At 43.4% G+C, this 53,381-nt stretch overlaps 2 protein-coding genes across 3 annotated transcripts; both read right to left on the bottom strand.

The window, feature by feature from the left end:
* Nucleotides 1–25,791: 25,791 nt before the first annotated feature.
* Nucleotides 25,792–29,698, bottom strand: asb1 (ankyrin repeat and SOCS box containing 1). Its single transcript, XM_034562489.1, has 5 exons — nucleotides 29,459–29,698; nucleotides 28,688–28,833; nucleotides 27,530–27,831; nucleotides 26,686–27,068; nucleotides 25,792–25,978 (listed from the first exon to the last, which is right to left on the bottom strand). Exons 1-5 carry the CDS (start codon nucleotides 29,553–29,555, stop codon nucleotides 25,848–25,850), a joined length of 1,059 nt encoding a protein of 352 aa, XP_034418380.1. The 5' UTR covers nucleotides 29,556–29,698; the 3' UTR covers nucleotides 25,792–25,847.
* Nucleotides 29,699–31,357: 1,659 nt separating this feature from the next.
* Nucleotides 31,358–51,287, bottom strand: traf3ip1 (TNF receptor-associated factor 3 interacting protein 1). Of its 2 annotated transcripts, XM_034562179.1 has the most exons (16): nucleotides 51,036–51,287; nucleotides 49,452–49,520; nucleotides 47,378–47,539; nucleotides 44,506–44,634; nucleotides 43,915–44,343; nucleotides 43,765–43,836; nucleotides 43,284–43,310; nucleotides 42,847–42,922; nucleotides 42,431–42,451; nucleotides 41,597–41,684; nucleotides 40,460–40,552; nucleotides 40,050–40,185; nucleotides 39,926–39,956; nucleotides 39,657–39,733; nucleotides 33,763–33,980; nucleotides 31,358–33,474 (listed from the first exon to the last, which is right to left on the bottom strand). In XM_034562179.1, exons 1-16 carry the CDS (start codon nucleotides 51,156–51,158, stop codon nucleotides 33,309–33,311), a joined length of 1,917 nt encoding a protein of 638 aa, XP_034418070.1. In that variant the 5' UTR covers nucleotides 51,159–51,287; the 3' UTR covers nucleotides 31,358–33,308. The 2 variants fall into 2 exon arrangements, with proteins under 2 accessions (XP_034418070.1, XP_034418071.1); XM_034562180.1 differs by lacking the exon at nucleotides 42,431–42,451 and having other exon boundaries at nucleotides 51,036–51,272.
* Nucleotides 51,288–53,381: the final 2,094 nt, after the last annotated feature.

The raw sequence follows: 53,381 nt of genomic DNA on the forward strand, positions 1-53,381 counted from the left end.
GCATGGAATCATTGTTGTTGTTGCTGCTGCTGCTTCTAAACAGTTGATGAAACCTCGAGTCTGTGTGCGTGAATTCATTCTTTAAACCCGTCCACGCAGTCCAGTGGGCAACTGGACCACATGCTCGCAATTACGGACTGCGGGGTCCGAATCTGTTTGCCACCTGGGAGTCAATGTGTGGAAAACAAGCCCGTTAATGGAGCTGCAAATCAAACGCATCGGCATTGATCCGCACCTGCTGTTTCATGTCCTGTGTAATGTTATGATTTTAAACCAGTGACATATTTTGGGGGATTAGAGTGAGCAGTGTTACAGCTCACTCTGCACTTGTGTCATTTCCGACAAATTACTGTGCTGTGTTGCTTAACTCTCGTCAGAAGCAGTGCCAAAATACTTTACAATAATGTCCAAACCTCTCTAACACTAACCATGTCTGTCTATATTCCTGCCTCTTGTTATTTCTCTCTCTCACACACAGCCACAAACACACATGCATGTTTACGTAGGTCTCTTTTGACCTATTCCTATATCCCTAACCCTATAATGTGTCCCCTGAAGGTAGCCTAAGTTAGGAACACTAACTTAACTTTCACAGTGAAGAAAGACATGGCACGGTCTAAGAACCGACTAACCCTTCAGGGTTCTGTTCAGTGACGCACGTCTTGTTTGTTTGGCCACAAGGCTGATACACATCTTGGTTCTGAAAGCCTGTGGGATCCGCCTCGGCTGCTACGATGGCAGCCCAGTGGTGTAATCTTCAGCTCTTTGATCTGCACTGGGACTGAGCCATTAGGGATGTCACGGCACATTGAAGCGATAGCTCAGAGCAGAAGTTATCCTTGACCACAGATCAGGATTCAGATAGCCTCGGGCCTTTACCTTTAATTAAAGGTAAAGACCACATTCAGCATCGCTGTAATGCAATGAGCAGTGTGTGCCCGGCTTCAAAGGGCACGCCAGTCAGCTGAAGGGAAAACGATGCAGGAAATGCCTCCACTGATTGCATGCAAATCTCTCCTGCATGCGAGGCATTTGGGGATGTGAGGTTACCGCTGGCTGGTTATGGCATCTTTCGTGGGGCGACGACGCATGCGTGTTGTGTGATCGTGCACGTGTGTGTGATTGTGCATGTTTGTGTGACGCGCGCTTCAGACAGACTCAGGTACCTCTACAACGCCTGCCGAAGAAATTAATCTGATTCTGATCCTTAAAAGTTAAGTAGCAGCTTACTGGCTCCGAGCCCATTTCTGTCTGCATTTCAGGCCTCGGCCTGGTCTGGAAAAAGCATCATGGTCATAAAGTGGGCCTTATGCAAACACCCCTGCGGGGGCACCACCCCTCTCTTTGGACCAGCTTGAGCCTGGAGCTGGATGTGAGCCCCCGGCTTGATAAAAGCACATCAGTTTTGCACCATGGGTGTGTATACAGTGCACGACAACAGGTGGTATTTAGATAATATGACATTGTATGTGTGCACAACACATCATAAGTGCGCCCCCCCCCCCCCCCCCCCCCCCCCCCCCCCCTTTCACTCCACTATTGTATACATTAATCCCAATCTGTGCATTAGTTATGAAACTTTTGGTGTGTGTCCTTGTGGAATGCGTGAAAGACCACAGAGCCTATATGTGAGAGGACGTATATCTGGAGGAATGCGTAGACTGAAATCATCAGTGGCGACACCTGCAGAGTACCAGATGTCAATACGATTCCCCAAAAATACATCGTCCCACTGCAAAAGATGGAGGTCCTTGTCAAAAAGAAAAATTGTTCCCTTCATTTGGAATTATAAAACTGCTTTCAGGTTCACTAAGAAAAGATAAGTTATTTCCATGACAGCAACACCACACTGGAGACAGGAGAGGTTCAATAGGACCTTTTCTTTTAACCGCACGGGTTCTTCTAGTGTAAGAATCAAACCAACATGGGAGCCATCCTGTCCAGTTCACACACATTTATGTAATGAGTGGCAGCAGCATTTCTACAACCAAATAAATCTCAGTGAGATAAAAAAAAAAAACTGTAACAATTTGGACGTGGAGTTTGAAGGATGTGAGCACTTATGAGGCAGGGAGGGTCTAATTAAAGATGTTAAAACGTTACATTATAGGAAATGTCAGATCTGGGGTTTCTGAGTATAATGACATGTACTACGGGGCTAAAAGTCAGGATATTTCACTGTATCTGAACATCATCATAGGAACCTCAGCGGTTCCTATGATATCTAATGAAAAGATTGTGGGTTGGGTTGGAATATGTGTCGTTAGTTAGGTAGATAAGTTATGTAGCAAAGCTCATTTAAACTATACCAACGTTGACTTTGGCTTTCTCACAGGACAGGAACAGCAGTCTCCTGTGAAATCCCGTGTGACCTTGTGGACTTTGTCGCTCTTTATACTACGTCACCTGACTTCCTGGTTCTCGATTACATGGTTCGTATACGACTTATAGTGCATTACCTCTCATCGGTATCAGTATGAACAGTGAATAAGAACAGCCTGGACATAGGATTGATGGGTTTGGTGGCGAGTTTTGCTTTTGCCACATCCGCATGCACACAAAGTTCAGAATTAAGCGATGCAAGTTACATCTAAAAAGAACGACATGAGAAATTGTCACAACAGACAGACTTTTATTTTGAAAAAACAGTATTGACTCAACAAATTGACACTTGTTGCTGGCTTTCGTAGGAAAACGCACCAGAATAACTTTTCATAAGATATAATTTCAATGATATCATTGTATGAGGATATGTTGCACCTTCACTTAACGTGGAACGGCCCTTTAAAATAGTGGTGTTATGCATCAGGTGAAAAACACGTGCACATTACATGCCATCAGGATTTAATCTGATAATATCGGTCACATGAGCCTGACAGGCATATGGATGATTTCTAGCCATGATGATTTTGTTGTGTAGCCTGAATCATTCATGGAGACACTCTTGCTGAAACCAGATGTGAATATGCTCCTCCTGCTACTCCACTTCCTTGGAACAAAACACTGTCAGGTCCATTGAGACACACACACACACACAATCCTGATACTCAGGAGATGGTCTTAGCAGGCACGAGGGCGTCTTAGGTCACTGCGGAGACATGCCGGTGGACACGCTGCCGCTGAAGACCAGCTGCTAGCTTTGTTGTGCACCAGTTGTCTTCATCTCTCTTTGTCCTCTGCCCTGTTGTTGAGGCCAGCGAGGTGGTGCACTTTTTCTCGACTAAGAGAACGTGAAAGAAGCCTTTTTTTCTTCTTCTCGGGGATTGAGCGAAACTCCTGGTTTCAACCAGGAGGCAACATAGGTCTGGAAAGTGTAGTCATTGCTGAAGGGCCTGAAACCTGCATTCTTTCTACTGGCCATCAGGGGGCAACTCTGGTTGTATAGAAGTCTAAGAGAAAATAACTCTACTTCTATTACTACCTCAGTAAAACATTGTAAACATGAGTTGATGGTCCCATTTAGATTAAAATTGACCATAAAGCTTTAGTATGCTTTAGGGCGTGGCTACCTTGTGATTGACAGGTCACTACCACAGGGTTGTCGGGTCGGGGAGTTGTCTGTGTGTATACAAAAACCAAGATGCCGAAGGCTTCAAAGCTACAGTCCACAAACCAATAGGTGGCGTCATGATGACTACGTCCACTTCTTTTATACAGTCTATGTTTTCAACTAACAGAAACATCTTTCTTTTAAACTAAATTTGACTCTAATTCATTTAAGTATGAAACGGTGACACCAGCTGACTCATCAGGCCCCACGATGGAGCGTCAACATTTAAATAGTTTACATTCTGCATGGGTGAAGATGGAAGGACACACTTAACTCAACACAAGTTTGTTTTCACCGAGCCAAGCTTTCACTCTACCAGAACCCAAACCCTTTGTTACATCATCGCTCCCTAATTCCAGATTATGCATGACTCAACTGGCATATGACAAAAACATCCCAACCAGGGAGAGAGAGAAAAGAGAGTGGGTGCTTTAAGGAGGAAGGTTAGGCTGTTAAACATATAGAGACCTTTTTCCAAACAGGTCCCATCTGAAAGAATAATAACAGCTCTATTATTTCCCCCAAAGTTGTTGGCACAATCTAGCCAAACCTACATACTGGGGAGGAATAACAACTGCACCCCGGGGATTAAAACAGGTCCACAGCAGCTTGATCACAGTGGTCGGGTTTAAAGATAAAACTAGAAACTGTCTGGGGAACGATCAAGAAATGATTGACTGAGTTTTTGAATCATCCACCAAATGCTGGGGAGACACGGGGCTGTGGATAGAGTTTCATGTTGCAGCGGAAGATATAAAGCTCCAGTCGCCTGTTATGTGAGATGCTGTGCATGACGAGCATTTTGATATCTAAAGCTGGTCAATGGAAACACATACTGGGCAAAAAAAAGTGTTCTTTTCTAAAACACTGAACAACAGTTTTCTTTGGAAATCCTCACTCAATCAGCTGTTTACTAACCAGTGTCCCGAAACACACTTCATAACAGGCACACACTTTGTCTCACCATGCTGCAGCTCTTCAGCTCTTCACAACGGAGATAAATATTCTAACTGAGCCTCTGCATTCTTTTCCCAAGTAGTGACCATGGTTTCTTTTATCCTACACAGACAGAACATGAGTGAAATTGGCTTCCCAATGACATGCAAATTACTTTCAAATGACTTTCAAATACTGGAACTAATTCATCCGCAGTATATACTGTTGATAGGTACAAACAATGCACAATAATTCTTTCCTATCTTTCCTTAGACTACTTGAACCTCGGCCTCATCTGCTCTCAAAAATCATTCAGACCTAAAGCCTGGGGGGCACGCGAGCATTCCTAATCAACGGCACAGAATTAATCCGGCCTTAGAACAGAGCAGAGTCGCACATTACGGCTCACACCAAAAGCTTCAGCATCTGAGAACAATTAAACGTCTGGTTTCCGTGAGAGGCTGATTTGCCGGTTGACAGTTGGGCTGGAGGGAGGCACTGCCTGCACCAAATTATACCATCAGACAACACGCATTAGCAATGATCCCCGAAGCAGTTTTACATTGCAAAGTCAAAGAAAACAGCGTTGAAAATAAGAGCAGACACACTGCAAATGTTCTGATCCACTTGCAGACGTGAGGGCTGCATTCCTTGCTGGCACACCATGATCCCTCCCCCTGCACCCAAAGCATATTGTTTATTACAAAATCGCACCGAAGAATGAAGCTTTTTGATATTTGGATACTATTTGTTAAAGGGACAGAACATCAAAAGTACACATTTGTCCTCGTAACTGTCAATCTCGATTGGGTTGGTGTGAGTTGCTGACCTTTTGGAGATATCTGTTGTAGAGATGTCTCCTATGTCATGACACGATATAGCACTTGGCTTGTGCTCAAAGCACCCACAAAAAATACATTTGAAAAACTTAACAGCAATGTCTCTTTATAGAAATATAAGATTTGATAAGATTTGATTATCTTGACCACATGACATGAAGTGCGATATAGTCCCATTATTGGGAGAGAAGGCAGACATCTCTTTGGCTGATATCTCCAAAACTAACAATGTAGATTGTTAAATAACTCGACATGGAAGAGGAACCTTTTTGGGTGTTGATTTTTGGGTGAACTGTCCCTCTAAATATTCAAAGGAAGAATTTGACATTTTTAGAAATACACTAATTACCCTTTTAGGTGTTAGATAAGGAATTACATATTAATGTCTGTATGATAGATATGAACCTACAGCTGGTTAACTTAATGTTAATTAGCAAGCATTAAAAGTGCTAGCAGGTGCATTTGTTTTTCTTTGGACAGCTAAACCTATATGCAGTCGTTATGCTAAGCTAATTGTCTGTTGGCTGTAGCCTCTGCACCATGTAATACAACTAGTGCATTTCACACAATATTTAACTATTTATTGCTATTTATTTATAGCACTGTGCAAGTTCATCTGCTCAGCAGTCTGCAGTAGGACACTGAGCTAGGAAGCTCCCAGGTGTGAGCTGTAGAAATTTACAGCATGGCGTTACTGAGAAGGAGCACATGTGCTCAGTAAATCCTCCTCTGACAAACAAAGTAAAGAAAACGCGGCCCATGTCGAAGTTTAATTGGATTATGGTCCAGTTCCAAGTTTCGACTGACCCTGCAGAGGTCGGCCTGAGTCTCTTTCCACAGAGAGCCTCCCCCCGCTGGGCAGAAGAGAGGAAAGTCTCCCATAGAGGCTGTGTAACCATAAGTGACCTCTAACATCACAGTGCTTGTGGCACGATGCTCTAATTTTACACTGCGAGAAAGAAGAGAGGAACTAGCACATCATGAGCTGGGGATGGTTCTATTTTGTGCCTCGTTAAATGTATTTCTAATGTGTTTTTACAAAGCGGATTCCTTCTTTGTGCATCAATGTTTGCACACCATTACTCCATCCAACATCAAATGGGGATGAATGGCGCCGAGCGGGGATTTTTTCTGACCTCTTAATTAACAACAGCTCATCAAGCTTTCAATCTCCAGTGTGAGGAGTGTAAAAAGAGGTTGACTTCATCCGAGGGTAACACGCTTTTTCCATTTGAGACAACCCCACCTCCAACACACGCAGCACTTCCCATGGACGTTGGGATTGGATTGAAAGGCTTATGTTGTAGGTGTTGCCATCGGACTGTTTTTTCCGCTGCCAAGGACTAAAACCCCTTGAGTCGGCCTAATCTTGTAACGTTTTCATATCGACAATAGCGAGCAAAACTGAAATACAAATGAAAACTAACAGAGAGAAAGTGGTGGGGCGGAGGAGAGAAGGAATAAAGGCAGAAAAACAAAAAGGTTTTATAAGAAACAGATTGCTAAACATAAACACCAATCACTTGACAGGAGCAGAAACAGGAAATTAAATTCCCAGGAGCTGGAAAATGCATCCATGGGAGAGAAATTAGTATCAATGATTCATTGTATTTCGTCTGCCACAGTTGGACAAGGAAAAGGAGAGTGGAGATATAAAAAATATATATATAAATATAGAGGGAAACAAAGACAGATAGAGACGAGGAAGACACCAAATGGAACGAATCAACCAGACATGGAGGACAAGTGGGTCAGGACGAAAAGACACCCAACGCACCAAGGCTTCTTCCCTGGCCTGCCAGATACCACAGGCTTCTGTGTTGGCTTCACAGGAGTCACCACCAGCTTTCCCCTTCCTCGGCTCTTCATAGGTCTTCCAGTTCCTCTTCATGCACACTGAGAAGAGACAGAAAGTTGTGAGCACAGAAGCCCAGCTGGCCACCTCAATGTGTCCCCAAGGCAACAAAAAGCCAGAGATAAGTGCAGTGATATTAAATTCATCACGCACAAAGTCAAGGGAAGTCAAAGAAAGACAGTTAAAGTGAAATAAAGTAGAACGGCTACAGTTTAATACTATTACATACTAATACTATATATGATAATACTATTCCTCTTTAAAATATCCAAAGGAATTTTTTTGGGGGAAATACACGTTCTTGCTAAGAATTAGATGAGATCGATACCAGCCTCAGGTCAGTTTGTTTAGCATGAAGCTACCGCTGTTTAGCTTAGTTTAGCTTAGCTTAGCTTAAGACTGGAGAGATTGTTAAACCAACTCCCAACTCGTAATGCTGAAGCTTGGACACATCAGACTTTCAACTAACTTCCATGTGAATGTTTTTTTTGTCATTATTAGAGATTCAAATTGTGGAAGTAGTCTTTTAACCGTATCCTTTTTGTCATATCTCACAGGGGCTGGTTTCTGTTTTAATAAGTGCTTCTTGAATACGGATTTTAAATACCAGTGTATGGGCCATCCAAGTCAAAAGCACCGACATCTGCCAATGCAGTTTTAGCAGATGAAAAAGAACAGATAGATAAATAGATAGATAGATAGATAGATAGATAGATATGTGCCATGGGTGCTCATTTATAGTATCACACAGTAACAGGGGGTATGTGCACACTGTCAATCAGACCCAAATGCACCTATTTAAATACATTTAATCCGTGGTCCATTGTTGTAATACTTAGTAAACGAAATATTGTTGTTGCTTTTTTATTGCTGTTTCTGTTGCCTGTAAGGCTATACAAATAAGATGTATTATTATTAAATCCTCATGTGCTATTTTTTCATTTTACACAATAACTTTCCTAAAATATGTGTTGTTTTTTTCCGTTCAGGTGGCATTAATTACAGAACTAATATTGTTTTGATAAGAAATAAGGACACAAATAATTTTGCTTTGATTGGTGTTCCTTAGAGCAGTTTATTCTTGGCTGTGGTATTTTGGGTATATTAGGGTTAAGACATAGTTTCCCTTGGCTGGCCATGGTATTATTTTCTTTAAATCTGAGGATTTGAGAAACAATTTACAACTGTAAATGAATACTTTTCACAAAACAGTTGAACCCTGATGACAATGAGTTGATGCTTTTATAACAACCATGCTGAGTGACAGAAGCTCCGCTCAGCCCTTGTCTCCTTCTCTCTGCTCTCTTCATTTGTCTTTGAGCTTCTGTCTTGTGGGAGATTTGTGATCTGAGTGTATCGTGGAAATTAACAAACATTCTGGAAAGCCACTGTGATCAATACCCTCGGTGGAGTCACCTGAAACACTGGAGCCGATCTGATGAGTCGTTGCATTCTTGAAGCAAAAGTCACGACTTGTCACACAGTGAATTAGAACGGATACCCAAACCTCCCAATTATTGTATTAACATCAATAAGAATTTAAATCAGCCATGTCAATAATGGTCAAACCTTTGGTCAACGTTGTGTGTGGCTCATAATGAAAACCACAACAACAGAACATGTATTTTCAGTCACCAGAGTATTTGAAGTGGAATATTTCCGGCAAGGGTTTCCCAGTCCCAAAAGCTAACCACTGGAAACACACAGTTTAATAACACAACATGATACCCTCGTTTGACAATAAAACCACGAAGAGTCCCGCTTGAAATGTAGTGAAATCGTACTTGACAAGAGTTCCTGCCGGGACCCAATGAAGATGAATTAGATGCTCCTACTGTTTTTGAGAAGTAAGGGTAGTATACTTGTAAGATAATATATAACGTAGCCTCGGGGTGGAGGAGGACTGAAGCCCCGCCCGTGACCTGCTTTCCCTGAAGGCCTGACCTCACAGCTGCCCCCTCATGGGCAGGAAGAAGCTCCTCCGTACAACCTGGAGACGAGCATGAGGTGTACGCGAGTCGTTGGGTTTTAGGGGCAATGAAAAATAATTTCCTCCTGAAGATGGGCCCCCAGGGGATCCGGCTTGGCCAAAAGCGGAGGAGCGTGAGCCGTGCAGGACGAATTCCAGGGCGAGGGGGGACTGAGAGCATCAGAGACTCGGGGAATGTCAAAGACAGACAGCGGCGTCAGGCCGCTGTACCCGGACCTGTTTACTCAATACCTGATTAAACTGCGCCATGAAGGAATTCCACATCCAGAGTGGAGCATGAGTCAAACAAAACTGGCATTGAGTCACTAATGTGCGGCGCAGAAACGTCAAGCGGGACAATTTTATTTGAAAACCCCCTTTTGGAATACATCCTGTAGTAGACATACTTTGTTAATTTCGCAGTGATGGAATGCGACTTTGCTGATTCCAGCGTCTTCACTGAAGTGCTGGTCCAGCCTTCTCCTCTCGTTAAATCAGCCGGACATTTGAAAGACTGGAAACCTTTTTTTTTTTAAGATGGAAATTCCTCCTCTCTCTGAATGTCCACCCATTTGTCTCCATTGAGGAGACGATGGTTAGTATTTTTACAGGGCATCCACTGGTGTTCCATAACGCCAGTGGTTTCAGCAGTATTGGCAATAATTACCGCCAACAAAAACAGAAAAGGATGTCAAATACAGAAGATTTGGTGTTCAAATTGAGCTGCAAAATGTGTTCACAGCTGTTCCCACAAAGAAACATATACCACATTAGTTGAATTCACACATCCAGTTTTTTTTTCTGACGGGGAGACAAGACACTATGAGACGCAGCCAGGTCGTGACCCATACCGAAGGCCACATGCTGTAACTTGTGTGTAACGTTTTTCCACTTTCTATACCCAGACTTCAAAGAGCACTTGAAAAGGTAGAGATATCTACCCAACCCCACATCCACTCCCTATTCATGCAGGGGGGAAAGCGGAGCAATGTGGTTCACATTATTTGATAAGCATCCCATATTCTCAAAGGTATTTTAATGACCCGCGGCCAGTGCTTTCATGGTCCTGCCGCTGACTCTCCAATGACACTCATGGAGCGTGCACATGGAAGGGTCTCTGGGTGAGAAAGGGCGACGCAATGACACCCGGCGCGTAGACATGGTTCCGTATGACGGAGAAGAAGATCAGTTTTGTTTTTCTCCCGGACCACTGGTATTCATTATGCATCTTCTTTTTCCGTCTGTCCGTTTATTTTTTTCGCTGTCTGGAGATGTGAGGGCAAGCGTGTGCTCTTCGCCTGCCGTGACTGTGCGAGTGTGCACTGATGGCCGTCAGGAGGGACACGTTGTGTATTGTTTTAGGCCGCGCGGCGAGCCAGCTGTCATGGATGGCCTTGAGCAGGTTTTTCATCCGGACTCTGAGTTTCTCAGACGTAACAAGTGCGGCCTGTGAGGTCTCTGGCAGCGCGCGTCAAACCGTACGCTGATAAGTTTAGACCAAAACCAGGGGTCTGGCCACGCAACACAACACCATAAGGATTCATCTGAGCCACGACGTCGGCCACCCAAGCTCTGCTGGCAGCACGTTAGGAGTGAGTCAGTGAATAGCTTTTACAACGTTTATGTCTCATATATACAGGGCAGATAAAGTCATTATAATTGTGTTGAAACGTCAATTATTTACTTTCATTGATGTCGATTATTTATCTACCTACCAGCAGTTTTTCATAGAGATTGTACATTGTGATTGTTAACAGATTGCTTCTACGGACAGTCCTTCAATGATCTGAAATACAACACATCCCAAACTCTTGTCATCACCTTCGAGTTATACCGAAGTGATCGCACAAATACCCAGCGGCAGCAATGGGATATGACCAATAAAATTGATCATAAGACAAATTAATCAAGACGTTTGACCTGGACGGAGCGTCGATGGGAAGTTTCCCGGCTGCGATGTTTGGCTTGGACTAAAACTCTTGCCACTTTCCCATTCTCCCGTCCTCCCGTCAGCATACCGCTGCATTGTTTGCCTCCATCAAGCTAAACCACAGAAGCCAAGTCTCACCCTTCGGGGTTGGAGTTCGGCCTCATTTACCGACATCAGAGTTTGTTTGTGCGGATGAGTTATGGACTTACTCTGCTGGTATGTTCTTCTGTGGTGATTACAAAGGCCCATACAGTGGCTGGGAAGCTTCCACTAAACTGCCGCACAGCGACTTCTTTGTTTCAGAAAGACTTGCAGGAGGAGGCTCTTTACGCAGCAAACACCCCGATGTCCCGACAGCCCCACTTACCCCCCTACTGTAAACCTGCCAGCCCCGCTCAGGGCCACTTGGCACCTCAACAGAGTCGAACAAAAGGGCCTGCGTCGATACACAAGGGTTTTACAGATGGATCTGGAATATGTAATTCTCACTCTTGTATATATTTTTTTGGGGGGAATGGAATAATACTTCTGAGAATCGACATTTTCCTTTCCTCGAGGGAAGTGCAAGGCCAGGGGAGCATGAGGGGGATACCGGTCACGTTGTGGTTTTACAGGCAAAATTCTGATTTTCTCTGATTTGCTTCGAAACGGAGAGTGCGGTCCAAGTGACTGAGCCCCGTGTCTTTGTGTTCTCTTCCTTTCTTTTTTTACGTCTGGGGAAAATGTGTTGTGGCTTCAACGCATTTTAAATTAAGTGTAAAAGGACAGAACCATGTGAATTGCGAGGATCGATGCATCATGATCTTAATATGCAGTTTGTGCAGATTTGGCTTGCTCTGTTTTTTTTTGTTTTTTTAATATGCATAAATCTCTGTTCTAGTTTGAGGGAGATGAAAAGAAGAGCAGTAACCACAACACGAGACAGTCATATGAATAGACTTGACGATCACTGTGCTCAATTCAGACGGAAAAAAAGATTATATGGAAATCTATTTTGGAAATTGAAGAGACGTTATTCAAGTTGTATTTCTTTATTTTTTTTTCTGCTTTATAAGTGAAACAATATTAGTTTTACCTTGAACTGTTTTGTGGTAACATTTAGATCGATTATCACCAAATATTTGTACATTTCTACGTGTATGTGTTCTTTGGCCTTCTGGCAGCATTGTATGGCTATATATAGCCAAGTTTGTTCTTAACAATAAATCATATCAGGCATGCAGGGTGAGGACAGTTTAAAGGGAGTTAAACAAAAGGAAAGAAAGTCATGAAAAATTAAATTAAATTACCAAAATGGTGTTAATAAATGTCCCCGTCTCACATACATACAGATCCAGCGTACTTACATATCACATGTGTAATATGGCAGCAAGCAAAACAGACAAAAAACAACACGTATGTGATGGATTATGACAACTCATCAGCAGAACCATACTTATGCAGCTATCATGATGATACAAACATGAAAATAAACTCCCCTGATATCAAATTGTTTCATGCAGCGACCACCTGATGCCAGCTAACTGGTTTGTTTTGTGCTGTCTGGTTTTTCAGCCCTCCATCAAACACTGGCGTGTGACATGCTGAGTTGGAATATGAAAGGCGGTATGACTAGTTTGAGTAATGCACAAGTCTCCACACAGCTGTTTGATCATCATGCCCAGAAGGAGAGTGGGTGCGATCGACATTTGGAAGAGTGAGAGACATAAAGAAGCTGGACCGGAGGAGCAGGGCATCAATCAAGAGATGACCTTCACCGTGAGCTACAGAGTTCAGGCCTTTCTTCTCCTCCTCCTCTCCCCATTTTGTTCTTTCCATCCTTTTCCTTTCTTCTCTCTGCATCACCCTCTCTGTCTTGTCTTTGACTCTCTTTGTTTCATGCAAAAGCCGCCACGTCCAGACGGAATAGATTTGGAGGGCCGCTTTGATCCTTTTGTTATGATTCTTTTATTTGCCTCAGCCACATCCTTCTCTCTGTTGCAGCCACCCCACAAGATGCTTTGAATTAGGCCGGAGGATGGGATGGTAGGAGAGGAGGTGGGGAAGGGAGCGAGGGGTTAGTGATGCTCACGACCAGACCTCGTGACAATCTTATTCATTGTCTTAAAAAGTTTTAATATATATATTAGATATTTTTTTAGATATGTGCTGATAGAAAATAACATGCAGTTTGATGTCTGAATGACGGAGTCAGTGAGGCTGAGGTGATGATGTTCTCCTCTTTTGTGGTCACTTCCTACATTGGTACCAGCTTTATTTTCTATTTTCTTTTTTCTATTGTCTATTGCAACACACAAACAAACGTCAGTCGCTAGTCATGTGAGTTGTGAGTCAAGTTAACGTCCCCCGGGCTCTTTTCCTAAACTTAACTAAGGGGTTTTGTTGCCTCAACTGAACGTTGTGTGAAAACACCCAAAACTGACGCTAGAGGGGAATCTAGAGCGCCATAGTTTGAAGCTCGGGGGCCACTGACCAAGCGTCGGTATTTGACAAGTTTGAAGTTCAAATGTGTTAATAATTCATGTGCATTTCATCCTTCCTGAGTGCACAGGACACAACAGTGCTCCACGGGGGTAGGTCTCTTTCTCCTCACATATCTTTTAGAGACGTTGAATTAGTTGTGCTTTGTCGACAAACTTGGCAAAGAGCGTCTGGGAAAAAAAAGATTTGAGACATGGAATATTAACGACACACGTCGCTTCCTTTCAAATACCACACTGCGTGGAGCTCATCGTGAGAAAGTGAAGAGCACTGGACCATTCGGTGCCGTGGTTCTACTGGAATGATTTAGATTGGCTTGATATAATATGCGTCTGCCCTGGTCTGAAGTAGATGCATGACTGTTGACTGCTGACATGCACAGACAGCATCTGTGACGCCGCACACACAAATAACACTATGCAGATCTGCAGTGAGACAGGAAAACCCGGATTATGGCGATAGCATCAACTCAGATTAAGTGATTTATCCAGCCGTGGCACATTTACAGTGTAAAGCATCTGGAATGTCGAAAAGCTTGCGTATTCATAGCGATGGCCCCTCAAAATGAATGAGCCCTTGCAGTTATTTTCTCATCTCGTCTCCAAATAAAAAGCTCTACCTTCACATCCCAGTGGACAACTCAGTGTCTCACGGGGTTTAGAGACAATGTGAGAGAAGCAGTGGCTCTGAGAACATTTCTCAGTATGAATTAAACTATTGTCGACAGATAATACAATAAACATTTGCTGACATGGCGTGGTCGTTTGATATCTTGCAACTGGGATGGGTACAGACAGTAAGTATAAAACAACAAGCCATGATGAATGTGTTGTTATGCGATGTGGTGGAGGCTTTTTTTAACCTTCAGCCTCTAGTGCTGTGAACAAATTTAATTTAATTTTTATGGTTTTTGTTTGTCTGTAGAGTTTTATGAGTGTTTAAAAAAAGATATATATATATATATATATATATATATATATATATATATATATATATATATTTAGGGATGTTTTAGCCAAGCAGTAATATAAATATTCACACAGTCAGCGTGCAGAAAATAGACACATTTATCACAACTTTCAGTTATCATTTTCACTTGTGTCATTATTGTCTCGTGGTGCCCCATTATCACTGACAGAGGAAGGAGAATGATCAACTGGTATGAAGAGAGCATTGTATGTGCTGAGTAGTTAAATTGGAGTTAATGTTTTTTGCACTTAAAACATGGGTAGCCTATACCAATGAGAGATATTAATGATACGAGAATTCATGTATTCTTTTGCACATTTTCTAATCATAATTACAATGGCCTACATAAACTATTCCTTTTAAACCCTAAAGTAGCCGAAATGATAATTATAATGGGGATTTTCAGCTGCAATTCAAATTTTGATTTTGATCTCAATTAACAACAACGCAGCAGAGCACATCATTACATGCAGCAACAGAATATATGCGAGGCTATCGCTCATCATGTCAAAACAAATACCTTTTGGAAAGGTTGTTTATATTGAATTTTGTCTGCGTGACAAAAGCAATCATGCAATTCAATTATCTCAAAAAGTATTTGGCAAACACTATTCAGCTCCATTGTGGTTGTGGCTGGCATTAGTGCAGAGAATAGTAAGTATGCACGAGCTGACAGGGTAAACACACACACACACACGCACACACACACACACACACACACTCACACACATATATCTGGCAGCAGTACTCTGCATCAAACAAAAAAGAGGGGGGGGGGGGGGGGAGAGCTTGCCACATTGGATGTGAAACACACATACACAGACCAAAGCACATAGTATACCCTCTACAAACCCTCGATATGGACTCATACTGTACACACAGTCCCACTGACACCTTTCATACTTCTTTGTATACACCTTCATACACACACACATTCAGCCTATCAACAACTTCCTGGCACATGCAATCACGTCATACCCTTTCTCATCCAAGAAATGTGGCGGCCATTACCATATGATGCGGATGTGAGCTGTGATACATAAAACAGGATCAGAATCTGCAATGTTTATGTGGTGCGTTTACAAAAAAACAATTAAAAAAAGCGACCGCAGCAGGCCTGTTTCCTACCTCCCTCTTCCAACGAAGACCAAGCTGAATACATAAAAACAACCAGCAGATAATCTTCCTGGACCAAGGACGGCTGATTATTGCACATGCTCCCACAGAACCACACACATTTGAACACCTGCAGCAGATGCACACCTTAACCTTTGATCTCTAGCTGTGAATTCAGAATCTTTATCACAACATTTATATTGACAATTATAATGTCAACGAGGTGAAACTTAAATAAATCCAATCTCAATGTCACTGCAGGCAAATCCCTTCCACAGTCAGTCCTGTGGCAACCTCTGTGTCTGAAAAGTGCCTTAAACCTGCATTCTTTCTGATGGCCATCAGGGGGCGACTCCTCTGGTTGCAAAAAGTCATCGGATTGACTTGACTTTTACTGCAGTAAATATTATTACCGCAGTAAATATTGTAAACATCAAGTCTTCTTCAATAAAGGGCGATGTTCATTTAAAAAATGATGGTCCCATCTAGCATAAAATAGACTGCAGAGCTTTAGGGCTCGGCCAGCTTCTGATTGACAGGTCGCTACCACAGCGTTGTCAGGTGTGGGAGTTGTCTGTGATTTCTCTTTAGAACTAACACTTTCACAATGTGTTTTCAGTTCATGAAAGTGAATTGTTACATTTTGTCCTATTCAGCTTTTAAAATTAAAGCTTTACATTTCTCACACACTGTGTAGGGATTCTTGTATCTGTGGAGAGGTTTTGATTTTGTGTTTTCTTCCTGGTACTTGTTGTTGTTGTTGTTGACTTACATATTAGTGTTAAACTATACTAGAGAGTCTATCTGCACCCAATATCCTCAAAAAGGACTGACATGAGAAATATGAACCAAAAGAAAATTGTGTTTATATATTATATAATATATTGATGCAAATATTTTTCTGATGGGGGAAATATCATAAATAAAATGTTGTCTGCAGAATTTTGCTTAAATGATTTTTTCTTCTGTTTGCATTGGTGGCGGCTCCCCACATATTTTCCATTGCTCAGCAGCCACAGGTCCCCTGAGGCTCCCACTGGAGTTCTTCAACCACCACCTGTCCACCTGTCACTGACTCAGCGAGGCTTCGGCACACCGCAGGACTCTCCTGCAGAGGGGGGCGTGCCAGTGGGTGAGAAACTAAGAGAGGAGGCATGCTGCGGTACCTCCTCCAGTGGCTTGATTACAGAGACGGGTTGTGCTAATGGCTGCCTGGCTCTCAGACCACAGGAAAGGAACCATCCCAGATAACTCAGCCCAGAGAGGTGAGAGGAACTCTGCCTGTCTAACTCCATCTTTACAGCCTGTTCTGGGCATGGTCTTCCTTCAATCAGATACACTTCCAGGTCAATCAACTCTAGCTGTTGATTCTTTTCATAACATATCATGTGGATACATTCCTAGATATCCCATTGAAGGTTATAAAGTCTTTGTCATTATTCAGCTTACATATTCATTTTGAACTGCAACCATGTGAAAACCAATGAATGACACCGGACACATCATCACATTATATTTGCTGAGCTATTACTTTATCAGTCAATGTAATTATTTAAAACATGTTTTATTAACTATCAACAATAATTGTAGGCATGGTCAAATTCTTTGGACTATATTATGTGAATGTGTCATTTTGGAGGTGTATTTGAGTGAAGGTAATAATGGAAAGGCCTGTATGCTTTGCTTTTATGCATCCACTGTTGTGACATCAGATTCATATACATCAATGTAGACACACACACACACACTCACACTCCCTGTTAGCTGGGACTCTAGAAAAAGCATCAGAAACCAAAGGAGCCGCACACTCCATGGAATTCACTCTGGACAGGATGTTGGCTTCACAGTCACGCAATGCTGCACTCATCCCAGCCTGCACTCTTTATTCCCATTACACATTATACCATCATGTCTACCAAGTGTTAAACACATCAAGACCTTGTCATTGTTATTCTGTTTTTTTTTAAATATATTCGACAATTACTAATGTCAGTGTCATTTAGTTTCCTGCAAGTTTTTTTTCGCCTCATGCAATTAATTGTGCTGGAAACAAGTGCAAATGTCTTGAAGAATGCTGCACTCCTTTTCAAGTTGAAGCAGGTTTTATGTTTCAGTGACAGAGGGAAGGGCTTACTCTCTGAAGTGTGTTCGAGCACAGTTTTAACTCTTCTTGCTCTTGAAAGCAGATCTGGGAAGCTGCTTATCAGCGGAGGAAATGCTCGATTTGATGTGGTGCTCCACTGCGGCCTCGCAGCCGAACCTGGAGAGGGAGAAACATGCAATCTGCTTGCAGGACACAGTAAGCGTACGCATCAGCATGGCTTTTCAAACGTATATTAAATCATATATTTAATGTTCCTGATGCTACGTTCTTATTTTTTCAGTTTATTGATCCCTCCACTACAATACTAAACAAGTCTTCTGAGTGAGCAGCTGTGCAGTGTTGCCAGCACATTCCCTGTCAGTACAAATATTGCAACCAGTTATTTTTGCAACATTCCAACAACAGACAATAACTGGCCTGGTGTGAAAGTAAAGGGCCCCTTTATGCTGTGCAATTTTTGTAGGTATAGAACTGATCTGGATTTGGATCTGCATCTTGTGTAAAATTCTGCATAATAATTTCAGCACCAAATTATCATAATGTGACACCTGCAAAGACCCTCATCTATACAGGGACAAGTGGTTCATTTTGTAAGCAAGTTTTTTTTTAAACAAAGTTCAGGGGGGAAAAAACCCAAACACGTGCAACCAAAACAGATGCAGGTGAAAAATATAAAGAATGTGTGGGACTCTGGAATAGAAGACAACCATGCTGAGCTGTGGTAAAAGCACATTTTGACACAGGGTTCTACGTTATATCAGTATTTGGTAAGTACCCTGAATCTGTGGCCTTGGGGCAGCTGACCAATTTGCACAGTTGGTAATCCTGGAGGGTTTAGTCAGAACTCTCCTCATACTCTATCATAAAGAAAGAGTACATGTTGTTATGACTCTCTTCCAAAGTGCTCATAGTGTGAAGCAGCTGATTTGGTAGAGAGTACCTCTGTACCTCACTTTGGTCCTCTGTTTTGTAATATTTAGATTGTCTGTTCTGTCAATCTGCCCCCTGATGCACAGAAGAGAATGTGCGTCACTGGCAGCCCCCGCCCCACACACACACACACACACACACACACACACACACACACACACACACACACCAAGAGATCAAGCGCTGTTGTTTTGCATCAGACATCTCCTCTCTCGGGGGAGCCAGACCACGTTTTCCATACCCTCCGGTTCCAGCTCTGGTGTGGGATTCCCAAGGCCTCAGGAAAACCCAGTTTACAACATTCCCACAGTGGTGGCCACCGAATGACTCTCCTCCTCTTCTCTCCTCTTCTGCTGAACCAGGCTTTCTTTTTGCCCATGTTGTTGTCAGGCAGCGGTTTGGGAAGCTGCCCAATGGTTCCTGGTTCGTTTAGTGAAAGGGACACACACACACACACACACACTCTCTCTCTCTCTCCTAACCGCAGGGTCTTCTCAGTAGCGGAAAATCCTTCCCATGAGCGGTCCGGCTCTACGGAAGTAATTAAACATGGCTAGTTTGGTGTAATGGACATTGTCATGCTGACATTAACTGATCCCTAGGCTCACAAACTCAGATACACAACACAATGTTAGTGGCCTACTGATAAGCTAAAAAAAGACAAGTTATACCTAAACGTTCTGTTTTGACATGTAGCAGATCAGTCCACATTAGCAGGTTCATCTGAGTACTTTAGGAAGCAGACTTGTTTGAGTGTTTAGATCTTGAGATAAAACAGTGACGACTGACATGAGTGAAATAATGGAAAAGGCCCACTGCTACTACTAATTAGCATTACACTCAAAGCACAGCTGAGGCTGGTGGGATGTTTTCATAGAGCCACCACTAGCATTCCCAAAACGACATATCATTTAAAAAACATAAACGTGTCCTGTCCCACTCATCGACTTGATTAGTTGTCATTTGACCATTTGGTCATTTGTTGCAATGTTCATCAAGCTCTCATTCCAGCAATGTGCTGAGCATTCCTCATAAAGCCTAATTAACAAAAGCCTGTATACCGTATATGAAATATTCTATAAATAACAGGGGCGGGGGCCTATTAACAGGGCAGTAAGAACAGAACCAGGCAATCATAATGGGTCTGTTTCCCACACCAGGCTCACAGTCCACTTCCTCCTTTCCCATAATCACGGCTGACAATCAGTTTATTGCAATCTGTCCTTTTGTTTGTCAAAGACACCCCTTAAACTTCATAAACTGATTACTTACTCAGTGTCTACACGTCGTTGTTTCCTGAAAGGCAGACCATGGGAGAAAAGGCTTTAGTATACATGCAATAAGGATACTTCCCTCAAACGAGAGGGAACTAATTAGGTGTAGGAGCAGAGTAACAGACTGTAACAGTAATTACAGAATGACTTGACATCCTTCCTGCCCTTGCCACATTTCAAGAATGTTCTGGAAAACAGTCAAATTAAGCCTCATTAAGTGTGTTTTAATTAAAGTCATCCAAGGTTAAGCCACTATGAGGGCTTTCATTAAAACACACTTTTATAAGTAAAGATCTTTTTCAATATTTCCAACCATGTACTCCTTAATGATATCATTAAAGATGAAGGTATTCCCTGTGGGTGTTGCCATAGAGCACTGATTGAGTGGTTTATAGAGCAAGGTGGCCTTAAAAGAGGTTGGGATCCACATCTGTGGCAACAATTAAGTAGAGAAGATCTTACTTTGGGACCACACTGGCCGCTTCCTACTTCCAACTTCCAGCATCCCTGATTATCCAATGCACATCTTGGAACTAAACCTTTATTTTGATTTTGATATGCTAACATGTAATAAAAGGTCATTGTATTTGCCTTCAAATTAAATAAAAAAGTAATAGAAATGAAAAAGTCATAGAATAGTATGTCATGAAAACGTCATTATAAAGTCATAGTAGATTATATCATGAAATATCATAGCTTAGTATGACGTGAAAATGTCAAATATAAATAAAAATGTAAAACTTCAACAGAGTTCTGCATTACTTATAGTCGTTAATGTGAGTCAATCATTCTTTTTTGTTTTGATCAGTTCATTTATGTCATGGTCCATGGTTTTAAGGTACTGAACTGAAAAAAAACATAAAAACCATGTCCATTTCTTCCACTAATATATATAACATATATATATATAATATAACCGGCACACCGAAAGCTAGGAAGGACCCTCTGTAGGACCCGACTTGGAAGGACATGTCCTACCAGGAAGCATCCTTGACTTTGAACAACACCCACAGACTTACAAGGTAAAAATAATATAGTGTCCCGGCTGGTAAAAATATAAATATTTTCAGGCTTCGTCATCCACACCCGACCATTCATGTTCGATTAATTTGACAGAAGCTTAAAACGGGCTGGTATTCTTGGGCGAACAAACTCAAACTCTGAGTCACGTTAAACTGCTTTATGTTTTGGACACGTTCCACCGCAGTGCCTGTTGCAGTGTGAAGAGTGAGCAAGGAGACAAAAGAGGAGCTGGAACTCGATAAATCTTGAATGTGTGTGTTTGTGTGTGTGTGTGTGTGTGTGTGTGTGACAGAATAAAAGTCTGGGTGGGACTCTGTGGCGCCGCACTTAACTGATTTGAATCCTACTTGAAGGACCGACAATACTTTGTGTATGTAGCTAATTACACATCAGGGCTGACTAGGATGACATGTGGTGTTCCCAAGGCTCAATACTGGGGCCTCTTCTGTTCAACATCTACATGCTTCCACTGGCTATGCAGACGACACGTAAAGCTATAACTATATCACCAGGGGACTATAATCCCATACAAGGGCTGGCTAAATGCATAGAAGAAATCAACAACTGGATGTGCCAGAATTGTCTTCAATTAAATAAAGATAAAACAGAAGTAATTGTTTTTGGTCCCAAGGAAGAACAATCGAAAGTCAGCGCTCAGCTTCAATCACTGATGTTAAAAACCATAAAGCAAGCCAGAAATCTAGGTGTAGTTATGGATTCAGACCTCAACCTGAACAGTTATATCAAGACGATTACAAAATCAGCCTACTGAAGAATATATCAAGGATTAGAGGACTTAACTTGTCCATGCATTTATCTTCAGTAGACTTGACTATTGTAACGGTGCGTTCACAGGTCTCTGTAAAAAGTAAATCAGAACGCTGCAGCTCGAATCCTCACTAAGACCAGGAAAGTGGATCACATCACTCCAGTTCTGAGGTCTTTGCACTGGCTTCCTGAATGTACTTTAAAATCCTGCTGCTGGTTTATGAAGCACTGAATGGTGTAGGGCCTAAATACATTTGTGATCTGCTGCTACCTGATGACCCTCAGGGACCCTCAGCTCCTTTAAATCCAGATTGAAGACTTTTCTGTTTCAATGAGGATATCTATCAATTTCTGCATCTCACTACTGCATTTTATTTCTTTAACTGCATTGCAACTTTTATTCTATTTCTTGCTTTTTGACTGTTTTTTTGTGCACACGGTGTGTGCGTGTATGTTTGTGTGTAAGTGTAGGCGTGCGTGTCCATGTGTTTGTGTGTGTGCTTGTGCGTGTGTGTGTGTGGGGTAAACAGTGATGCGGTCCTTGGAGGAAACAGAGTTCCGGAATGCCGGAGGAATGAGATCATTAGAATTAAAGTTACCAAATCGTAACCGGCGACTCAGCAGTGCAAGTGCAGGAGAGCAGGAAACAAACATGACTTTTACTCTCCTTTACACAAACAGGGTGTATACTGTGTTCACCCAAACACCATAAGCACACACACACACACACACCATGCAGAGTTTTATATGAAAGCACCAGATCCATGGAAACAACCTTCAATCCACGTCTCAAAGCTGCGGTTGCCTCGTGAAGCGAGCTGCCATGCATTGAACATCCCTTTTGCATGCCGGTGCCCACTTTAAGCGGAACCCTGCGGTGATATTAGCAGAGGCCGTTGAGATTCTGATTGCAGCTTGCGGTGCAAATAAAGCTCGGAATGAACCACACCATTCAGCTTTTCCAGGCTGCCAGGGATTTCTGGGAGAAAATAAACCCTTTACCGTCTCTTGTTTCCCTTTTTGTTGCAAGAGCACGACAAAAGGAAGTGACTCAAGTGTTGAAATACCGTCAACGATGATCACGATAGGAGGTTTTCATGTGCAAAGCAGCTGATAAAATACAATTTGCGGATGTTTTGCGTTCAGCCGGAGTGAGTCCGTCACCTTGTGATATTCATTTTGTTCATGGCCTATCTCACTGTGGAATAAAGCTCTTCATGTGAAATCCCTGTAATAACTCAGCAGGGGGCCATCCTAAATAAAGAACATGTACTTTAAAGAGAAGTCTCTTGCAATGGAAACTGCCCACAGGAAGATAGTGGTTTACCAAATTGTCCAATCTCTGCTTCCCTCTGCGTTGGTGCAAAGTGGTTGATTCTGTGTGTGTGTGTGTGTTTGTGTGTGTGTGTGTGTGTGTGCATGTGTTCTGTTAATGAAAGACTTGCCTAAATGAGTTCTGAAAGGATGAAGCTCTTGAGGACACATGCTGAGGTCCACGGCTGAATACTCAAACTCAGAAGAGGCTGATAGAAAGAAAAGGGAGAAGAGGCAAAAGAAAGAACGAGAGAGATAGAGATTGAGATGGGGGGGGGGGGGGGGGGGGGGGGGGGAGAAAGGGAAACGAGTAAGGATGGAGTGAGGCCAGGGGGAGACACAAGCCACGCTTGAAAGGAAGACAGTGCCATCTAGAGACCTCGTGTGACGGTTGTGCATTTTCTGAGCACAGGCCAAACCCGTCACTTTGGAGCACAGTTTGTTGTCGTTGTTCACTAATAACTTAAGGATTGAGTTATAAACATTTATTTGTTTTCATGGACAATGTCATTGTCCCGTGAAAGCCTAACTGCTCTGCGCAGCATGCTTCTTTGAGAATGAGAATAATTATTTGAAAACAAGTTTGCAGTAAAATCTTTAGGCCCGCCCCCAAAAGCTTCCCTGTCCGTCTCCTCGAGTCTTTACAGGAACTTTATTGGATTGACAGCCCTCTTCTCCCTCGGCCCTTGTGCTCCCTGCTGCGGTTCCCAGGCTCCGTTTATTATCCACGGAGCCAGTTGGTTTTTTTTAACCAAATTGTGGTTCTCTCAAACCTCATGACAACTTGGCTCACTTATCAGCTTCACAACGATAACAACACAATGAAAATGTCACTATCCAGAGCTCTATCACACTTGTGCAACTTATTACAGCTGCTAATTAACGTGGTTGATGAAACAAGCCTTATTGTAAACTGATTCATGTTGTCATTTGAGAAAAAGTAGCCTTTATCTCAGAGTTTCTTAACGTTTAACCTTATTTTGATTGTCACATAGATGACATTTGACCTCAGCACCTCAGATCAGCGGGCTGGTGTAAAGATGTCTCACTCAAGGACCATTTCTACAGGAGGAGACGCTGAAAGACGACCTGCTCGGCCCCACTGAGCCACAGCCGCCTCCAGCTGTCTCTTGATCTTAGGATATTTGGTTTGAATGAAGAACATGTCTTCTTCAATCCAAATATCCAGAGGATCTGCTCACTGACAGTTTCTGTTGTATTTAGACATTTAAGGACACAGTTTTGGAAACGGATGCTCGACTTAAATCACTGAACTCTCCCTGGGCATGCGCCTGTAGAAAGGATACATGATGTACTTTAGATGAGGGGAATCTCCCTTAAGAGCCGACTAGCTATTAGTGTGCTGAAGCGTTGCTGCGTACGAAATAAATACAAAAACATCTGCAGGTTGTGTTGCCCTGATAGTGACAGAGGGGAGATGTTTGACCACTAGTTTAAACCTAATTTATACTCCAGAGATTCTGTCCATGACACTGACTCAGATGTGTTGGACTAGTCAGCTTGTGAAAGGAGAATTAATCATTTTGTCAACAGAACAGGAAGCATGGAAAGTGATCGTTTTTATTTATTCATTTAAACCTTTATTTAACCAGGTGAATCCCATTGAGATTACGTTTCGCTCTACTTTCTCATGGCCGTGGAAGCCCTCCCATGTAGTTTGAGTTAAAAACATACAGGAGATAACGTAGAATGAATATACTTGAAGGCAAACAGAAACATACAAAGCAAACTGACCTGTAATGTCTGAGAAACGACACAAAGCCAACAGAGTGCAACAGACTCACAGAGAAGGCAGCTTTCTGGGCAATACATACACGTTGACCTATTCATCATGAATAAGTTTTCACATAAAGAGTTGTGTTCAATATGCCTACAATTTTATCTTGAGTATTTCTGGTCTGATTGGCCTTTATCCAAAAGTCAATGTTAAGGCATCCGGCTATAAAGCAGAGGGGCAAATGTAAACAGACAATGACAAATTAAAGTGCGTAATGCATCAACAGAAGCAGAATACGAATGTAACCTAATCCATTTAACACTTCTTTTTCTGTGTACTTTACACTCGGGTTCACTTACAATATAGGTGACCCACAGTGTGAACTTGAAGGCGCTCCATACGGAATTTAGAGTATTTTTGCCGCTGTATGAGCGGCGTGTGAGCCGGCGGCAGTAGCCAGTGGGGCAAGCTCACATGCACTAAAAAGCACTCACATGCACTAAAAAGTAGGCACGGCCGGCCCGGCTGTGTCAACAAAGCGAGGAGAAGCTCGGATGACAACACACACAGGTAGACTCCACTATATCTTCACATAGACCACTTACATACAACAGGTAAATAATGTTCCTCTGCCTCTGAACACGCCATTTAATACATGGCATGCTACGTCATGGCTTCACACCAAATGACATGCTCACCGGGGCCCTGAAGATACAAACACTCAGGGTACACATATAGTTTACACAAGCCAGGACTTACTCAGGCTCCTCTGATGAGTTAAGGCGCATTTCAATGTAATAATGTATTACAGGAAGATTATTTCAAAAGGTTTGAAAAATAACATTATGAACTGTCTAGCTTAGCAATTAGCGTACAGGGATCACAACATCTCCTATTTCTATTTGTGTTGCGTTTGGATATTCTGAAGTCCCCCCCCCCCCCCCCCCCCCCCCCCCCCCCCCCCCCCCCCCTCCCCCCCCTCCCCCCCTCCATCCCCTCAAGCTTTGGGACAGAAGAGCTCTGCAAAAGAGGAGGAGAAGGTGGATGGTTGTCAGTTTTGGTGACGCAGGAAGTTCTTAATGGGCTGTGGCAGCGGTAACGAGGGTATGTGGATGAGGCCATTTTTTCCCATCGCCCTGCGGATCCTAATGCGACACAGGTTGGTCAGCCTGCGAGGGCTTCCTGAGAAGAGGCAAAGCAGAGGTGCATCTCCTTAGCAGCTGCAGCAGGACCATAATAAAGGTTCAGATCAAGAGTTCAGACAAGCTTAATTAACCTTTGTATTTACTGTTTTAGGAAAAAATAAGGGAAGAGAGAAAATGAGGGGTGTTGTTAATGTCAAAATGTCTTTTCAGAAAAAGGACCAATGGTGCATGTCAATTAAACACACACAAGTTATTTAATTTATTCAACTAGAAGGCCGTGGACTGGCAGCCTCCAGGTGTAACTGTGTAGCAGTGCATGGCTCAGTAAGATCGTGGCCCACTGATGTAGAATGGTTGCTGAATATGATGAGGTGAGGTGCTGTTGGCAGGTTAACCTGTTGCCTAGGCAATGAAGGCAACTTCCTACCGAACCCTTACGTGCAAAACGTTTTAGATTTTTTGGTGTTCTATTCTAAAAAGTGCATGTTTATTTATTAGAATTCTATACTGCACAGTGAGATTATATTTTGTACTGACACCTATTTAAAAAAAACATTTCATTTGACAGTTAAAGAACATCACAGTTAATAAAAATAAAACCGTAATTGGCCTGGAACAGAGCATGCTGCAAGTTTCCCTAAACTACCTCCTGACTCACTCTAACTCGATATAAAACCTTTCCTTCAACATATATTGGTCAGCGATATCGGTCCTCACTGACGAGTATTCACAGATGTTACTCACTCCTCGCCTCCAGGAAGACCTTGAGCGCCTCCGGATCCACCTTCTTCCAATTGGGAGCCTCCAGCTCCAACCCGTCCCAGGGCACGCGGGCCGGGTCGGCTCCGTGGTCCAGCAGCAGGTGGACGAAGGCCACCTCACATCCGTGCCGCAGCACAGCATCCAGCAGGCAGGAGGCCAGGCCGCGGGCCAGAGCCTCCTGGCAGACGGGCCCCGTGTAGTTAAAGTCGGGCTGAGCGCTGGCCTGGAGCAGCAGCTGGAAACAGTGGAGGTGGTGGTAGGCTGCGCTGATGTAGAGGGGACACACCACCAGGGTGTTGAGGGTGCGGGCGCTTAAGAGGAGCCGGGGGCCCAGCTGGTGGTCCATGTTTACATCAGCATTGAACCTGGACGGAGGGAACCATGGACACAGTTCCACTTTTTAAAGTTCCTTTACTACAGATGCATGGTCCACATTTAGCCAATATATTGTGCAAACAAGGTGTGAACATCGAATCATTGAGGGTCAAATTGAAAAATGTTGGCGTTTCAATTCGTTCCGAATATTTCTTCTCGTTAAATATTCATGTGTCCATATGACTGCTGTCCCACGTGGGCTGTTGCTGTTGACTGCTGGGAGCCTATGGTGTGCTTTTGTGCATTCTAGGAAAGTTTAAAGTTGGGACAATACCCAAACTGCTGCCTGAAGCAATGGAACATATTGCATCACAGAGCCAGAACACATAAAATCAATACTGTGAAAAATAACAATAAAGAAGAGGCTCAAAGATGAAACTAGTTAGGCGTGGAGAGCGCCACCACTGGTGGGAGAGGAAACAAATGGTATTTCCAGATCCGATTCCCTCACCTGATGAGCTCCTGCAGCAGGTCCAGCCTCCCCACCCGCGCGGCGTGGTACAGCGCCGTGCTGCGATGGTGGCGACTCCCGTTGGGGTCGGCTCCGGCTTCGAGGTGGATCCGGACACAGTCCAGGTGGCCGTTCACCACGGCTACGTAGAGGGCCGTCTGACCTTTCACATCCACCAAGTCCACCGCGGCGCCCTGTCCGATCAGGTAGGCCACGCAGGCGGCGTGTCCCGCCGTGGCCGCGATCCGCAGAGGCGTGCAGGGCAGACAGCCGCAACACCAAACAGACTTCTCGTTGATACGCTTGGCACCAGAGGGACAGAAGGGAGTCGCTATTGGTCGTATTCCCGCACTCCAACAGATTGGATTTGTCATGCTCGCAACTTTTTAGAATAAAAGCAGGCCAATGACCATAAAACAAACCACTTTTAAAAACAATAAACTTACCAAAGCCGTAAAAAAAAAAAAATATCATTGCTGTGTGGTCATCACAAATAAAATATTTACCACAGCTACCTGCTAAATGTACTGCTTTCAACACCACTGCCCCCGGCGAGTTGGGTTAGGCGGGGCAGGGAGAACCCAATGAATGGGGGGGGGGGGTTGTTTTATTGAAATAACAGCATGTTGTAAACCATGCGAGATGAACTGCCCGAAGCCAGTAATAATGGGTTGGCTGTGTGTGGAGTACGAGTGCTGCATCCAACCACTGTGGGATTGGGGTTAAACGACTGCGGTCCCGCCTGGCTCTGCCAGCGTGAACAGTGCACGTTTCGGTACCTGCACGGACCGGCGAAGTATCACAGCCCCACGCCGATGAACACGTTGAGGGAAAAAGGACGCGATTTGGTTGGAGCGCCGTGCGCCAACGAGGATGAAAAGCGTCCAGCGTGTGTGTGTGTGTGTGTGTGTCTGTTTTGTGGCGGTGATGTGTGAGGGCACATTCTGTCCATGCCGTGTGTGTGTCTCGCTCGGGCCGAACAAACACACAGCACCGAAAAAAACAACCACACAAACCACTCGGTGCCACACATGAGCATTTTGGACAAAAGCTGCCACTTCTGCAGAGAGACGGGGACGACAACGAAAACTGAAAAACCGACTAAGTCAGCGAAAGCGCTTAATAATCGCATTAGATTCATATCATAAGCGTCGCTGCCTCCCACCGCCTGAAGCCGTCTTCCTGCACCAGGTTCCTCAGGGTGTCCAGATCGCCGACGTAGGCCGCATCGTGCAGCCGCATGTCGTCCTGCTCCAGGGGCTGGTCGCAGAACTGCTCCTGGAGCCATTCCTTCAGGTTACGGCCTGGTGAGGACCGAGAAGAGACACGTTGTACTTAGCAGCATATCTACAAGTGTGATTCTTTGTGGAGATCAAATCGACTCGTCGATTAGTCGACACAATTGTACGAGTGTTAGTCTACTACGAATGTCGTTGGTCGAGAACAAGCCAGACTTGGTGTTTCATGTTTCAGACCAAAGGAAATTGAAAAGACACAAATCAGTTATTTGACAATCTTGCATTTGACAGCGCTTTTCTCACTGCGTGTTAATTAGTTGTTAATTTTGTTTTGTTTCTTATGTTATCTCTCGTATTCTTATCGTTTCAGTTTTTTTTACCATGCAAAGTGCTAAAGTGCTATACAGAAATTATTATTATAATTATAATTATGCACTTGTTGTAAATTTGCATAATAGCTCTAATGCACCCATTACGACTCTCTGACGACATGGGCCACACCTAATTAAAAAGGAGTCCCCCACACCCCCCAACAACAACAACAACAACAACAACAACAACAACAACAGCGCTGTGTCACGTGCACTGAAGTCTTCCCGTTACTGTCTCCTGCCGTCCTGCACGTGGAGGAGGACACACCCGCCTGCACCCTGAGGTGCGGACCGACCAATCATTCGGCATCCGCGGTTACCTGCCGCGGTGGCACCGGGCAGATCGGAGACGGTGATGAGCGGGAGGACGTGGATACCGGGCGGGTCGTCAACATCAGCCTCCGGACCGTCGGCCATGCTTCCGAAATGTCACACCGCCCCCCTGGAACTGGTGCTTCGGCACGAGGTCGACAACAAAACACACGCACACGCAACCCAAGAGAGTCGGACAAGAGACGTCAAAACACACACACACGTGACTGTGTTGACGATGGAGTGAGTGTGAGTGCGCGTGCGTGCGTGCGCGTTTCCTGGGTAGCTTCCTGACTGCGCTCAGCTGGGCGGATTTAAAGGGGAAACGTCGCTTTAAATGCACGAGCCGACCAGCACGTGACCCTTTTCCTCTGGACACAAACTGTTCAACGCCTTATGATAAAGTAGACAGGTCACACATATTCAATTAAAATTGCAGATCAAAAACTATTATTGTAAATGATTATGTAAAGAAATAATTTCCAATGATAGGTAAAAAAAATATGCATGAAACCAGGTTTTTAGAAACCCTGTAGATGTACGACATTTAACCCTGAATAACTGTGGCTACAGTGTAAGATTGTAAGTCGCTTTGGATAAAAGAGTCAGCTAAATGTAATGTAATGATCTGCAGCAAGGACAACTGCTGTGAATTAAGCCCATCTCCCAAAAGGTCATTTTAAAAGGTTGAGGAGCAGTACCGGAAGGAAAACGGGGTCCAAGGAAAGGAGTTTAGCCTCATCTCCTACATACACTTGTGTGTGTGTGTATATATATATATATATATATATATATATATATATATATATATATATTTTATATATATATTTTATATATTTATATACACATACATATATATGTGTGTGTATATATATACACACACATTATATATATATATAGATATATATATATATCTATATATATATATAGATATTTAGATATATAGATAGGCATTTTGAGACGTACAGCATTGCTTATTGCAAGCTTGCAGCAAGATTAAAAACCTACAACTATCACAAGACCTGGGGACCTTGTATGCAGCTCATCCCACTGACTTCAAACCCCAGAACAATAACCATTCAATAGTAATATAATTAAGGCTAGACAAGGGCAGATTGGAGAGGCTATGTGACCACTCCCAAGACCCAGGCCTTGTAGTTAAATTATTATCTCAGTAAAAAATAAAAAAAAGTCCAACATTGGGATTAGTGGTTAAGTGTAGACAACAAAAGTGAAAGTAAAAGGCGTGGTCACTCATTAGCAGCAGGATCCATTGTAAAATGCAAAGGGTAAAATCAACTAAGGCTTTTTTAAATAGGGAAGATTAAAAGGAAAACGCAGATGGACAATGGAGCTGTCCTGTGCTTGGGCCGCGCTGTAGCCTTATCCTAATCCACCTGTTGAGACTGGGGCCAGCGGCTTTGTCCATGCCTTCTGTTTCAGGGGCCTTCAGATAAATCTCTGACTTCACAAATCATCACAAATGCTTGGTCCAAATCTTGCTCAATAGTTGTGAAAGGGGCCTTCCTAATACGCTTTGGGCGTGTTGCAGCTGTTTCATGGCTTGCCAGAAAGAAAAAGGAGGAAAAAAAAAGTTGCTGCTAATGTTACTTGAGGGGTCTCAAAAAGAAAAGTTAAACCTTTCACTTCTGTCATGTCGGACCGGGCTGCAAAAGAAAGGAGCCCCGTTGAGAGTGTGACTCTGCCGTGCCAGACTCCTCAAGGACTTCACGTGAACTTGTCAAAAATCACAAACCGGGGGCCGTTTATCATTTGGCTCACGCTGTAACTGCAGCAGATCCAGAGCTCTCATTAAGTCTCCAATATGAGGCCAACCTGACTGAGTCTGGAGCTTTCTCTGAACCTCAGCTCCGCCGACTCTTAAGAACAACAAGGAGAAACCAGTATTTACTGCAATATAACCATTTATTTCACTCCACTACAAAATTATATAATTATTTGAACTATGATACAATCTCCACATATACATAATGTACAGTTTTAAAGCGACACAGAGATTATGATACAAGTAGTTTACATTGTTTCATATAAAGACATGTGAACGCGCAGGTTCTCACTTTTTCACAAGTTTTGGATGTAGGATTTGTGAATTTGACTTTTCAATAGGCTACTTTGATTATATTTGATGGACTAAATGTAATACTGATATGAAAAAAGAAGTAAAATGAGGAGTACATTTTAAGTTTTGAATAGTCATAGTGACTGGCTCTCAAAAAGAAACTACCACTGAAGAAATGCCGTTTTTGAAAGATATATTGGTGTTCCCTGTAGCTGTTGACGCCCGTGAACATTTATTCCCACTGGTGACTACTGGTACCTGCCGTCCGTTAGCTAGAGCAACAGCTTCTCGCCGTGTTGACATGCTGCGAGTGGAGCTACTGTATATGTATACGGTTGTCACATTTACATCTGGAGAAAGTAGCTTTGTGAATAAAAAAAAAACAGACATCATGTATTAAAATAATGGATTACATTCATAAATCCAAACCGAGTGTTTATCTTTAATTTGTATAATGTTGTGTAAACACTGGCAGTCGATATATGCAGTAGAACTAGGAGGTAGCAACCACATGTGTGATAACGGCATTGTAAAAATGACACTGGTGCTACTTGAATGTGTAAACTGCATTTTCAGAATGAGACTGGCCACTAGGGAACGACTCACAGCTGACGAGTCGAAGCTTGTTTTGTTATTTGCATGTCATTCACACATTATTGGAACTTAAAGGAAAACTGGGACAGTGGTTTCTTTCAGACTCACGTCTCTACTCTTCAGTCTCCTCCCGCATACGTATCAGCCTGGTATTGCTTCATGTTGTCATATTTGTTACGTCTGTAAAACACATTTCTTAAAATCACAAAAGCAGCTAGTAGCATTATGGTAATATTGGTTGCCCCCTTATTTATAAAGAATAGGAATGAAAGTTGCCATCTGACCAAACGTTGTCTCCATCAAACAAGAAAGAAACAGTTTGGCAAACCGTTTAGTAGAAATAAGAGTGCAGGGATCTCTACAATGGCGGCTCTTAAAAAGGATTGTTTTGTTTACCAGATGAAATATGGTTGTTGTAAGCAGGAAAAAGTTGCTGAAAAACTAAATAAATCTATCTTTTTTTTCTTCTTTTCTTTTTTTAGGAAGGTTGAGGAAGAAGGAAGCTTGAGTACAAATGTTTGGAAGCAGAAGAACATCTCAGTATGACATGTAGGACACCACATTATGGAACACACAAGTAGACCATCAGGACTCCCCACATTAGTCCTAGATTTCTCGATGCAACCCCTAGAAAAAGTATTTGAACTTAGGAATATTTCAGTACTTATGTATCGCTAGTTCAATAGCACTATAGCAGATGTAATAATCATCTTGGAAAAAGCACGAAATTGATCAAAAGACTGCCTACTAAGGTCCCCACAGCCACGAAAAATGTAAAGTGAGGCGATGAAACAAAACCAACCACAATGCGCCACACTGTTTTTGCTAGGTTAATAAAAAGAAAATCATAGGTTTTAAAAGTAGGTCCAGGGATTGCTGCGTGTAGAACAAATCAAACTTTTATGTTTTACTATTGTATATTTTGGAATACATCGGGCTTTTGATGAACGCACCCAGCATTAAATGCAACTATGAGCCATGAACTGCGCACTGGCTCAGTCCACAAAGGCACCATTACAGAAAAGGGGTAATCTCAAAGTGCAGTGTTTGGTCCCATACCGCATCATCTCCAGGAAAGATTATTAAAAAGGTTTTACCAATATTCTGAACGAGACACCGTTCATCCCTAAATCTTCAGTGCATTTGTTTCGTACAGTTTTTCTTTGTAGACCACGTTTCTCCCTTCAGGCCCGGGAGGAGAAGTTGATCCCAGTCACCATCTTCTGGATCTTCTCCTCATTCTTCAGTATGTTGGATCTCACGGCACAAATCTTGTCCTGCTGGTCCTTGATCAGCTGCTCCAGCTCAACGAGTTCAGACTTCAGAGGCTCCACCGCCCTGTCTGTCGCTCTGCAGCACAAGCATTCAAAACACACAGAAATAAAATGAATGAAAAACACGCAGAAGGGATGATGAATTGCTGACAGGCAATAATATAAAAAGAGAAGCGGTCCACCGTGACCAGCAAATACAGCAACGGAACCCTTCGCTGTTAGGAAATGTTACTCAAGCAGCAGCCTTAGAGTTGCTCATCACATTTAATGTAAGATAACGACGTAGGACAACGCATCACACAATATTTACAAAGTGTTGTTATATCCCCTTCCAAAAGCTGAACATCAATTGTGATGACCTCACCTCTGCTCCTGCAGCAAGGCCTGTGCATGCTCCTTGTTCTCCCGTCGCCAGGTGTGCAGTTCCGCCTGCATGGCGTCCATGTCCTCCTGGATGTAGTCCATGATCTTACCCAAGGGCAGGGTGCTGCGGCACACCGTCTGGATGGAGGAGCGGAGCCGCTCGATCTCCCGCGTCACCATGTCCCTCTCTTTCTTCCGTGCCGCTTCGGACACCACGTTCTGTGACGGTATTTGAGGAATGATTAATTACATTTCATATGCAGCTGCAAAGGCTTATCAGACATAGCAAGACACCGAAGATGTTTTCATTTTATTCTGCATTTAAAAAAAAAGGTGCTCAATACGGGGGGGGGGAACCGGAGGGTGGGTGCTACGTTTCCACGACGACGCCATGGGCCGTGTCGGCGTTATCGGCTGTAACAACTGTATGAGAGCAGTGGACAGCGGCGGCCGTGAGCTCACATGCACTAAAAGCACGAGGGGCCAGCCCGGCCATGTCAACAAAGGATGGCGACGCTCTTATAACAACACACACAGAGGGAGAGCGGCTTCAGTGCCTGCTGACGTAGACATTACTACACTGTATCCTTATATTGCAAATACTTCTTTGCTGTATTAATGCTCTGAATGTCACATGTAGCACCTTTAAACTAAACCACGTATCAAACAGCTGTAAGAACACACAAACATCACTCGTGCTTCCCGAGACCAAAACATAATAAACCTACTTCTGGAATTCTAAAGGCTCGAATGACCCAGAACCAGAGCGAGGCTGCATTTAGTGGTTTGTGAGGCAGGAATTCCACCAACTTAGCTGTATATATATATATAAAGATCAAAAGGTGCTGCTGAATTGTGTTGGCCAAAGCTGGGGGACTGGTTGATGAAGGCCTCCAGTGTATGGTGTGTGTGGTTGTTGGGGGTGGGGGGCTGTCACCATATCCAAATTACACTCGGTCCCTCAATGGGAAAAAGGAGGGGAACGTATCGGGGATACCCCTCCCCGAGCAGGGTGCAAATCCAAGGATGTTTGCTCAGCTGGGCTTCGCACGGACACACGGACGGACACATGCACACACATGCACACGCGCACGCATGCACACACACACTAAGTCTTGTTTATTTTAGTAACAAGCTGTGGCAGTGGGGTTATTTTACTACAGTATTGAGTAACAACTACTACACTTATGGCTCCTTTCAAGTTCAATTTATACCAATTGGCTCCACAGATGGGAGCACCTGCCTTCACGAGGCAGCGGGAATCATATCCCCGACGGCGTGTAAACCGAATGACAGCTTCCTCTTCAAAACACACAACCTGTCACACACACGAGCGCTTGGCATAGCTGGCACACATGTCCTTATCAAGCCATCGGAGCACAAACCAAAGCAGCTCAGTAATTACCATTTGAAAAGGCAGCTCGACATCATACGACACCGTTTAGCCATCATGTCTTTTTCCCAGGAAGCCGAGTACAGATTCCTGACAGCCTCGCTCTTTGTTACCTGTTTGTGGCGGTTCAGGAGTGTGAGGGGTTGAACCGCCTGGGCCCAGCAGGTCCCCGAACAAGGTGGGTGGCTTTCCACTGGGCGCTCCGAACCCTGCAGCTAGACAAACACTCGACGGCTCACTCGGCCCGCCTGGCTGCGGTTTTGGTCTGCGCGGCCCAGACGGGACCCGTGGCTTCATTCTATTTGCCGTCCTCTTGCCTCCCTGCCTTCCACCTCCCCCCCTCTTTTGGAAAATATATACTTAAACTTATACTTATAACTTGGCGCGAAAACATGACCCCAAGTTTGTGTGCACTCTGTCCAGGTGGGTATAAATCACAGCTTTATGGAGGTCTCTGTCGGGGGTCTACGAGACCTGTGTGCTCCTAGTTTGCCTTTTTCCTCACCCAGGATCTCAGAACAATATTTAGACGTCGTGACCGCAGAGGAGTAGGAGGTGAGAGAGGGGAGGAAGGTTTTCCCATTATCTCAGACAGTGATGAAACAGGAAGACGCAGCCACTGGCTGGCGCTAGAAAGGGACAGGTGGACTAATAATGGGGGCGGGGTTGTCGGTATTAAGAGATTCAACAGAAGCGTCTGGTATATTCAGACGTCTCCATCTTGTGGAAGTACATGAATAAATACGTGTCCTCTTGCAGTACGGTGCAGCAAAGTTGTTGAGTTGAAATATTTCCTTTTAACTACAACCTCTCTGCTCAAAAGGAGGGACACCAGGACGAAATGATCAGCGACATGTTGTAACATTGCAAGGTACACTACGGTGTGAACGTCACCCAGTTAATCGCATGTCCAATCGGCTTAATTTGGACATTTTTGCAAATATGTGTTTTACGGACCGGAGGCAAGAAGATGACGTTCCCCAGGAACTCTTTCGACAAGAAAAACAGCGGGCGGAGCAACCTCTAGGGTATCGCTAGCTGGGAAAGCAATTATTTTTGATGCGACCCAACAGCTAGAGTTAGCTGCCATCATAAGGTGAAATGCTTCTGTGGCTCAGTGGTGAGCAGGGTCGCCCACATTCAAGTTGATTTAAGGTCAAGTTACAGTCGTTACAGTAGGTTGTACTCAAATGTCACTCTTTATGAACTCAAGTGAACTGCTCTTTCATCATCAGACACACACACACACACACACACAAACAAAAGGATTTGTCATGGGATGCACAGATGATTGAAGACCACATGCAAAAACGTCAGAGCTTCTGGGGAACAATTCTACTGGCGACTGATGCGCATCCCATTGGTTGCAGACGATCTGGTGAGCGAGGCATAGGCGAGTATTGGCCGCGAGCCGTTGTTTATAGGCTCGCTCGTCATTTTTCATAGCGGACCGTTCAAAAGTCGAGCGAGGTCATAAAAATAGCTCGGAGTCAGTGAGGTGAGGAGAAAAGCTCACGGCCACTGAGGTTACAGGATGTTGTTGCAAGGCCACTGCAGCCCCTTGGGGAGACAACTGAGATCACCTCCCTGGGCTACGAGGTGAACTGAAAGAAAACTTCCAACTTCAGAGACTGAATTCTTTTTTTTATTTATTTATTTTTTAAAGAGGTTGCTCATCATTCAAAAATGTTCATGGCTATTTTGAAGGGTTGGTAGATACTACTTCTGATGTGCAAGTTTGAGGTTCTGGTCACCTAACAGAATGTGGGTTCTTCAGGTAGGTCATCCCCAGACCCAATGCCTCAAACAAGTCAATATGCAAAAAGTAATATGACTAATGGAATGCCACAGGGCCATTTCCTCATGTTTCCACAAAAAGAAACACACAGGGATGTTTATAAAGACACAGAGGTCTGCAGAGAGGAGTATTTATTTTCTTGACAATTCTGCAGAGAGTATTCTGGCCCTTCTCCTTCGTGACTCTCACTCAACAGCCATCCATTTGTATGCCACGGGGTTTATTTATACATTACAAACCTTCATCAAGGCTAATTTGATGGGGGTAAAGAAAAGAAAAAGAAAAAAAAAAAAAGAGTACACAAAAAAATCTTATGAAAACGCAGCTGCTGCAAGGGGCAGATTCTGTCTAAATAAAAAGAGAGCTATCTTGGAATAATATACAATACCGCCGAGGGGGTCATGAGGAAGGGCATCCCCATAAATATACAGCAAATTCTTCAGTCACACACACTGTGGTGGGACATGGCGAATACAATCATTTGACTGTTTAAGAATTCCCCTTTATTTACATTAGCGGTAATGTGGCAGCGAGGCACTGGCTTAAACAAAAGCTAAATTAATTCAGAAATGACAAAGAACATAAATTACAACGCAGGTAAGAATGCGTAGCCTGGATTTTTATGAAATATACAAAATTGTCCAAAGGCCAGCATTTTGCTTTTAAGTGAAGGTAATGTCGGATCGTAAATCAGGGTTTAGTTGTTTTTACTCATTCAGGTGCAGTGTTTTGATAAACGTCGGCGTTCAAGAGAATGAAAGGCGGCAGCTGAAATCTCAAACCCGTCGGTCATACCACATTGAATGAGGAAGCTCAATATTTACATTTTTGACCCTGCGTGTTTTACCGTGATTACAAGAAGAAGAAGAAGAAGAAGAAGAAGAAGAAGAAGAGGGAAGAAAAGAAAAAAAACTACTCAATTAGGTTGACCTCTCCACCCTTTCATGTCAGGAAGGAAGTCATTACAGTTCTTTATACAGCTGACGAGGTAAGGCCAATAATGATGGAGGGGTGGACTGAACACTTTCTATGTCCAGACATACCTGCTATAAGCTGCTTGTGCAGACCTTACGGGAGACTCTGAAATGAAGCCCTGAAAACCGAGGAGGCTCCATTAAGGAAATTAGGATAAACTCTCAAGGCCGTGCGACGCTCAGGTTCCACGAAGAGATCGGCAACTTTGGATGTTTTGCCTGCGTGCGTCTGTGCTTGTTCTGTGTTTTTGGAAATAGTTTCTATAGATAGATTTTGTTCTATAGAGAAAAGTTGAGGCTGGTAGTAGGAACGGGGCGATGTGAACATTTTGCGTCACAATTATTCTGGCCGAAGTAATTGTGATTCCCAACGTAGTCCCGATAATCATACAAATATGCTTAAGATGGCACCAAAACATCCTGGAATCACTTTCTTTTTTTCTTTTTTTTTGTTGCTCCGCACGTCTTTTTTCTGTGAAAAACAAACTCTTGAATAAGGTAATAATAAATCATAACCTGCATAAATTAAGGATACATTTCTGAAAAAAGCAACATTGCAGGAGTCTGTTCTTTCCCCGCGCACACACACACACACACCCACACACACACACACACACACTTTGGTTAAATGCCTGGCCTACACATTCCTGTCAAGCTATTTCAGTTTACTGGTGGCAAAGCTGAGACAACTTCAGGTGGGAGTTACAAGCGATGCTGTCTGAGGCCGCCGTTAGGAGGAGATGGATCGGGGGACTTTTTGCATGAGTGGCGGTCCAAAACAGTGCATCCATCAGAGTCAGGGTGGTCAGCGGGGAAGGGATGCCGGGAGACTATGCTTCAGTGAAAAGGACCACCCAACGCAGACAGCGTACGCCACCTCACACTATGGACTACAGACCAAACTGTAAGCGTCACACCGATTCCCACTCAAAATAACAATGAAGGACGGCTCTCTCTTTGGCTGATAAATAAACCGACGGACGGGATTGCATGAACAGCAGTAATGCGTCACGTTGAAAATACATTTCTAATATGAAGTCCACATCAAAGAGAAGTAGAGAAGAAAGTGGGGACTTGACAAGAAAAATGTGAGTGAGTAAGTGAGAGCATTGGAGTTTCACTGGAGGACATTGAGAGACAAAATACAGCCGGACTGAAAACCTCAAACTGGTTGTACATTGTTTTTTTACTGGAATAACCTAAGTACAAACTAGTGTGAACAGCCAGAACAAGATTGCTCTGAAAGCTAGTCTCCAAGATGGCAGATACCCTCGAACTGTACACAGAACAGAGAAGTCTGTAATCAAAAATAAATAATGAAGCATACCTAAGATATTGAGCAATCCCAGAAAAACAGGCTCATTTGGCTCCAGACATCTTGATGTGTGTATTAATTGTGTGTGTGGTCTGTTTGAGGCCATACTTGCTTGTCTGGTTATTAGCCGCCTCGGCCTCACCGAAGGGGAGCATATTTGTGGTTATGAGGCGGTGCAATTACACCTCTCCACTCCATTTGTTTATATCTCTCTTTTGATAATAACCAGCGTTGCACTGGGCCGTTCGCTGCGGTTAAAACATTTGCTCTGGAGAGCGAACCTTCCAAAAAGGCCGGCTGATGGAACTATGGAGAGGTTTACAGTGAGTCACTGATAAGGACGAGCGGAAGAGAACTAGGTCAATACCGCCCTCTAGAGGAGAAGCAAGAGAACTACTGCTATAACAGAACATACCTGCTCTTTAGATTTGGGGGAGGATGGGGACGATTCGTAGTCTTTCTTGGTCTCGAGGATCTTTTTCACAAGGCCACCTACAGTGAGAGATAAAGTGAGAGGAAAAGGTGAAAGGTCGGTTTACCTCAAAGCACCAGGCGGTTAACTCAGCAAGAAGACGACCAGGAGAAAACGTGGCATTACCGCTACTTCCAAAATAAGAAAAAATAAGGGGAAACTAAAAAGAGTTTAAAAAAAAAAGGAAATCAAAAACAGATACGACCGTGTACCATGTTTGTCTTCACTGTCGAGTTCCTTCCCCTGAAAAAAAAGAAAAAAGAAAAGAAAAAATAGTAGACAACTCTCTGATGTCTTCCCATGGTATTTGAATAACTGGCTGTTCAAGTCACTTACCACCTCCACCTCCGGAGCATCCGAGGGCGGCGGGACCGCCTCCTCCACGATAAATTGCTCATCTTCATCCTCCTCATCATCAGACAGCATCTTCCCATCCATGATGACTGGCGCTAAGGGCTTGGCACTGGGCAGCCTGGTAAACAGACGAAGAGCGTAACTCATTTCTAACTGAGAACGTAAACCGCATTCTCTGTAAGACGGGACATGTGCCCTCTTGTAGACACCTTTGTCCAACGTAACCATCTACTACATTATTACACAGTTACAAGCGCCATCTTCATTCAATGCGTTTACTGCACTTTGTTTAGTAATGCAAATAGTGATCCATCCCTCCGGCTGGCAGGGACAACACTGAAGAATGTGTTGATGAAGAGACGTCTGGCATTAGTGAACATGTGTGCTGTCACCTCTCAGCCGGGGTCACATCGGAGTAGCTTTCCTGTTTCTTGACTCGGGGGGGTGCTGGGCGGGCACTGCCGGGCCGCGGTATTCGCCTGTTGCTGCAAATTGGAAGGATTATACACATAACTGAAATAAGCTGTTCAACTAACAATTTTGGAACCAAGTAATGTTCATTTTGTTTCACAGGCTACGTGTTTTGGGTTTTCTTGACTTCCTTTTACAAGCCAAATCTTCTGTGAGCAGCTCTCTGTGATTTGCCAGATGTGGACTTTGTGACAGCTACACTGAGTCATTCAGATCTCAGGGTGATAATTGTTGCTCGGAACAAAAAACATTGACCACAAGAACAGCTATAATACAGCCGGCCAGCCAATCGATTGTCTACGATTAGCTGGTTTAGAACACAGAACATTCCTAATTATCAAAATAAAAAAGGCAATGCTTCAACGGTGTAATCTACTGGAACTGATCCTGGATAAGGCCCAGGAACAAACTTAAGATTCAAAAGCGCAACCACCCTAAAACTTAAATTAAAAAAGCAATTGGATTTAATGCAATAACATTTGTACTACACCCTGAGATATGACAACATAATGCAATTGCCCAACTGCTGGCCTCTTTGTTCATACTGTTAAGAACAAATGACCTACTGCATGAGACTCCAAAAAGAATTGGAAGAACGACGATGTGAACAATGCTGTGCGGATTTATCCGATGTGATAATTTGTTTTAAAATGGTTTAATTTTTAAATTTGTCCCAATTTACTCATCATCCTATGACCTCGTAGTTATTTGCTTTTTTAGTTGTTTTTTTTCTCTCATTTGCTTTTTGCTTATTGTTCTTATCCTGTGAAAAACTGTCAAATAGAAAAAGCAAAAATAAGAAATTACCACATAATTGGAAGTAACATCTTAAACATTCTCATAAGTTTCATAAATGTATTATTTGTCTAATGTGCAATATGGCGTTATTTTGTTCAGGTGATGGTCAAAGACTTGTGTTGAGCCTGGTAGGTATGAAGTGCACATGTGCATGTTTAATTCATAATAAATCAATAATTGGAAGAGCAGCAATCAATGTGAGATTCATTTTACTGTTTGACGGTTAGTGGGAGCTGAGGTTGAGTGGCAGCGATACAGACCTGGAGGCCATGTCAGATGGCACCGAGGAGCCCGCATGGTCTCCATTTTCCTGGGGGGCGGGTCTCTGGGCTAACAGAGCATCTCCGTCTGCGAAAGGACAGCAGCGACGTATAGTTAGCTCGGTAAGATATGAGATCTATCCTTGGCATGGTGGACGCTGACATTAACGTACAGACCTTAAAAACAAGTTCATGTTGTTTCTATGAATTAAATGCAACCAATCGGACATGGCTACAGCCAGTTGAAAACACTGATTTCTAAGTGCTCCTTCTAAAACTACACATCCCTTCACATACTCTAAAATCTGAGCAGGATTTGGGATTGGAAAGACCGGCTCATGAATGGAGTTTTATCCTTTGGGACTTAACTGTTAACCTGTCTGGAGTTTTAAACTTTTTGTTTATTTCTGTGTCCTTAACCCACCTACTGCTCCTACTCAATTGTTCACCTCGCTGCGTAAGGAGGGCGGATTTCTTTGAGGATTTTCTCCTCGTCTTCTAGGAGCGTTTAGTCTAGGTCGGGAACCGTTGCTTAAGTATTTTGGTAAAGCCCTTGAGAGATGTATCTGATATTGAGCTTTACTAATAAACCCTTCAAAAAGCATATTGTTGCACTAGATCACTGAGAATGTCACTCAGTCACTCAGTGAGTGATAGCGCTCACTGTGTGGCCTGAACTCAAAGGAGCACTCTGACATATCAGGGAAGACACTTCTTGGTCCTTTGATCCTTCTGCTTTCAGTACGCACCAACTCGCCTGACACGTTGACACCAATTTCTACGAGGAAAATTATTGTGTGAATGTTAAATGAGATAGATGGAGATGAGAATTACCTCCCTCGCTGTCAGATTCATCTGTTGGAGAGCAGATGACAAGACAAGGCCTTGTTAGTTTCCTTCCCAATGAAACTATGACAATCATTGTAATCAATGTGACATGCAGGTATGGAGAATTAATGATATCTTTGGAAGGAAAATGTGCTCCTAAAAATATATGTTTCTTCTTAATATCAGTTCTATGAAGCTTTTGTTGACATTGCCAACAGTAATCCCGATGAGTCACTTCCACCTCCCGCTAAAGGGAAACCAGTGAGTGCAAATAGAAAGCCGTCATCTGTAAAATCTAGTTGGGCGTAAGAGTCAATGATTAAAGTGCAGTTATTTTTAGATAGCTGTATTACCTATGTGAGATATGCCTCATTGGTGTAGCTGATCAAAATATGGTGCTGGGTAAGAAAGGAGGGGGTTACCTTGACCTCCAATATTGGGTCTCCGCCTCTGCCCCTTGGCAGATGAAGGCCGAGGTATTCTAGCTGGACTATCAGACTGTGGAGGAAGCAAAGACAGACAGGCAAAGGATACAAGTTTAGGACAATGAGCCATCCTTTCATGATCATTATGTGTTGTTGTTGTAAGCTTAAAAGTATATTATCGTTAAATTGAGCTCCAATAAACATATACAATTATTGTAAACCATGCATACAGACACACCTCTACATACAAAATAAAAAAGTTAAAAGTCAGGGGAATACAGTTGGTTGCAATCTGCAACCTTACCACTAGATCACTAAGTATCATTCTGATAATTAAAAACATTGGAATTTAATGAAGAAGTGCAAAAACCCTTCTTAAAAAAGCAAAAAGCGAAGCTGATGTAAAAAAACTGAATCGTAGGTTACGATCATACCTGGTTCTCAACGGCTTCGCAGGCAGGCTGCAAAAGGCAAAGAACGCAGCGTTACACCACGCACTAGCAGTCACATGTAGCAACTACACAGATGAGAGGACCTCACTAAAGCCCAAATCAGCACTAAAACAAGTAACCAGCCACTAAACACTAAAGCAATTCTAGTCATTCTAATTGAAAATGCATTTTACTGTAAAGCTCTAATTTCCGATGCATTCTTATTCTGCAGGTTTGAATACCTCATCCTCTGGTTCCTTTTTTTGGCACAACATAAAAAAAAAAAAAAAAAGGAAATAATTTAGATAATTTTTTTACAAGGTGCATAAATGTCAAGTTTAACTTAACATGTAGAATCTTGAATTGGCCGACTTGGTGTACAGGGAACTGCCACGGCCTAATTGCCGATGAGTTAGTCAGATGGTTCCAATGATGCACAGCGAGTGTATTAAGTGTGTGAATCCTGGCCAAAGACGGAACCTACCGCTGGCACAGGTTTGGCTGTTTTGCTCAGCTCAGGGCTGGCTGGTTCCTGTGGTTCCTCCGATACTCTGGCCTGTGCACACACACACACGGAAGGTAAATAATGGCATTTGTTGTGAACATTTAAGATGTGGGGTTAAGGTGGGCTTACCTTGTTATTGCCACTCTCTCCACTTCTGTTCCTCTCTTCCTGCTCTTTGTGTTGCTCTCTCCCTTTCTCCCGCTGCTTGTCTCGGTCTCTCCGCTTTTCCTTGTCTCGTTCCCGTTCTCCGCGAGAATCTCTCGTCTTATCTCGGCCTTTGTCCCTCTCCTTGTCTTTGTCCCTTTCGCGGTCCCTCTCTCGGTCCTTCTCCTTGTTCCGGTCTTTGACTCGTCCTTTGTCTTTGTCCTTGTCTCGCTCCCGGTCCCGACTCTTGTCTTTGGCGTGATGGTCAGGTTCACTGCGCTGGTGCTTCTCAGAGCGCTCCCTGTCCCGGTGTTGCTCCTTCTCCGCATCTCGGCGCCGGCTCTCCTGCTCCTTAGGCTCGTCGGGGTCCTTCTGGTCCCGGCTCCCGCTGCGCTCCGTAATCTTTTTCTTCTCCTGGAATGGTTCAGGCCAACACATTAGGACGCAACGCCAGCCACACGCTGGGAAACTCATCATTTGATCATCTCGCTCATTTTTCAAACCAAGCCTGGAGCTTGCGTGGTTAAATGCTAACAGCATGTAGTTCCCTCAGCAGAGCGGGCTGAGGAATCTCACCTCTCTATCAAGATGGCGCTCACGTCCCTCCCTGTTTTCCTTGTCCTGGGACCTGGAGGTGCTGGCCTTGGTTTTTATGTCCACCTTTTCACCTGCAAGCACTCGCTTCACTGCATCGTCACTGGACATCTGTAAAACAGGAACAGGAGAATCCTTCAGCTTGGAGCTTTTCTAATTCATTAAATGAGCTTTTCTTTGGAAAACAATCATTTCAGATTTCCGAATTTGTCCGAAATACTTTGTTCACAACAGATTTCAAGCAACGTTATTCTGCATGTGTGCAAAACAAACGGTGTACAATTTGGACAACAACCACATGGCTTGCTGATCGGAACTGACGAGTTGATTCTCAGAGACATCGTCGTACTCTTCCCAACTTCGAATCGTTCTTTCATCGTTTGAGCCGTCACATGCAAAATGAATCCATTCAATAATCTATATCCGTCGGACATACATGTATATGACTTTATATGAAAGATCTACGGTGAATTTTATGTTTACTGTGCATGTATAAAATGGAATTATACATGTGTCAACATACAAATGTGTATACTTTTTTCTGTACACAGTGTTGAGTGTTCCCAGTTAACTTTGACCCACTGTTGAAGGAATCTATAAATCTCAGTGGGATGCACAACAACATTCAGCAAGACAAAACTGACATTCTTGTGTTGTACAGTAAGCAGTCTCGGTGTCAACAACAAGTACATTACAGAGATTTATAGATCACACCACACATTCTTGCATGATTTATACCGCCATGGTATAAAAAACATTTGGACCAGAACGGCTCACGTGATGATGAAACAACTTTTCATTCTGGTGGCTTTGGCTAATTTTGACATAATAACTAGGTTTTGAAGCATGGATGAAATGTGTTGGGAGAGTTACTATACCACTTGCAGACACGCAGTGCAGTTGTGATATCCCATGAAACAGCTGTGACAATTGCACTTACAGTTTAGATATTTTAAAAACTGCTTCAAAAACGGAGCCAATGCGATTCAGAAGAACTTGACTACAGAAATAATCCATCCATCCATCATCACCCGCTTATCCGGGGTCGGGTCGCGGTGGCAGCAGGTTCAGCAGGCCGACCCAGGCTTCCCTCTCACCCGCAACACTTTCCAGCTCATTCTGGGGGATCCCGAGGCGTTCCAAGGCCAGCCGGGAGATATAATCCCTCCAGCGTGTCCTCGGTCTTCCCCGGGGCCTCCTACCAGTTGGACGTGCCCGGAAAACCTTTAATGGGAGGCGTCCAGGAGGCATCCTGACTAGATGCCCGAACCACCTCCGCTGACTTCTTTCGACACGAAGGAGCAGCGACTCGACTCCAAGCTCCCCCCTGATGTCCGAGCTCCTTACCCTATCTCTAAGGCTGAGCCCGGCCACCCTACGGAGGAAGCTCATTTCGGCCGCTTGTATCCGAGATCTCGTTCTTTCGGTCACGACCCAGAGTTCGTGACCATAGGTGAGGGTTGGAACGTAGACCGACCAGTAAATGGAGAGCTTTGCCTTCCGGCTCAGCTCCTTCTTCACCAAGACGGACCGGTACAGCGCCTGTTTTACTGCTGCAGCTGCACCGATCCGCCTGTCGATCTCCCGCTCCACCTTACCCTCACTCGTGAACAAGACCCCGAGATACTTGAACTCCTTCGCTTGGGGTAGGCAGTTTGCCCCCACCTGGAGGGAGCAATCCGCCGGTTTCCGGCAGAGCACCATGGCCTCAGATTTGGAGGTGCTAACTCTCATCCCTGCCGCTTCGCACTCGGCTGCAAAACGCCCCAGTGAATGCTGGAGGTCACGGTCCGAGGAGGCAAACAGGACCACATCATCTGCAAACAGCAGAGAGGCGATCCCGAGACTCCCGACCGGATCTTCTCTGCCCCCTGGCTGAGCCTAGATATCCTGTCCGTGAAGGTCACGAACAGGACCGGTGATAAAGGGCAGCCCTGGCGGAGGCCAACACCCACCGGGAACGTGTCTGACTTACTACCGAGGAGCCGAACACAGCTCCTACTGCAGGCGTACAGAGACCGGATGGCCCGTGCCAACGGGTCCGGCACCCCATACTTCCGCAGCACCCCCCACAAAAACCCCCGAGGGACCCGGTCGAAAGCCTTCTCCAGGTCTAAAAAGCACATGTAAACTGGTTGGGCAAACTCCCAGGACCCCTCCAGTAATCTTGCGAGGGTAAAGAGCTGGTCCACTGTTCCACGACCGGGACGGAATCCGCACTGTTCGTCTTGAATCCGAGGTTCGACAAGCGGTCGGAGCCTCCTCTCCAGCACCCTGGCATAAGCTTTTCCCGGGAGGCTGAGCAGTGTGATACCACGATAGTTCGAGCACACTCTCCGGTCCCCAGAAATCAATGAATAATAGCAAAAGTTGTTTGAATATTTAACTATCTTTTACTGGATTTATCAGCAAGCACCTACTGGACCAGTTGACTTGTCTGACTGACTCAGCTGACCCATTACTTGCTCAATGAACATTTGTGAGGTTTTCATTGCTTATACTTTTGTTTCATAGTTGAAGAATCTGAATTTATTATAACTATTAAATCTAGGATGTGTTTTAAACAACAATAGCAAAGAATCCGAGAGACCAGCTCATCCATTTACACTTCATCTCCAGGGTGCAATTAAAACATGTCAAAGCTCTTCCTGCGGTGGCTAGACAACAGTCCCACGGGAACAGTATTTTTTTTATGTGAACAATAACACACAGTAGTGCCAAATGTAGTGCCATAATAAATGATATTGTTTAGCCAGAATGGAGACTGCAGACATTGGAGAGAGTGAGCATTCTCATCTTCTCAGTGTGTGTGTGTGCGCGTGCGTGTGCGTGTGTGTGTGTGTGTGTGTGTGACCTTGTTGATGCAGCACTTGGCCATGGCCTGCAGCAGCTCATTGGTTTTCTCAGGCTCGTGGCCGGCCACAATGCGTGCTGGCTTTGCCACCAGGGGCTCGCCGCTCACCAGCATCACGACATCTATTGCTTTCTGGAGGAAGACTATCTTGGAGTCCTTATCCTAAAAAGAAAAGATTATGCGATGAACAGGAGAGCGCGCCCAGGATAGACAAGAGATATGATGTGGTTATGAAAGCAAAGGAACTCCAGTGGGAGTTGGAAAAAGTACACCCTTGAGATGCGCATAATCCTTACAAAGTTTTATGCTAAAATTTTACGTAGTGTGAATAGTCATGCATAGTTGACTCCCATTCCTCTCTTTTCTTGGCCAATCAGATTCAATAAAACACATATTTTACCTTGAAAATCATTTTCGACACATTATAAATTAAAATTCATGGTGTAATGGTTAGCTTTCTGAACATGATATCTAGCGGTTCAGGGGCCAACCGAGGGCCAATGAATAACATGTTGGCCTTCGTAAAGCAGCAGCAAAAGAGGACATGTAAAGCCTGAATTGATAACAAAGACTGCCTTCACAAAATGAAGAACAAATAAACACCCACCCCTAATTTGATTTAATTCCAGATAAATACCCCAGCTAATCAGTGCACAGAGTCTTTCAGCATGCAGCTTCTGAGAAGCAGCCAACTGTGTAACATAAGGAGTTACTGGGCCAGATCTTCTGTGTAAGGTCCAATAACGGGCTGGCCTTTGCCGTGCTGATCCCTTTACTTATGATATTTCTATTGAGTGACATGCCCATCAGACAATTAATTTTTTTAAACATAGTTTAAATAAAATATTAGAGACATAGGAATGACATGCTTATCACATAACAGATAACAAGAACACACAGCAGTGTGATCTCTAGAAATCCGATGTTTGTGACCACTACCCTATCAAATAAAAAGAAGGCCCAATGCAACAATACATTTTATTATCATAGTCTAGCAATTTAATTGAGATTATCTGAGCTCATGCCTGAGAGGGCTTGTAGTCACCATGTCTAACATTGTAGGGTTGTATTAATGTTTTATTTCTTGTATCTGTATCTCTCTATCTGATATACAAATACAGCCCTACTTTAAAGACAGTGAATTAGATATTAAATTGATCGAATACGAGAGCCCAAGGCAGGATTTTTAGAACAAAATGTCAGTATTTTAAAGAAATTAACTTCTTTTGATCTGTTGATTTTGGTACAAAATCAAAGCAATAACAATAAATGTGTTTTTAGAAAGCAACGCATTCAATATATGAATGATAAATTAACTTATTTGGGGAAAGGAGTGGACTGTCCGTGAGTAAGTTTGGAAGACGCCCAAAACAGCTGTCGAGTCAACAGTCAGAGTTGTTTTTTTATGTTTTATTTCTGATAGTTACTGTATAGTCCTCTGCTGTGGCATAAGCCAGCCTGGCTCCAGCTGCCACAGACAGCAGAGTGGAACGCTGCCTGTCAGACTCTGACAATCTAATACTTTCATTACTGAGGAGAGACATGAGCTCTCTCTCTCTACTCTATACCTAGACTTGTCAATTTACTTGTTGCACCTTCTACAAAAGCCGTAAGATAGATGTGCATGAGGACACAATGCTGAATTCTAAATGCAACAACCACAATTTAACATTATTCAATTACAGTAATGTGCCTCTTGTGAGACATTTAACAAAACCCATGCAGCAGCTTTCTATCCAGTATTGATTTGGGGTCAACCGTCACGCAGCAGACTTGAGTTCTGACACCTTGAAAGGCCTTCTCAGTCATGTCCTGCCAGCTCTTCACTCAGTGAGTCACAAAGGCAGCGTGTAGAGTTACTCCCACACAGACACCCTCAGACTGTCCCATGTAACGCACGGGTGATCTCATACAAACACAAAATAAGGCTGCTACTTCAGGACGTAAATGCAGATTCTGTACACAAGCAAGCACATTAATTGAGACAAACGAATATCAGTGATATTTGTTTTGTGTGGCGGAAGGCCAGAGGGTACAAAAGATCAACCCGGTGGACAGAAAGTGGTCAACTTACCTTGACATTATCTGACTTGATTTCATTTTCTCCATACAGACCTTTCATAAAAGCAGTGGTCCTGATGACCTGAAAGTGGTGAGAAATAAAAAGGCGTTACACTCGGTTGTCAGATTATTTGCAATATGAACTGTTTTATATACTTGAAAATGTGTATATAATGTGAAACGTGGCATCTATACCTTAGCAACAGTGGCCCAGGTAAATGCTTTAATTCTGATGGTAATTCAGTTGTTTGATAGCCCATTCTTGCAGTCAAACGCATTGCTAATCAAAAGGAAAGGAGTCACACATGCCGACACTTCCCTCTATCAAATATACATGACCCTACAGTGATGTAGTATACTCGTTAACAGACGAAGAGTGAGAAGGAGATCTCACATCGGCTGAGAAAGATGAAAAAGATTTCACCGTGCTCGACACCTTGTGTAAAAGAATTCTGTTGTGTATACAAATTCCAATTTTTGGCACCACATCTATTGTTCATCTTTGTTACCTAGCCCACCGATTTGTTTTTCCTACCAGCGTTTGAGTTGATAACAATGTTGATTATTTTAAATTTAGTCCAATCCATCTCAATAATATCTTATATAACAGTTCCCAGTCTTTATTACAAAGATAACATTTATTGGAGTGGTACATCAGCTCTATGTTGCACACCGAGTAGAAAAAATAAATAAAAAATGCTGGAGATTATACGTTAGGTAGCTGGAAGCTGACCCTAGAGGAACAGCTGCTGGGGCTTTACTGAAGTGGTACCACTTGTCAAAGGAATCAAGACATTTGACCATGGAGCCCATCAATAATCTCACAGCACAGCACATCTGGAACTCGCTCACATATCGTATCCCTCCACTTTGAGAAACCCAGACGCTACACGCAGAGTGATTGATTATAACCCTCGGTATTATCAAACAGCCCAGCTGCAGTAAGCCGCTCAGCATCCGTGATCTCAACGTGACAGAAGGCTGCAGGAGCCATACACGTTTATCCAACCGAGCACTTACACACGTCTCACTATAGTTAGCTCACTAATGGTGCACACAATTGGGTTGATCCCTAAGTGTGTGTGTGTGTGTGTGTGTGTGTGTGTGTGTGTGTGTGCTGGGGTCGTGCCTAGCAACTGCGCGACGCCGTAGACACGGACAGCTAACGTTAGCCGACGAGCTAACCACACTGTGTTATTAACGTAACTTACTAACGCTGAATTGCTAGTGAACGTAACTGTTAGCTAAGTGACTCTTTCTTTTGACTAATGGTCGACCCTACGTGTTTAACTGCTTGGTCAAACGCATTCGTCACACGGAAGACAGGTTGACGTAACGTTAGGCAGCAACGTTAGTTACTGCGAAGTTACTGTTAACGTTAGCGTTAGTTACTTCGTTAGCATAGCTCATGCTAACGTCGGTGACGTTATATTCGCCACATAACTGGGCAGCCTTTTCTGTGTTTTCAAAATTATTCTATTGAGAAGGTCCGGTTGGTGTTAGCGCTTTCATGTATGTTTACAAAAGTGGCTCACGGGTTCAACCAAGCTTCAACTCGCCAATGTTACCGTCACGTTCGTTAGCATGTCGGTCTCACCTCACTGAAGATGTCATGAAGGTACCGAAACGGCGGCTTGTTGAGCAGCTTCTCCGTGAGAGGCGGCTTTTTTATCACTCTGCCGAGCGTGTCCTGGGTCTTCTTCACCACAGCCCCGTTCATGGCAGCGGCAGAAAGGGAAGCTGAGAGGTTTACACGCAGAAGAGACAGCAACAACTATTATGCTGCTGGCTCCTGTCGCTGGGTTGCTATGTCAATATTCAGCAATCCCACAGTGCACCATTGATGAATACTGCGCCTGCGCCGAGTTACGGTTGCTAAGCACCGCTTGTGCCCATAGCAACAGCTAACAATCTGCAACAATGTTGATGGTTGGTTAGTTTATCGGACAGACGGACAGACATACAGACAGACAGACAGACCGACAGACAGACAGACTGACTATGTGTGTGTGTGTGTGTGTGTGTGTGTGTGTGTGAGTGTGTGTGTGTGTTTTGATGCCCCTGTCATTCCAATTTTTATTTTCCATTTGGTGGACACAAAGTGCATGAAATCCTGCACGTTTTCTAATCTATATATATATTTCTTTTTTATTTATTTATATATATATATATATATATATATATATATATATATATATATATATATATATATATATAAATGCATTATGTTATGGCTGTTGTATACATGTATGAATATCCTACCAAACCACACTTATACGTAGTCTGTGAGTGGGACACATTTCCATCCTAATGCATAGGGCATATGAATTGCTGGTTCACGTTTGGGTTAAAACAAGGTATAATGCAGTACACCATCTGATAGATTGCTAATGGAATGAATCTGGCAAAAACAAAAGCATAACATGATTTATTTGTCCTTATTCTTTTCAAATCCAGCCTTGGGACTTTGATATCTCAGGGAGCCTGTTGTGTGATATTGCATCCACCCGCATCATTGTGTTGAGGAATGTTTTGAGTCGTTTCTCTGTGGTTTTGCTTTCCCAGCAAGAAGCCTTCGATGGTCATCCATCATCAAGACAACTGCCCAGGCACTGCAGTCACTCTGGTTTATCACGGCTGAATAATATTTGAATATAGAAATATAGGCTTACACACCCTGCACTGTCTTTCTAACACCGAATTGGGCTTGGTTTCACGCTGAACACAATGGGTGCTTTCCTTAATAATACCCAGACAACCGAGCCGGTCATATGCATCAATCACACAGCTGGTTTTCAGGAAGGAAGCTCAATGGAAGTCTCCAGTGGCTTTCCTGAACTGGAGTCCAGACACTGGTGGTGGTGTAGAAGAAGAGAGTTGCTGTAACACGATGATGAATGAGGAGTAGGACTGATGCTGATTGGAGGAGTCTGGGGGTGGGGGCAAACCATACACATACATACAGTGTTTGCTCAAGTAGCCTGATTTAAAAAACCCGAACGAAGGAATTTGCAGCATGAAATCAAAAAATTGAAAGAATGTCGAGAAAGGCCCTCGAGGTCAGGTAACACCACAGTCCTTGTGCTTTATTGCTGCACATTATGAATATTTTATATTTTTAGCGTAACTTTTGTGACATCTTTTATTATATTTACATACAATATAATACTGGCCTATAATTAAAACATTAAATACAATAAAGCAGTGATTGGTTTACTGGTTTGTCTGTCTCCTGACTGGAGGAGTGGAACGCCCGACTCGGAAGCACCTGGGCCGACGATTTTGAGGGACACAGGGGCTTTTGACTCTTTCCTTCAGTTCTTATTATTAATTCAAGCTAATTGATTCCCATGTCTTCCTAAATAACCACACCATTTGCATTATATTTGCAACTTAGTGTAACTGCTTTATTTTTTCAGAGGCTTTACAGACTAAAAGTCTCCTGCACAGTAAAATCCAGCTGTGTTTTTTTTTTTTTTTGCTAGAGCTGTTCAGAATTTCTTTTTAAACATTTATTTTCTGTATGTTAACTTGCCTGTTATATTGTTCTGATAACATTGCTTTAAAATAAAAGCGTGCAATATACTAGTTTTTAATTCATTCTTGAATTTTGCACATAATGCGATTAATCGCAGTTAATCACAGAAAAACATGCGATTAATTGATTACATTTTTTCATCTTTCGCCCAGCACTAATATATATATATATTTTCAAAGTAAACAACACTGCAATAACATCACAGTGGATACTGAATGAAAAGCCTCGTCTGTGGTGGCATGTTTTTACCACTAAGTGGCAGTATAATATAGACTTCTTCGACTGAAATCCTATTTGTACTAATATATTAGGATATTATTCAGTTTAGATCACATGATCGATATGCAGTTTGTAGTTGGTGCATAAGCACAGGTCATAAAGGACACTGTAGTTGTTATATACAAC

The sequence above is a fragment of the Cyclopterus lumpus genome, chromosome 21 (genome assembly GCF_009769545.1).
Source record: "Cyclopterus lumpus isolate fCycLum1 chromosome 21, fCycLum1.pri, whole genome shotgun sequence".
Classification (NCBI taxonomy): Eukaryota; Metazoa; Chordata; class Actinopteri; order Perciformes; family Cyclopteridae; genus Cyclopterus; species Cyclopterus lumpus.

Bases quoted from the DNA above. Each gene is read 5' to 3' on its own strand.
- asb1 (XM_034562489.1), bottom strand. From the start codon at position 29,555: ATGGCCGACGGTCCGGAGGCTGATGTTGACGACCCGCCCGGTATCCAC. The intron at 27,069-27,529 runs GTGAGGGAATCG...CCCTCCGTCCAG, and splicing joins CTGCTGCAGGAGCTCATCAG to GTTCAATGCTGATGTAAACA. The intron at 25,979-26,685 runs GTGAGTAACATC...GCCTCTTCTCAG, and splicing joins GGTCTTCCTGGAGGCGAGGA to GAAGCCCTCGCAGGCTGACC.
- traf3ip1 (XM_034562179.1), bottom strand. From the start codon at position 51,158: ATGAACGGGGCTGTGGTGAAGAAGACCCAGGACACGCTCGGCAGAGTG. The intron at 47,540-49,451 runs GTAAGTTGACCA...TTTTCTTTTTAG, and splicing joins TCAAGTCAGATAATGTCAAG to GATAAGGACTCCAAGATAGT. The intron at 44,635-47,377 runs GTCACACACACA...CCTGTTTTACAG, and splicing joins CCAAGTGCTGCATCAACAAG to ATGTCCAGTGACGATGCAGT.